A 63,741-nucleotide genomic window follows, 5' to 3' on the forward strand; every position below is an offset into this window, starting at 1 on the left:
CAATTTTGTTGCGCAAGTCAGTCTTCAAGAGCTTCATCTTCGAAAAACATAGTTCTACACTTGCGGTCACTACGGGTAATATCAAAGCCAAATTTAAAAGCTTATAAACCAAAGGATAAGACCAATGTTTCCCCATACTAACCATCAAACGAGAAAGGTCATAAATCCTTTCAAACTAGTGAAACGCTCATCTTTGATGCAAGAGTGATAAAATATCTCAAGGTGTCCTTCAAGGTCTATCGAAAAAACTAAAAAAGCTAATAAAGTTTCAAAGTATCAGTAATACTTACTTGGTTCATTCTTAGGCTAGGGCTTGGAGATTACTTGGAGAGTTTGAGTCGAATTGAGCAATATGAGTCGAAATGTTGAATTGAGCAATGAGATTCGATGAGAAGGAATCAACGATGGCCGATGGAAGCAGTAAGCATGCAACAACGAAGTCGACAACAAGCAGAAGCAGCGATGAGCGAACACATGAGGCCCCCATTTTTTTCTTCTTCTGCCGAATGACGAAATGAGTGTCCCAAACTCCCAATCGTAATGCCATTGGGCTATTTTTCCATTTTTTGGCTAAAAATAATATGATTAAAATTGAATGCATTCGGCTACTAATTAAAAGTTGTAATTATTTTTTGGGTTTGGTTGCTCCAATAGAGTGACACCTTTTTTTACTTAGTTGCCAGTTTTTTTACTTAGTGGCACAATAGGTAAAAAAATTCTGAAAATTTTTTCACTGCGTACGGAAAAGGTAGGTGTTGTCGGTGCCACACTAGGCACCTCACTAAAACTGCCCCTAAAGCATTAGGCTTGTTGAGAGAACATTTGGAAAAGCCTCTTATGTTGGAGTTCGTTTGGCATGCTAGGAACACATTAGCCAAATGATCTGAAGGGTGGAGCGCATTTTGCATGCCAGAAGCACATTAGCGAAATGCTCCATCCCTAATCCAAATGCTCTAGTGTGTTATGAAATGCTCCATCGTGTATTTCGGGTCTTCAATTCTCAAGTAACATTTAACATATGTGCTTTTACGGTTTGTGTGTGTTTGTGTTTACTATGATTTCTTCATCAAAATTAACAACTTGAATCCATAGAAAAATAAAAGAAATCACATAATTGTGGATTTACAAATGAGTATGTGGTCCAACGGCATTAGAAGTTGTTGGAAAGGTATCACTAGGCCAATAGGTTGAGGGTTTAAGTTTCGTTTGGGACAAAGGTGTAAAATAGGATTAGGTTTAAAGTGTGTTTTAACCATTTAAAAACAAAATTATATATTTATATGAAATATACCAACTTTAAAGATTTGTTATATCAACAACCAATAACAAAAAAAAATTAACAATACTTTAATGCTCAATAAAAAAATGAACAAAAAAAACATGTCTAATGAAAAACTATCGCCACGACACGCATTACTCCACCTTGGCTTGCGTCACACCTTACATCACACCATGAAGGTTTTAGGGATGTCGGTTTTTCGTCATGGCACGCTTTTTAGAACCTTGCATACAACACAAATAAATACAATACGAAGAATGTGAAGACTACTCGACTTCCTTAATACTAAGCCTCTGTACACTTATATATAAGGCTATGTCCTCTTAGAGGGGAACTCCATGTCTATCCTCCCAGTTCCTTCTTGTTCAACCTCTCCTCTTCGTACCCTCAAAGCAACGTAGACTCAACCATTCTAATTGTCTTTGTTGGTAACCTCCTAAAAATATGGCTAAACCATAACAATCTTTCTTCTTTAATTTATTGATGTTGAAGCTAACCCTAAAGATAATCAGAAAACCAAATTTAATTCAAGCAAATTATTACTAAAAGACCATGATATCATCCTCATTTCTGCAACTTTCATCTTCTTCTCGTTCTCCTTATTATACCGATATTTAAATCCACACGACATAGCTAGTGTAACCGACATCCTATAGAATTTTCCATTTAGGATCTTGTCGCACAAGACACCTCAGGTCTCCCTCCACATTAGCCATCCCACCTTAATGTGGTAAGAAATGTCTACCTCCATGTTCCCTCGCATGTGAAGTATGGACCACAACTACTTGAAACTCTATTTTGGTTATAGCACTTGCTCGCTAATGCTAAAATCAACTCCTTATTTGTGTGCCTCATTAAAATTGCACCATACATACTATGGTTTATCAATTTTGATGCATAACCCATTATCTTCCAACATTTACCTCCAAAATTCTAACTTAGCATTCAACTTAGACCTAATCTCAGCCACCTACACAATATTATCGTCAAAAAACAAAGGCACTCTCCATGAATCTCACAAGACATCTTATATAAGTCTAAGGAAAATATATTGGTTGAGAGTAGAGCCCAAATGTAGTCCAACATCTACCAATGATAATTGTATGTCCCAAATTAGGCCTTAACAGAGGTCATGGATTGGTTACATATTTCAAATGCCAATGACATATCTATGTGGGGCCCTTTAGCTTCCAAGGTTATCATATCATATGGTAGACTATCATATGCCTTCTCGATGTCGATGAACATCATATATGTATATATTCATTTCTCTATAAAAGTGTTTGAAAATGTGTATTGCCTCATTTGTTGACCTCCCATGTATGCAACCAAATTGATCTTCAAAATATGGCAATAATGTGACACAACCTAGCCTCAAGAACTCCATCTCACAGTTTCATGGTATGGCAAAGTAATTTAATACCTTGATTGTAAGTTTGTTAGCCACAATACTCTTTTTCGGAAGGCATGACCATAAACTAATAAGAATTTGATCAGGTCTAATTGCTTTATTCCTCCTCTTCCACCTAAGGTCATCTTCACTCCCTCGGTACAAATCCTCAAAACGAGAGTTGTAAAAGAAAGTTATGTATTTTGACACACTCCTCAAAGTTAATATACCTCATTGCCTCATAACTCTAATTGATTAATGAAAGAAAATAGATATCATATTTCTTTCTTAATATCTTCATCGCTCACTAAGATATAACCACTGTCATCCTTAATATATAAAACGATTCACGTCCCTTTGGCTTCTCCCCTTCGATTTTGCAAGCTTGTACAATGCATAGGGTATGTTTGGGATTGCTTTTTAAAAGTTTTCATTGATTTATTTACTTTTTAAAAAAATCAATAAGTTGTTTTCTATAAGTAAATAGTATGTGACTTATATAAAGGGAGTAAAAAGTTGTTCTCAAAATAATTACTTATAGAAACCAATTTATTGATTTTTTGAAAAAATAACAATTCAATAAACATTTTCAAAAAACAATCTGAAACACCCTATATCACCTTTTTTTGTGTCCAATCACCTATATATCTCTTAATAGGCCATGGTCTCTTAGCTATATCCACAACTTTCCTTGACTCTAGATTTGTTGCATTGTATCTTTCTTTCACCCTAACTAATTTCATCCTCCTTGCAGTCTATCAACTCCTAAAAATAAGCTTGTTTTACCCTAACCCTAAACTGAACCTCTTGGATCCACCACCACAGTCATGTAGGTTCCCTAACATGCCTATATCACATCACAAGTCCCAAGAGTATATTTACTACCTTTTTGATAAGTTGAGCCATGGTAATCCATAAATGATTTGCATCTGTAGTATGGAGAACACTTACTTCGACCTCTATGGCCACCCTATCCCTAAAAGACTCAACCATATCCTCCAAGTTTTTCCACAAAATCTTTGGCCCAAGTCCACCGGTTTTTTTCCATCTTAATCAAACTTTGGATTGTTTTATGTTGGATTGCAATCAAATAAATAAATCTCCATTGAGAAACATTTCTTAATAGATATGATTTATCCATACAAGGCTTAATGAAATAAAAAGGAACAAACCCTAAAAGTATAGCCCAATCAGACTCCATAAACAACCAAGCTTCAAGGCCCAATAGGCCCAACTACGCACTAATCTTGTGCTTATGCTTAGGCCTATTTGTACATCTCATTTCATATGGGTTATGACACTCGCTAGTGACTTGACCGAAGTTTGTATAAAGTTGTAAGCTTTTATTACCTCCCTGTGCAATAGATCCATTCAATGTACAACAACCAATTAACTATAAGAAAACAAAGTATAGTTGATTTTACATTTTGGTCCCTAGGTATAGCTATTTTTGCAATTTTGGTCCCAAAAATAGTCATTTACGTGGAACAGTGTGACCAAGACTGTTACAAGAACGTAAATACCAAAATTGCAAGAGAAAACTTGTTGTGACCAAATTTGAAAATACCAGCTACACTCAAGGACCAAAAAATAACAAAAACAAAAACAACCATATTAAGTTACTTACAAGAGTAACAAAATTAAGAAGGCTTTTTCCACATCTGCTCTTCATACTTAGCTTCCACATTATTTGGCCTTTCACCATTACACTTTCGATAGACAACATTCCCCGCATAATTAAAGAAATCACACCTATCCAACATTCAATCAAACTATAAATTATTAAATTACACAGGGGCAAAATGCGTATTTTGAAATTTTTAATTGAGAGAAATCATCACAAGACTTACGAAGAACACTCCCACTCTCCTGAATTTAGTTGCCTTTTGGGACGTTGCTCTCTGCAATGTAAACACTTTGTGTTGCTTGCAAAATTCATATATTGACACCTAAAAGAAGTATATTTTCATCATATGAAGTATTTTACTTTTTTATTAAAAAATGCATAATAATGTTAATAGGCATACTATGGGCAGTTCGAGTCTCCTTTCTTCATTTCAACATCATCAATTCCAACCCTTTTAGGCCCCTCAGTTTTGCATTTTAGACACCGAATGTTTCTTGAAAAATTCATAAAATTACACATGCGTTTATTTATGTCATTATAGATATAATTGTTTAGCTGACTAGAAATAATAAACCAAGATTCAAGTAATCAAAAACCTAAATTACATTTTTGGTCCCTGGGTATAGCTGGCTTTTACAAATTTGGTCCCAAAAGTTCCACTCATGCAACTTTGGTCCTTACTTTGGAGTATCGTAACGATTTTGGTTCGCGTCCATAGTGCCCTTTATCTGACTAGTTTGGTCCTCAACCCAATTAAAATGACTATATTGCCCTTCCATTTGAAAATGGAATAAACTCTAAGGGATGCAGTGCGATCAAGGTAGGCCCTTCTATTTGAAAACGGAAGTACCTAAAACCATAAACAAAAATTGTAAGCATAAAGCTTAGCATGTTCCTAAAGTACCACATACCAAAACATACAAGTGATATGAGCTACCCCCTTGGTCTTTCCTTGCAATGTCGGGGGCTAAATACCGGTCTTACATACGAGTGCCATGGGTTACCCCCATGCTCTTTCCTTGCAATGTTGAGGGAAAAAAATTGGTCTTAAATACAAGTTTCATGGGCTACCCCCATGGTCTTTCCTTGCAATGCTGAGGGACAAATCACGGTCTTACATATAAGTGTTATGGGCTACCCCCATGATCTTTCATACAATTGCCATGGGCTACCTCATGGTCTTCCATACAAGTATCACAAAGATAACCATCATCCTACAAAGATAATTAGTAGGTCAGCATTGGTGTCTTCGACCCACGAGTACAGTGAAGAGACTTACCTGAACTACTCAACAGAAGCCCAACAACTACCTCATCCTAAAACCAAAATGAGACCAATCCTTAGTCAAATACTCTATTCTACCCAAGTTTAACTAAAATTCAAACTGGTCAAAAATTCAACGGTCAAAGTCCACAAGGTCAATAGTCAGCTTATTCAAAGTCAAGGTCACGTAGTGACCATTCCTTGGTCACGTCGTGAGAATGCAATGACAAACAGTTGCGATTGTGGACACCATCACGTCGTGACACATCCTATGCCACGTTGTGACTTCTGGTCAGAAGGCTAAAATCCTCATTAAGTGCTTAATCTCTTCAGACCAAGGCCCATATCCTCAGATCTAGATCCTAAATTGCTTCATAATAGATAAAGTTTCCAACTTTATCCATTAGGATGTTCCAAACAATCAAGATCTAGTCAATAAGTCTCAAATGGACCAAAAATGCATTTTTCTCAGCTAAATCCATTAAGTCCACGTCTCCAACCTTTAAATTTGAATCAAGATGATGTTTAGATGGATAAAGTTTCCAACTTTATCCATAATAATGTCTCAAGGTTTCAAGATCTAAACTTTAATACACTAAAATGGCATAAATGACCAAAATAACTTGCATGGTTGAAAGGGAAGGCAAAAGATCAAAACTTTCCTAGTCCATGAGGTCCGAGAAAGCATTCTAAAATGAACAAAAAGGTGTTGGAGTCTAGATCTGAAACATATAGTGTTCTTGGGACCTTGGAGAGTAATATAGTTGCAAACTTTCTTCCTAAATCTCACTCAAAACTCATTAAAATGAACCAAAACACCAAATACTCTTAGATCCAAAGATGAAATGCAATAAAGCTTGGAACTTTATAACTTACGAAGGTCTAGAAGGTAGATGAAAGTTAAGATCTTCAATTGCCAACCTTCAAGGATTAATCTTGTATGAAAAAATTGCTCCAAAACCACCAAAACTCCAAAAAAAATGGATGAAATATGAGAGGGGAGGCTCAAATCTTGAAAATGGAAGCTAGGGTTTCTCCCAGGAGGTTCGAGATATGATGGAGGCTAAGAAAATACCCTAAAACATGAATCATTACATTTAAATACCTTGAAATCCCTAAAAATTTTGTGGGCTTTTAGGTTGTACAATTCTCATGTCGTGAGAATACATTCTCACCTCGTGAGCACTTCTCATGACGTGATAATTACTTCTCACCTCATGAGAACAAGTTTTCACCCAATTTCATTCCAACTTCAAATAGTCATAACTTCTTCATTTCAACTCTGTTTTCAGCGATCTTTATATCCATGGAAAGGTATTGACGAGCCCCATAGTTCTATTTAGTTAATTTTGGCTTAACACATGTCAAAATAAAAACCATATTTCATGAAAGAAGTCTAAAACATCACTTTTCCCATTTTACCCTTTGACTCTAAGACACAAACCAAGGCTTTAATCAATTATCCAACATTGTCATCATCTAATAAGGTCTAAACAACATTCCTTTGAAACCCAATACCTTTACTTAATCCATTCATTGTCCATAATCCAAAAAATAAGAAACTTCTCAAAACAGGATGTTACAAAAAAAAGCTCTAAAATCGATTAGGGTTTGCAAAGGGGGTCGAATATCGAAATGAGGCTGGAGGCTGATGAAAGGAAGAAGACTTTGGGCTTAAGGATGTTTAAATAGGGTCCAAACCCTAAAAATTAGGGTTTTGGATCCTTCCATTTACGCCGTGCGTACTCGATGTACGCCCAACGTATGTGTCTTTCGCCCAAAATTGCAAGAATGCCACTATGGGCCAATTTGCAACAATTATAACATATAAGGGTTGGAAATGTAATTTACCTCCAATATGGATGTTACAGTTCTCCCCAACTTGAATTAGACTTAGTCCTTGAAGTCCGTTGATGTGAACAACTCAAGGTAATGCTCCTGTATTCTCTGACTCGGGTTCCCACGTCCATTCAGAACCCTTCTGACGTTGCCACTGAACCTTGACCAAAGACTTGAATTAGGGTTTTGTGCAACGCCTTTGTCTTCCGATCCAAGATCATCACTGGTCTCTCAATTTAATTCAGGCGATCATCAACCTAAACATCATCCAAAGGAGCAACCGTTGAATCATCAGCCACATACTTTCTAAGTTACACAACATGGAAGGTGTTATGGATCTAACTGAGCTCCTCACACAAATACAACATGCAGGCTACTTTCCCAACTTTGGAAATCACTCGAAATGGACCAATATATTAGGGCCCCAACTTACCTCTCTTCCAAAAGTGTATTACACCCTTCCAGAGTGATACCTTCAGCAAAACCATGTCACCAACCTGGAACTCCAACTCAGATCGAAGCTTGTCGGCATAACTCTTCTACCGACTTTGAGCTGTCTAAAGTCTCTGCCTAATCTGCTGAATAAGCTCTATTATTTGAAGAACTACATCATCCGATTTTAAATAACAAGTTATGTATCATATTGTAAGAATTAAATCATTTTAATCAGATCAAGGACTTGTAAATTGTAACTTGGATCATAAAATATGAATTATATCCTTGGAAATAATATAATATAATATAATATATAATAAATGATCATAAATTGTTTGAATCATAATATTTTTAAATCACAACCAATTAAGAATAAATATTTATGAATAATAGTATTTTAAATTGTACCATTATTAGATCATATCATTTTGGATAATAACATTTTGGATCATACCTGATGGGATGTCAAGTCCACCAAGCAAATTACACCCTTTGTTTGCAAATAAAACGTAATATAACAATAAAAAGGGGTATCGATCCTCGGGGAAATGGTTGTTTTCAATCACCAATGCAATATAATAGAACTAGTGTAAATAAACTAACTAACTACAATTAAACTAAAATGGGGGGGGGGGGGGTAGGGGGTTTGTTGTGATTGCTTGAAAACTAAAAGACTTGAATAACTAAAAAGCTTGCAATTAAGAAAGATGATGAGATGCTTAAATATGGGAGAGAATTGGTAAACCAAGGCAATTCAACACAATAACGTTTGTGTGTTTATCATTAGGATTTAATATGAAGCTTATCATTCATCCCAAATTGGTTATAGAAATCATGAAGCATGATATGCCAAGATTCCTCATAAGTTGTATGGAGGTTGGGGAAGCCCACAACACACCTTTTTAATCAAAATCAAAGATCCAATTGAATCAATTGAACCTAAGAAGTTGATTAGCCTTAAGAATGAAGTAATCCCCAATTCCTAGAGGATGTCAATGCTTACACATCCATAAAAGAGTTATGATTCATAAGCTAGAGATAATGTCTACCATCACAAAGCCCTTGTTCTAAGTAAATTTAATGATTCAATGCTAAACCAAAGAAATAAACCAACAATTGCTTATTAAAGTACCAAGCTCATGATCAAAGCATTAAACAAGCATAGGAAATATGAACTAGAATCATAGACATAAGATAAATGATAAATAAGCATAAATCCTTCAAAAACCCACAAACATTCAAATGTTTTAGCCAAGGTTTACCAAAATAGAGGATTTAGCCACTCATGACAATAGAATAACAATCACAAAAGTCCAATTGCATTAAGAAACTAACAATTACTTTGGAAGATAAGAAGAATGTGTAACCAAGCTCCCAAAATCACCTCCTCTAGTCTCTAATGGTGGAAAATCAAAGTGATAGCTGAAAGATCCAACCCCCAAGGTAAATGGTAAGCCAAATGACCAAAATGCCAAAAACTGGGCAGTTGCGCGGGTACCCGCGCACATGAGATTCCACCATCGCAAGTGTTGTTGGAATGCTATTAGCTCATTTTTCCTCCACTAACCATTCCACTACCAAAGATTCCATTGGTCCCCTCCATATCCCACATGATTCAAATTAATCAATCATCTTTTAGCTTCAAATATGGATGCTCCAAGCCCAAAATAATAATCCATAACCCATCTTCACAAGCCTACTTCATCCAAGTCCTTAGCTTTTTAAGCCCAAATCTCCTTTAATGGATCTGCAAAGCCCAATAATGCCTCAGAAGCCCACAAATCTCATTCCAAGTTAATCCATAACTGCAACAAGCTCCAAAACCCTACAAAATACCTCATGCAAAATAAAAAGTCTCCGATACGATCCATGATAAAGAAAATAAATAAAATACAATGTTTTATTGATAAAAAGATCTAAAAATCTAAAATAAACTAATAAAAATAAGGAAATAAAATAAGCTATCAATACCTAATAATATTTTGAATCATATAATTTTGAATCATAATATTATGGATAATCATTTGTTATCAAATTATGTTTGATCATAATATATTCAACTAAATCAAGTTTTTCTTCAAAATATTTTAGATCATAACAAATTAATGATCATAAACATATTGATTCGTAACGTTTTTAGATCACAAATATTTTGAATCGTCTAATTTTGGATCATATCATTTTCAACATTTTTATTTTTAAACTTGTAATATTTTATAATAAAATCTGATAGCTAAATAGCCTTACTTTTGGGAAAAAAAATCAAAAAAATTAAAATATATGATATATAGCAACGCTTTAAAAAGATTTTTGATTTTGAGATGGAAAATTTTTCACAACTTAGTTTTTTATATATGTTGGTTTATATTATTTTCAATCAAATTAAGTTTTTCATATAGTTCATAAACAAAATTTTATTTTATAACATACTTTTATATAACATATTTTGTATCGCATCATATGTTTTGCAGTTTTGTCTTTATAATCGGTCATGATCCAAAATTCGACTTTTTTTTTTAATATTTTCAAATTTGAACTCGTTTTTGTAGGGAAAAAAAAATAAGAACTTTCGCGTTTTTAGTTTTTTCTTTTTAATAAAAAAAATAGTGATAAAAAAATTTTTGGGGAAGAAATAAAAACAAATGTCTGGTAGTGAGACACGTATGCCGTGTGCCTAGTGCATGGATGATTATTGGCGTTTGGAGTAATATTATACTGAGTTATGACGTTGATTATTTTTGTTCCTACTGGACATGGAAATGGAAATTTACTTCAATTATTATTTTTTTTTTTTTTTGTAACAAATATACCGTCTGTGCCGTTCAAAAAAAAAAAAAAAACCAAAAAACAAAGATACTGTTTGTACGCTATGCATAAGTTTGATGTACCCTTCTTCTTTCCTTTTTCTTTGGGAAAATGATTTAAAAGCCCAACGAAGTTTTCAAACCATTCAAAAAACCCCAATCATGTTTTGTCTGTTCAAAAAAACCCAACGAACTTAACATTTTGTCTAAAAAGTCCAACAAAGTTTCAAACCGTTCAGAAAATTTCAATTTTGTTTTGTTTAAGTTCGCTGGGTTTTTTTTGAACAGTCAAAACATGATTGGAGTTTTTTAAACATTTTGAAAACTTCGTTGGTCTAACAAGTCATTTTTCCGATACGGTAATAAGCCACGTCATCTGTTTCTTTTATTTGACTTTCGAGAAAGTGTAACTTAATTGGGCTTTTTAGATAAAATGTTAAGTTTGTTGGGTGTTTTTGAACAGACAAAATATGATTGGGGTTTTTTAAACGGTTTGGAAACTTTGTTGGGTTTTTAAGTCATTTTCCCAATTATTAATGTGATGATATTTGTGTTTTATTTCAGGATTCATGATTATTCAGCAATCTTGTATCTAATGTACACTGCAACTCTTGTAACCATCTACTTACCAATCATATCACTTATTCAAGTGAAGTTTCAAAACCAAAAAAAATCTCCTTTTGAAACAAGTGGTTTCTTTATGAACTTATCAGTTGTTGCTTTATGCATAGCTACAGCCACTTCAGGAGTCCTGTTTTACATAAACCATCGGTTGCAAAACTCAACAATGGAGGACCTCTCTCTTGTTCATTACATGATCCTAAAAGGAGTGTTTTCCTTCTTTGGCATCCTCATCCATGTTTCCCTCATCCTCGTCTTAATCATCCCTAAAAACCTTGATTGGATTAGATACGTAATTATATGTGTACTCCTTGGGGTCGTAGCCATATCTAACTACCGTGTCTACAAGAGGTTAAATGACATGGAAGACGAGCTCAACATGGAAGCTCATCAAATGGTCTAAAAGTGCCACGTTTGAAATTATATGTTAGTGGTTGTTTGAATGTTCAAGTAGAGACTGCGTAGAGTGTGCATCTGGTGGTTTAAATTTAAATTAATTGTTAGATAATATTTACAATTTGTTATTTTTGTTGTTTGTTTAGTTGTTGTATAACTTGAAAACTTGTATATGCTTATCGTATAATTGTTTATATAAACTGAAAAATAGTTAAATTACAGTATGTGCAAAATAATCGTTTGTATATATATTTGTCGTATAAGTATAACATTTGCATATGTTGAAAATTTGCCGTATATATTTTGTTAGAAATTGTTTGTATTTGTCGTATAAGTTGAAAATTTGTATATCTTTGTCGTATAACTTGCAAAATTGTTAATTAGAAAGATAAAAATTGTTTATATATTTGTCGTTTAAGTTGAAAATTTGTTTAATAAAATGTTTATATAATTAAGTATGATATTGTTTTTTATCGTAAATATATTTGTTGTAGAACTTGGAAAATTGTTTATATATGTGTATGTTATTGTTTTTTATCGTAAATATATAAATTATTAATTAAGAATTTGTATTTGCATTACTAATTGTTTATGTACTTATTGCAGGTCATAATCATATATTTTAAAAACAAAATATTTTTTAGTTCTCTAATTTGTTTTTGTGTTTTTTTTGCAGCATGATTTTAGTTTTATCAATATGAAAGCAATTGTAAACTTAAAAGGGTCGGGCGGTAATATATGGGAAGTATTTGAAGTTTTAGATGATGTCAAGCGTGCCATTTTCAGAGATACTGTATTTGGTTATTTTATGGATGTCCCTCGTTTACAAGGGGACGCATTGTTGTTCCATAAAATGTTCCTTCATCAGATCCGGTCGGACCCTGTTTTATCTCCAGATGGAATAAAACGATTAAATTTTAGAGTAGGCAATACGAAAATGGTTTGAGCCGGAAGAGTTTTGTTTGATAACCGGCTATAATTTTGGGGAGTATCCAAAAAACATTGGGAAAAAAGCGTCGGAAAAATTATTAACTAGTAAAAAAAATGTTTATTGCGTGAGCGGCTATTTTCGGACCATACCAATAGTTCGGTGAAAATCAGCGACCTGAAACGTTTAATTTTAAATCGAACATTCTTAGAAGTTGACGACATTGATGCAGTTAGAGTATGTTTGACATACATTTTGTGTGAAGGTTTTTTGGGAAAAGAAATTAATGATCGGGTGCCAGAAGATTGGTTTTTTTTGGCAGAGAATTTGGATCTATGGAACATGTATCTTTTGTTTACGTTAAAAGTTTTATTTTATTAAAGTTATAATTTATATAAAAACTAATTTTGTTTTTTTGTTTTGTTAGTTTCGCTTGGGGTAGCTATCTTTGGGATTTTACTTATGTTGACCTTGAGGATACATGGAACAAAATAAATAATTATTTATCACTTCCTGAGCGTCGTCAAACTTTAAAGTACACCGTCTCAGGATTTACGGCTCCGATAAGGATATAAAAGTTTTCTTATATTTAAATTGTTTTATTGTTATGTTTTTTATTTTAATTTTAACTTTTATTACTGTAATTGTAAAAAATTGTAGATATGGATATATGAGATGATTCCGGCTGTTCGTGCATGTGGATTTGTGTTGAGAAAAAATAAGAACATGCCTCGGATGAAACGCTGGAGTGGAACAAATAAATTGAAATGGGTTGATGTGAACAAGATTTTTTCAAAGATACAAATTTATAAATGTTTCGTTTATTATTAATAAACTTGATTATTATACTTTTATATGCATTTTTAATATGTTTGATTATTTAGAAGGGGCAACCACCAAGACAAAACATGTTACCGATTGATGGTGAGATGATATCTTGTTATTATATGTCATTTCAAGAGTATGTATATGGTGAAGGGAAACCAATTCCATCCCCAGTACGAGACCATTTTAGGAGACAAGACGAATCTTCGTCTAGTATGTCGTACAGTGGTCGCTCTCATCGTAGAGGTAGGGCAGTGGGAACACAACCTAGACGAGGTGTTGAAACGACTACATGCACTGGAGTAGCATGTGTTTATGAACCGACAACCTACAGAGGTTTTTGTTGAAGAAGTTAATACTGAACAATATTGGAATGACATTACTTTTGATGATCCTATAGTGTCACAAAGAAAATATGATGAACATGTTAGTTACACGGTACATTATTTTTTAAATTTTATTAACATATATGAATCCTGTGTTCATATTTTATATTTGAAAATATAGGTTGTACAAGATGAAGTGATGAATAAAACAATACAACTGAAAATATTTTTGGTGATATTGAAGACGACAAGGTTGTTATAGATATTACCTTTACGATTTTAATAATTACTTTTTAATGTGTCTTTCGTTATTAAGTATAAAGTTTTATTTTTAATGTAGGTGTTGGAGGAGATGAATGACTATGCGGGGAACAAATTTGATGACGATATGTTTGATGTAAATGATTATAGTAAAGTTAAAGAGGTTCTTATACTTACATTAATTTATATTTTGTTTTTAGTAGATTGAAACATTTTTTTAATTACAGATTTTTGCTTATTAAATTATGTGTCTTTCGTTATTAAGTATAAAACTTTATTTTTAATGTAGGAGTTGGAGGAGAGGAATGACAATGCGGGGAACAAATATAATGATGATGTGTTTGATGTAAATGATTATAATGAAGCTAAAGAGGTTCTTATACTTACATTAATTTATATTTTGTTTTTAGTAGATTGAAACCTTTTTTTAATTAAAGAATATTAAATTAGGTGCCGGACGAAGATGAAATGATAATTACGGGAATTGTAGATTATTTTGATGAGTATGGTGTTGATGGCAACGAAGTTACACCCGATAAACCGAGGACTCGAAAACCATCACAATATTTGTGTCATCCTTACACCGAGGTATTCGTTTTATTTATAAACTCAAAATTTAATGTTTATGTGAATTATCTGAAAGATAGAGATTTAAACATTTGAATATTGTTTTTAGTTGCACACGAAACCGAAGCAAAAAAGAAGGTTGATATGAAATCAACAAGTCTCGTTCCTCCTCCAGCTTTTGGTGTTGTTCACGACTTCTCCATGTTGCGCCTGCAACCTTACGTAGCAGGCGGTGAGGTTGTCATCCAAAATTATTTATTTCATTCATATGATGTCCAACATCATTTGTTTAATTTCGTGTTAGATAGAGATTTTTGGAGCTCATTGTTTGGGCATACACACGACGGATGGTTGGAGTCATCAGTAAATTAATTGTTAATTTATTATTTTAAAATTAAATTGTTTTTTAGTCAATAACAAAAGTATCATGATTTTGTGCAGCATATAACCATTTGGTACCGACTATTGATGGAGAGACAGTTTGAGGGCGACCGACATACAATAATGCCTCCAAATTTTTTTGTTTCTCATGCTTTGGAAGAAGGGCAGGATTGGAGGGCGTTTATGGCTGGTATTGCTACGTACCCCAATTTCATGGTTGCTTGGTGGGATGTTGATACGATAAACTTAATTGTTTATATTGAAAATATTATCGTTATTTTTGTTATGTTTTTGTATTGTGATGTAAAGAAACATAATTTTATTTTCTTATCCTTATACAGGTCTTATTGCTGATTCATTTATCCCCTAATCATTGGCTATTTGGGAAACTACGATTAGCATCAATGGAAGTGCATATTTATGACAGTCTTGGTAGAGGGGCTTATGAAAAATTCCAATCTGAAGGAATCTTTTCCAAATTTGAACGTCGGGTGACAAATTATTTGGACAAGATTAAGTATTGGGCACGGAGGAACATCCCAAGGATTCCATTGAATATGCAATTCATTTATGAAGAAAATGTTCCCCAACAAAGTAGTCATTTGGGAGATTGCGGTGTTTTTGTTTGTATGTTTATGGAGCAATTCGTTTCAGGTCAACCAATACATGTTCTTATTGACCCAAAGAACGTAGCATTAGAGTTCCGTCAACGGATGGCAAAAATTTATTGGGGGTCTAGTCTGGGTCCTATGTAGTTGGATTATATAATTATATATCTAAATTAATGTTGGATTTGATTATTAGTTTATTTTTACAGTTTCGTCAACGGATGGCAAAAAGTTTAACGTTACGATAATTACAACAAATTAATGACCTACTAATAACTTATCAATACTTAAAACATAAGAACGTATACAACATTTTTTTTAACGTTACAAGTACACTGTTCTAAACATAAGTACAAATACAACAATTTATTGACCTAACAACTTCAAAACCCTAAAAACAATATTAAAAAGCTTACAACTTGTAAACAAGAACTGCCAAGAACAACACCCAACTACAAACCAATGCTATCTTTAACTTCTTATTTTTTGATTAAAAGAGCTTATTAGAGTTAGCTACTTTAGCTATTACCATAGATGATTGGTCCTTCTCTTCATTAACCCAACTGATAAACCCGCATTTTGGTCCCTGTTAAATTTAACATTGACAGTAAAAAAATAAATTTTTGTCATGTAAACACGAGGGTTTAAATTTTGAATGACGTTAACAACATGATACCAAATATGGGCAAGCGTAAAACAATCTTCCTGGGTTTTTAGCTGTACCCGAAATCCTAACGATACGTTCTCCTCCGCAATTGCAGTATGCCATTAGCCTTATTTTTCTTTTAAATCGGAGTTACTTTCTCAGTTAAATTTTTCATAATGAGTGACACCCATTTATAGAAGAAATCATATTACAGACAATTCTTTTTGACTATGAAATGAACTGGTTTGACTATGAATTCAAAAGGTTGAACTACAAAATCCAGACAAGTACATTGTGATGTCTTGTCTTTTCTTGTCGATATATGATGTTTGACTATGAAATGAATTGGTTTGACTATGAATTTAAAAACTTGAACTATGAACTGCAGTCCAGTACATTTTGTAGTATTGTCATGTGTCACACCCCAAAACCACAAACAGCGGAAACGTTCAGGGGTGGAGGACGTCATGTACAGTATCACAATAGTGTAATATAATAAACAAGCAACAACATCATCCATTGCATTATAAGTAAAGTTTTAATACATTTGTGTTCTTTCATTGTAATAAGACACCAAAAATATACAATCAAAATAAAAGACGAGACTTGTCTGCTCCGTCTTCTCAAAACCTGGCCTCCGTACCTGTCTACTGATGACCTGAGAATACAAGTTATTTTGAAAGTGTAGTATCAGCTTTAAAGCTGGTGAATTCATAAGTAGATAAGTGTCATTGCCTTGTTTGTGAAAAGCTGTTATGAAGGCCATGAAAACCTTTAAATGAAAATGTTGAGGTAAGTATGAAATCCCTAGAAAAACCCTTATTTTCTATAAGTATGAAATGTAGTTGTGACATCCCCAAAATCTCGGCCAGAAAAGACCGATTTCATTTATGCTTTTTAAAATAATTTTCAGAGTAAATCCTTTTAATTTTAAAAGAGATGCGGAATTTGTTCCCAAAAACAAAATATGATAAAATAGATATTTATCAAAACATTTCATAAAAAATATGATTTCATTTCATAATCAAAAGTCGGGATGTCATGTTCCGATATAGGTCATAAAGCATAAACGATAACATTACAAGTCGTTCAACAAATATATACATATACAGACTTGTAAACAAAAACAACTTGATGTTCGCCCATCTTAAGCTCTTGCGCCACTTCCTGTAAAGTAAATCAACTGAGTGGGTCAGGCTTGGGAGCCTGGTGAGCATATAGGGTTTTCAACCCACAATAATTATATTTAATTTCAACAATCAACAATAAACCCGATTACCCATTCCCGTTATCCTCACCTTACGTTCCTAAAAATAACGTCTATTATAAGGAACCTATTTCAGGATTTTTCATCGGGACGGGCATTACTGCAGAGGGGCTTCCTCAACATTAAGTGTCCTAAAGGCAACCATGTGGGGGATAGAGTACACCGGTGAACACGTCGTTCACAACACCTACAAGTAATGAGCCTGCTAGTGTTCCACAGGACAGTCTAGAATAGTCCGTGGTCGTCATCCATACTCTGTTGAATGACTAGAATAACACCAATAACACCGAGGCCTCTCATCTGTTTATTACACACCAATTATCTACCCATGTTCTACCCAACATATTAGTAGATAAAAATATACGTTTTTATACATAGTTTAAAAACCTGTATAACATGCTTTAAGCAATACATATTCCACATAACAGATGAGGCATACACACATAACACGTATTTCATAGAGAATACATCATATCTATAAGATAGAAGAGAGTGAATATACACTCACACGTATAACAACCAAATATATACACCTAACACGTATTTTATATGAAATACTTCATAATATTGCGTTGGAATGAAAATAACTACACACTCACTTGATCAAAAGATGATCGGTCAGCACTACGGCTTGCAGAAGAGGTGTTTCTCCATAGATCTGGAAGATCTTCACAAAACTGGGCTCCTCGCGGGCAGCGTTTCGGCTCGGGAATAACGCTCTTCGGGATCCTCGGGGCTTCGGATCTTACTTCGGGGCTCGGGAATATTACCGGGGCTTTGGGGTATAAACAGCACGCAAAACGAGGCAAAACTTAGAGAGAGGGAAGAGTTTGAACAAGAGAAAATGGCTGAATTCGAGTTCTATTTATAGGCTGCTGGGTCTAGGATTACGCGGGGCGTACTCAAATTACGCGGGGCGTACTTTGACGTCACTGCGTGCGTCGACTGGTGGCACTCGAGTATTGGTCAGACAAGTTGCATCCGACTGAGTACGTGGGGCGTACTCAAATTACGCGGGGCGTAATTGACTTGTCAAACTTCTAAATTGCGTAACTTTCGCATACGAGCTCCGTTTTCGATGTTCTTTATATCCACGCGAAGGTCAGACCATACTCTACAACTTTCATTTAGACTCCATCGGCTAATTTTGACTTTTATTTTTATTATTTATTTTTAGAAGGCCGGGACAGAAAAACTTCGTTATAAATTCATAACTTCTTCGTCTGACGTCCGTTCTCACCTAACTTTTCATCGTTTCGCTACTAACAACAAGATCTTCGATTCTCATTTAGATTGTTTCGGCTAAAAAACCGCTCGATCTCAAATTGAGTATTCGGGTTGTATACTGCTAAGTCGAAACTTCATAAAATCATAACTTCCTCATACGAAGTCAGATTTGGGCGTTCCTTTTATGCACGCTCTCGGTTTAACGAAATCTACGACTTTCGTTTAGATTGCTAAGGCTAAATATCGCTCTATCTTAAATTCATATTTTACGTCACTCGGCGTCGTGTCGGTTCTGTCGCGAAACTTCGACAGGTCATAACTTCTTCGTTATAACTCGGATTTTGGCATTCCTTATATCTCCGGAATCCTTGTTTCGACCACTACAACTTTATGCAAAGATGTCGGGCTTATCTCACACTTAAATTTTGACGCTTATTTTATTCTTAATTTATTAAATTATAAAAATTAAGAAAATACACACATAAATCACATAATTCAAATAATTCACAAATAATACATTCTTATTATTTCAAGTTGAGTTACAAGGTTAACCTAGACTATTACATTGGTAAAAATGGCAAGCCTAGAAACACGGGCGTTACAATTCTCTCCACCTTAGAATGATTCCGTCCCCGGAATCACACACCAGCAAACAAATGTGGATAGCGACTCATCATGTCACTCTCCGTCTCCCAGGTGAGATTTGGCCCATTCGTGTGTTTCCATCGAACAAGCACTAACTCCACCATCTTACGTCGCAATTTCTTAGTCTTTCGGTCAACAATTGCCTCCGGTTCCTCAATCAACCTTTTGTTCTCATCGATCCTCAACTCTGAAAGTGGAATTATGTCGGGAACTTCTCCCGTGAACTTCCTCAAATAACATACATGGAAAGTGTTATGAATTCCATTCAGTTCTTCTGGTAGTTCGAGCTTGTAAGCTTGGTTCCCAATCCTCTGAAGAACTTTAAACGGTCCAATAAACCTTGGACTTAACTTTCCCCTTTTTCCAAATCTTATAAGTCCCTTCCACGGCGAGACTTTAAGCAAAACCGAATCTCCAACTTCAAAAGTCATCGGTCTTCGCTTTTTGTCAGCATAACTCTTTTGACGATCCTGAGCTGCTAACATTCTCTCCCTAATTATTTTCAACTTTTCAGCAGTTTGATGGACTATCTCCGGCCCCATAAACTGCTTTTCCCCAACCTCAAGCCAACAAGACGGCGTACGACACTTCTGTCCATACAAGGCTTGATAAGGTGCCATCTTTATGCTCGAGTGAAAACTATTATTATAGGAAAATTCTACCAAAGGTAAATGTTCATCCCAATTACCTAGGAATTTCAAGGTACACGCTCTCAACATATCTTCAAGTGTTTGTATCGTCCGTTCGCTCTGACCATCAGTCTGCGGATGGTAAGCTGTACTTAAACACAACTTGGTACCCAATTCCTCTTGTAGACTTTTCCAAAATCTTGAGGTGAAACGACTATCACGATCCGACACAATTGTTAGCGGAACACCGTGAAGTCTCACAATTTCCTTCACATAAGAATTCGCAAGCTTTTCCATAGACCATTTCTCATTGGCTGCTATGAAATGCGCACTCTTAGTGAATCGATCGATGACCACCCAAATCATGTCGTGACCATTCTTTGTTCTGGGCAGTTTAGTGACAAAATCCATAGTAATGTCTTCCCACTTACCCATAGGCACAGGCAATGGTTCTAAACTCCCGTACGGTTTCTGATGTTGTGCCTTGACTCTTGCACAAGTCACACACTCGGCCACATACTTCGCAATGTCGAGCTTCATCGTCGGCCACCAATAATAGGGTTTCAGGTCCCTATACATTTTAGTGCTACCGGGATAAATTGAGTACATGGTCTTGTGAGCTTCTTCCATCAGAAGATCTCTGACTCCTCCTGTCTTAGGTATCCAAATCCGATCTTGGAACACCTTCAGTCCGTGACTGTTTACACCGAACACCAACGTTTTGCCCAAACGTTCCTCCTTCCGGTCATTCTTCTCCGAAGCTTCCTCTTGAGCTTTCTTTATACTTTCTAAAATGGTTGAGACAACTTCAATTCTCAACGCTCTTGGCCTTCTCTTTTCAAGATTGACTTTCCGACTGAGAGCATCAGCAACAACATTGGCCTTACCGGGGTGGTAAAGTATCTCACAGTCGTAGTCTTTAAGTAGTTCCAGCCAGCGTCGTTGCCTCATATTCAATTCTTTCTGACTAAAGAGATATTGGAGACTCTTATGATCAGTGAAAAGTTTGCACTTCGTGCCATAGAGGAAATGCCTCCATATTTTCAGAGCGAAAACTACCGCTGCCAACTCCAAATCATGAGTCGGGTAGTTCTTTTCATGCTCTTTCAGCTGTCGAGATGCATACGCGATCACATTATCTCTTTGGGTCAAAACACAACCCAATCCAACACCAGATGCATCGCTATAAACAGCGAAGTCTTCAACTCCATCGGGTAGAGAAAGTATCGGTGCCTCGCATAGTTTCTTCTTTAGCTTCTCGAATGCTTCTTTATGCTTATCACTCCAAGCATAAGTAGCTCCTTTGTGGGTCAAAGCTGTTAATGGACTAGCAATCGAAGAAAAGCCTTGGATAAACCTTCGGTAATATCCGGCTAATCCTAAAAAGCTTCGAATCTCCGTGGGACTTTTCGGTTGTTCCCACTTCATTACAGCTTCAATCTTTGCTGGATCAACCATTATACCTTCTTGGTTGACCACGTGACCCAAGAATTGGACTTCTCGAATCCAAAAATCACATTTGGAGAACTTCGCATACAGCTTCTCCTTCTTCAAGACTTCCAAAACTTCTTGCAAGTGTCTGCCATGCTCCTCTTGGCTTTTTGAATAAATCAGAATGTCATCTATGAACACTATCACAGATTTATCAAGGAACGGGTTACAAACTCTGTTCATTAAATCCATGAATGTTGCGGGAGCATTGGTTAGTCCAAACGACATAACCAAAAACTCATAGTGTCCATATCGGGTTCTGAATGCAGTCTTCTCTATATCCTGCTCTCTTACTTTTAGCTGATGATATCCTGACCTCAAGTCGATCTTTGAGAAATAACTTGAACCTTGTAGCTGATCGAATAGGTCATCAATCCTCGGCAACGGATATCTATTCTTTATTGTTGCCTTATTCAGCTCTCGGTAATCAATGCACATCCTCATGCTTCCATCTTTCTTCTTTACGAGTAACACCGGAGCTCCCCAGGGTGATGAACTAGGTTTAATGAAACCTTTGTCCAATAACTCCTGAAGTTGCATCATCAGCTCCTTCATCTCCGTCGGTGCTAATCGATAAGGTGTTTTTGCAATTGGCGTTGTTCCGGGCAACAAGTCAATACGAAATTCTACTTGTCGATCGGGCGGTAATCCAGGAAGATCATCGGGAAATACTTTCGGATAATCACACACAACGGGAATATTTTGCATCACCTTCTTTTCCTTCTTAGCATCGATCACGAATGCTAAATATGATGTACATCCCTTGGTCAAACACTTTCTGGCTTTCATTAGAGAAATGGTTCCAGAATTTACTCTGCGTTTATCTCCATACACCATAAACGATTCCTTTCCAGGCGGATTTACTTTCACTATTTTCTTCTTGCATAAAATTTCGGCATCATTGGCACTAAGCCAATCCATTCCCAAAACGATGTCGAAACCATTAAGTTCTATAGGTAATAATTCCTTGTGGAACTTATTCCCATTCAAATCAATTAAAATGTTTTTCATACGATGGCTAACAGGTACAATCTTGCCACTAGAAACTTCGACTAATAAAGCATTATCTAGTCTCACAATAGGCAAAGCTAGTTTTCTACCAAATTCATGCGATATAAAGGAGTAGTTGGCTCCAGAATCAAATAAAATTTGGGCAGGCAATTTGTTAACGAGAAAGGTACCTGAAGCGACATCAGCTTCATCTTTAGCAGCTTCCAGTGTCATCTGGAATGCTCTCGCCTTTGGCTTTGGCGGAATGTTGGGGCTTGCTGCCTCCTTCTTCTTCGGACAATCCCTTGAGATGTGCCCCTCCTCACCGCAACCATAACAAACATTCTTGGTGAAGGTGCATTCGTTGGCATAATGCCCTGGCTTTCCACATTTGTAGCATGTGGTTTCCCCGCCACACTTCCCATGATGCTTCTTCTTGCACTTGTCGCACCATTTCGCCTCTACCTTTCCTCCACTTCCTCTCGAACTAGACTTCGAGAATTTACTTTTCTTGCTGGACCCTGAAAATCCATCGATTTTCCTTTTCTCACCAACCTCTGACCTTTCTAGACCTTTTTCCCTGATCTGGGTCTCAACATTTCTAGCAGCCCAGATGGCGGCTTTCAATGTGGTTGCTTGCTTAACCATTGGACCATAGTCCGCTGGTAGTCCAAGGGCAAACTTGTTGACCTTAGAGAGTTCTGTAGGCACCAAATATGGGATAAACTTCATCTTTTCCGTGAAACTTGTAGCGTATTCAGTAACGCTCAATTTCCCTTTCTTCAAATTCTGAAACTCATTACTGATTTCCAGAAGGTCCTGCTCGGAGCAGTATTGCAGTTTTAGTTGTTCCAGAAAGTCTTCCCAAGACATTTTGCTTGCTTCTCCCTTGGGCATAGAGTCAGCTAACAGCTTCCACCAACTCAACACGCCAGATTTTAGCAGAGGGATCGCAAGAGCGGTCTTCTGCCTGTTGCTGCATTCGCAACTTTCAAACATAGTCTCCATTTCAGAGATCCAATCCATAACTTGCACCGGCGTCGGGCTTCCGGATAGACATGGTGGTTTGGATGCCATGAAATCCTTATACTTGCACCCACGACCATCATTTCCTCCATACTGGTTATTGCGTCTAACCACTGGTTGTTCGTCTTGACCAATGATCCCACTAAAGTTTTCTCCTTCAGATTGCCCTCCATTCTCCTCGGGCTCTTCCGCTTGAATTGACGGTTCTTCACGATTCTGCCTAAGCAGGCGTCTTGTTTCTTCCATCTGACGATCCAACATCATTTGAATCATCATTTGTACACCAGCCATTGTTATCGGCTCAGGTGCAGCAGCTACGACAGGTACTTGCTCGATTACATGCGGTTGATTCCTGTTTTCATTAGCATTTCCAACTCCGCTTCTTGTTCTCACCATTTTGATCTATACACCGAATAATTTCACCTTATTACTCCAAACGATTACATGCTAGTTCTAATATCGTACATATACGCTTAGAATCCTAAACACATAAACCTTCAGATCCGGTTGGCAACAAACCATAGATCCGAACAAATAATATCATATATGGCAACATATAACATTTAGCACATAAAAGCATTTTAGGCAACTTTCCTAAAATAAACTAGTGCTTGTGTCTAAGATCCAACAGACACACACCTCGCAATCTCCACTTAGAATGCTAAGTTTAAGTTTAGAAATCCTACAAATTCCTAGTTCGCTTAAACTAATGCTCTGATACCAACTGTGACATCCCCAAAATCTCGGCCAGAAAAGACCGATTTCATTTATGCTTTTTAAAATAATTTTCAGAGTAAATCCTTTTAATTTTAAAAGAGATGCGGAATTTGTTCCCAAAAACAAAACATGATAAAATAGATATTTATCAAAACATTTCATAAAGAAATATGATTTCATTTCATAATCAAAAGTCGGGATGTCATGTTCTGATACAGGTCATAAAGCATAAACGATAACATTACAAGTCGTTCAACAAATATATACATATACAGACTTGTAAACAAAAACAACTTGATGTTCGCCCATCTTAAGCTCTTGCGCCACTTCCTGTAAAGTAAATCAACTGAGTGGGTCAGGCTTGGGAGCCTGGTGAGCATATAGGGTTTTCAACCCACAATAATTATATTTAATTTCAACAATCAACAATAAACCCGATTACCCATTCCCGTTATCCTCACCTTACGTTCCTAAAAATAACGTCTATTATAAGGAACCTATTTCAGGATTTTTCATCGGGACGGACATTACTGCAGAGGGGCTTCCTCAACATTAAGTGTCCTAAAGGCAACCATGTGGGGGATAGAGTACACCGGTGAACACGTCGTTCACAACACATACAGGTAATGAGCCTGCTAGTGTTCCACAGGACAGTCTAGAATAGTCCGTGGTCGTCATCCATACTCTGCTGAATGACTAGAATAACACCAATAACACCGAGGCCTCTCATCTGTTTATTACACACCAATTATCTACCCATGTTCTACCCAACATATTAGTAGATAAAAATATACGTTTTTATACATAGTTTAAAAACCTGTATAACATGCTTTAAGCAATACATATTCCACATAACAGATGAGGCATACACACATAACACGTATTTCATAGAGAATACATCATATCTATAAGATAGAAGAGAGTGAATATACACTCACACGTATAACAACCAAATATATACACCTAACACGTATTTTATATGAAATACTTCATAATATTGCGTTGGAATGAAAATAACTACACACTCACTTGATCAAAAGATGATCGGGCAGCACTACGGCTTGCAGAAGAGGTGTTTCTCCATAGATCTGGAAGATCTTCGCAAAACTGGGCTCCTCGCGGGCAGCGTTTCGGCTCGGGAATAACGCTCTTCGGGATCCTCGAGGCTTCGGATCTTACTTCGGGGCTCGGGAATATTACCGGGGCTTTGGGGTATAAATGACACGCAAAACGAGGCAAAACTTAGAGAGATGGAAGAGTTTGAACAAGAGAAAATGGCTGAATTCGAGTTCTATTTATAGGCTGTTGGGTCTGGGATTACGCGGGGCGTACTCGGGTTACGCGGGGCGTACTTTGACGTCACTGCGTGCGTCGACTGGTGGCACTCGAGTATTGGTCAGACAAGTTGCATCCGACTGAGTACGCGGGGCGTACTCAAATTACGCGGGGCGTAATTGACTTGTCAAACTTCTAAATTGCGTAACTTTTGCATACGAGCTCCGTTTTCGACGTTCTTTATATCCACGCGAAGGTCAGACCATACTCTACAGCTTTCATTTAGACTCCGTCGGCTAATTTTGACTTTTATTTTTATTATTTATTTTTAGAAGGCCGGGACAGAAAAACTTCGTTATAAATTCATAACTTCTTCGTCTGACGTTCGTTCTCACCTAACTTTTCATCGTTTCGCTACTAACAACAAGATCTTCGATTCTCATTTAGATTGTTTCGGCTAAAAAACCGCTCGATCTCAAATCGAGTATTCGGGCTGTATACTGCTAAGTCGAAACTTCATAAAATCATAACTTCCTCATACGAAGTCAGATTTGGGCGTTCCTTTTATGCACGCTCTCGGTTTAACGAAATCTACGACTTTCGTTTAGATTGCTAAGGCTAAATATCTCTCTATCTTAAATTCATATTTTACGTCACTCGGCGTCGTGTCGGTTCTGTCGCGAAACTTCGACAGGTCATAACTTCTTCGTTATAACTCGGATTTTGGCATTCCTTATATCTCCGGAATCCTTGTTTCGACCACTAAAACTTTATGCAAAGATGTCGGGCTTATCTCACACTTAAATTTTGACGCTTATTTTATTCTTAATTTATTAAATTATAAAAATTAAGAAAATACACACATAAATCACATAATTCAAATAATTCACAAATAATACATTCTTATTATTTCAAGTTGAGTTACAAGGTTAACCTAGACTATTACATTGCTAAAAATGGCAAGCCTAGAAACATGGGCGTTACAAAAAGTGGGTTAGATCTGATCCCACATCGGCTGGAAAGGAGAACTAAACATTCCTTATAAGGGGTGTGGATACCTTCCCTATCACAACGCGTTTTAAAGCCGTGAGGGCAGCAGATCCCATAAGAACTCTGCAGTTAAGCGTGCTCGGGCGGGAGTAGTACCGGGATGGGTGACCCCCCTGGGAAGTCCTCGTGCCGAGTGGCCCAAAGCGGACAATATTGTGATACGTACCAGAGGGGGGTGTTACAAATGGTATCAGAGCTTGGGCACGGGTCGATGTGTTCGACGGGGACGTCGAACTTTATAATGGGGGGTGAAAGTGGGTTAGATCTGATCCCACATCGGCTGGAAAGGAGAACTAAACATTCCTTATAAGGGGTGTGGATACCTTCCCTATCACAACGCGTTTTAAAGCCGTGAGGGCAGCAGATCCCATAAGAACTCTGCAGTTAAGCGTGCTCGGGCGGGAGTAGTACCGGGATGGGTGACCACCTGGGAAGTCCTCGTGCCGAGTGGCCCAAAGCGGACAATATTGTGATACATGCCAGAGGGGGGTGTTACAGTAGTCTTCTACCAAGACCCGAATGTTCTGTACGTATGAAATGTAGTCTTCTACCAAGACCCTAATGTTCTGTTATGACTAAGTAGTCTTCTACCAAGACTCGAATGTTTTGTAAGTAATATGATAACTTTTCCTTTCTATTGACTAATACTAGAGTACTTAGTCTAACTCATCGTTTATATGAAAGTATCACAAAATAAAGTAAACAGGAAAATGTACTATTGTAAGTGTTGTCACTGGGTACTAGGACCAACACAACATCGCATTAAGCGAAATGTATAACCTAATGAACATCCAAAGATTGTCCAATTATCCTCTGTAGCAGCAGCAGGTGGGTGGAAGGGTTAGTCCCAAATCGATCTTCCTAATATAAGTAGTAACCTTAGAACTCCGAAGATGGTCATCGACCACTGGTGCTAATCAGTGGGGTTCGGAATGGTAAGTCCCGCCTAGATATCCCATTGAACCGGGATAGGAAAGATAATTTACATAGAAAGTACTAATAAATTATCCTCTTAGTTCTAAGTACAAGTATCTAGGTAAGTGAATACAGGATAATGCACCTATGTAAAAGTGTTCCTATATGGCATTCATGTATGTGTGTCCATGTAACAGGTATGCATATGTAAACATATTCATGTATCAGGTAAACATCTGTAACTACTCATGTATCAGGTAATGTACTAATATAGACTCATGAATGAACTGACTCTTGTGTGATTCCTTGTAATAGAAGTAATGTTTGATATCTTCAAATTATCCCTATGATAATCTACTGTAATATAACTGGATGATCATGTAGGTTTATACACTCTTACTACTCAAGGGTGTGGGAAACTAAATGAAAGATGTAAACTATAACATCAATACATATATAAGAATATAAGTGTATATGCATAGTTTAGTTCAAGAATGTAAAAATAGTTTTGTAAGACCTCTTATGGGTTTTGAACAACAATTAACAATGACTTGATGTCATTTTAATTAACATTTCAAAGGTAAAACATTTGGTAATAATGTGTTTTTAAGATGTAAAACCATTTCATGCATCACATTTTGTAGCATGTGAAATCCGTTAAATACCAAACATAGTTATAAAATACATATATAAGAATATAACATGTTTGTTTCTACTTGTATTCCCCCTCCCCCCCCCCCCCCATTAAAGCATTTAAAATCATTTAAAATATTGATTAGGGGTATGAACTCACTTGATTGAAGTGGTTGATTTGAAGTAGTCGAGAGAAGAATCGAGCAGAACTTCGACAAGAAGAGTTGAAAACGCGGGAAATCTCGGGATTCTCGGGAATCTCGGGAATCTCGGGAACACAAAACCTTCCTTCGGGACTTGAAGGTGAAAACCGGGGCTTTGGGAGGGTCTCGGGGGCTTAAACACAGAGTTTCGGCGCGAGAAAGAAAGGAACTGAGCAATGGAACTCGGAGCCCTTGAAATCTATTTATAGGGGCATTTCTGGTGTGCCACATCGTGGATAAGGTTGGCCATGTCGTGGGGAGCAAGCCTTATCCCCTTCCGTTGATTGGACGCCCTCAGTCACTTGCCGGGTCGCGGCCAAACTGTGCCACGTCGTGGGGGCCTGACAACCTCAGATTTTGAACCCCGAACTTGTAAAATCCATAACTTTCGCGTACGAGCTCCATTTTCGACGTTCTTTATATGCACGCGTAGCTAAAAATATGCTCTACAACTCTCGTTTAGACTTCATCAGATAATTTTGATTTTATTTTTAATTATTTATTTTTAACGGGCCGGGACGTGATAATTCCGTTAAAAATCCATAACTTCTTCATCCGATGTCCGTTTTCGTCAGACTTTTCATCATTGCGCTACTAATGTTGAGACCTTAGATTCTCATTTAGGTTGTTTTGGTCAAAAGTATCTCGAGCTCTATTTCGAGTTTTTAGCTGTCTACTGCTATACCCGAATCTTGGAAAAATCATAACTTCCTCATACGAAGTCAGATTTGGACGTTCTTTTTATGTACGCTCACGGTTTGAGGTTATCTATAACTTTCATTTAGATACTTAAGGCTAAAAACTATTGTATTGAAACTTCGCATTTTTCGTTTAATCGGTGTTGCCGGTTTTGCCGAGAATCTTCGGTTGGTCATAACTTCTTCGTTATAACTCGGATTTTAGGGTTCTTTATATGTACGAAAACCTTGATACGATTCCTACTACTTTATTTAACCCAAATAAGATTTTAGGAAAGTTATATTTTAACCTAAATTTGATTGGTTTTACATTACATTGTCTCGAAATATCGGGTTGTCACATCATGTCCGTCAGTGACTTTTGACTACGAAATGAATTGGTTTGACTATGAATTTAAAAAGTTGAACTATGAACTGCAGACAAGTACATTCTGTAGTATTGTCATGTCGGTCAGTGAAATTTGACTATGAAATGAACTGGTTTGACTATGAATTTAAAAAGTTAAACTATGAATTTTGAACAGTAGAGATACAATATTTTCTATTTATAATTGCATTTGTGTGATATTGCATTTGTGTGTTGATTGTAAAACACCTTTCATTGGTTTTGAAAATGAGTACTTACACCGAAAGAAGCTTTTCTCAGCTACCAATATTCTTGCATAACCTTCAAAGAGTAAATCCTAATACCTTCACAGCCATTAAGAAAACCGATACCAATCGCTTTCAATTCTATTTTGTGGATTTAGGTTGCGTGGTATAACATACTTCTTTTATTGAGTTATATAATATTTCATGGTAATGTATCTCGATTACGTTTTACTTATCACTAATATGTGTTCGTTTTTATGTAGATTCGTAACTTCCTTAGGTGCATCATATCGTTGATATATGTAGGTTATTTACCCCTTCTTGGGAGCTATCTGACAACAATGTATTTCGCAGTGGCTTCAGATGGAAATCATGAATCACTACTCTTAGCAGTTGGTTTGGGAACCTTAGAGTGTGAAGAATCATGGAGATGGTTCATGATGAGGTTAAAAGATTGTTTAGGTGAGGACATAGAGGTTGGTTTCATAAGCAACCTATGTGATACAATAGACTTTGGTGTTCAGAGTGCCTACCCGGATTCCTATCATGGATATTGTCCTAAAGATATAGCTCGAAAAATACGTGAGTTTGTCGGACATAACAATACGGAATTCGAATCGTTGTTTTGGAAGTCATGCAATGCATATAGCGTTGATGATTTTTACTTGTGTTTGTAAAGGTTGCAAAGTACATGTAGGAAACCACCTTTCTACACCTTGCTTAGGAGTCCAATTTACTGGCTTGACGATATACCGATTTCAAAATGGACACAAGCATTTTTCCCAAAAGTACGTTACAATGTTAAATCGATTGACGTCCCTGAAATTTTGCAAATTATATCCACATGTGAGTTTCGTATAACAACGATAATTGAGTTAATCACTATGTCGATACAATCAAAGTATGGTGAACGGGCTGAAGTGGCGGGTAAGGGAGATTGTTATATTTAGTTTTTTTATTGTGCTATTATTTTTATTAAAATATCAAATTTTACAGGGAGGTTGTCTGGTGGGTTGACCCCTTACGTTGAGAGTAAGGTTCAAAAAAGTCTCAACAAGTCTTATAATTGGAAGGCAAGACGTTTGTATGGGGATACATTTGAAGTCGATGACAATTTTGCCACCACCAACGTACAACTTGAACGAAGGGTATGTACTTGTGGTAAATGGCAAAAAAAGCGGTATACCATGTGGCCACGCTATAGCATGTCTAAGAACCCGTATATCTGAATCCATTCACAGAATGGTTGATTACAAGTTCACTAATTTTGTGTATCGACTTGCATATGGATCTAAGTTGGTGAATAATATACCATCACATGTGCATTGTGAAATACCAAATGAAACGATGGTCCTGTTACATCCCTCAATGCAGTAGTTATTCATGTAGCACCTTTATATTTTATGTAGTATTATGTATTAGTTTTTTATGTACCCCGTTTTTATTTTAGTGTCGTGTTACGTATTAGTTATTCTTGTACCCTGTTTATATTTTATGTCGTATTATGTATTAGTTATTTATGTACCCCATTTATATTTTATGTCGTATTATGTATTAGCGATTGAGAAAACAACACACATTAAAAGAAATGGACATTTATTAAATAGTAACAAAACACACATACAACAACAAGCAACTTAAATAACGAAAAACAATTAACTTAAGCAACATTCATATTAAAAATAAGGGACATTCTTTAAAAGATTCCATGCATCTAAGTGGGTAAACTCGCTACCATCATATTCAAAACGGTATAGTTCCAAAGCCACCTGTCGTAGAATGTCTTCATCCGTATTTGCATGTTCATTATCCAACTCGTTATAAATACGTTGAAATTGTTTCACCTTTATTTTCAAATCCTGAAACTTCGCTTTGACATCTCTTCTTCTTCGATATTGAGTACGCCCCATTAAATGGTGAAACAAATGACAGACACGAGACCAAAATGATCCAGCACGAACTTGTGGCGGATCCGGTGGAAAATCCTCCTCTACAGTTATAATCCAAGCTTGAACCAAAGCGACCTCCTCTTCATTCCTCCATATTTGTGGTGAGTCCATAATTGCAAGGGGGGGGGGGGAAGTAATACGATACAATTACAACGAATATTAAAATCTATTTATAATGACTCCTTATTTTCCCGGTGCAATGGCTTGTCAATTCAAGTAGCAATGTATTGTGTTGTCATTCGACGGGGGATGACTTGTCAACTCGAACAGTGACCTGTTGTGTTATACGTATAGTATACTGCATTCGTCAGTTAATTTTGACTATGAATTGCAGACATATTAGAAGATTGGACTGGGATTTTGTGTAGAAACTACTATAAATTGATATTAAGTTAAATAAATAGTTTACTAAACAACCAATTCAGTTGTTCAAATATTGTTTTTTAGATACTACTCTCTTTGTTTCAATCAAAATGAGTTCTATATCATGGAGCAATGAAGAGTTCTTGGTTCTTACATGTGCTTATATTCATGTGTACGAGACAAGCAAGTTGAACGATCCAATGTTTTGGAGCCGTTTAACCAATATTTTCAATACTGAAAACCGAATGGCTACAAGAAACGATCGTGACGAACTAGACATCATAGCAAGATGGTATGAAATAAAAACCGAAGTTCTATTATTCAACGATCTTTATACCAAAATTGACGACACTCATTTAAATGCTACTGAGGAGGTCATCTTGGAAGCTGCTAAGGAGGAATACAAGTCATTAAGTAATGGGTTGGAATTCCAGTTTGAAGCCCCTTGGAATATTTTAAAATATATCCCGTTTGTTTAAAATCTATTTTAGTTTATTATGTGAGTACTAGGTTATTTTCATGTATTAGGTTATTTTCATGTATTTCGTATGTATTTCGTTTGTTTAAAATATATTTTAGTTTATTATGTGAGCAACTCGTATGATTAATTTGAATTAATAAATGCCCATTGCATTAGTTTTCACAATACATTAGAATACATTACTAACAAGAATTCCATGAACCATTACAAACATTACAACAATTACATGAAAAACAATGATATAATACAAACAAAGCATTAAAGTAAAACACAAGTCCATGGGTTATTCTGAACAGAAATTAGAGCGGTCTACATGAAATATTGTTTATTTTTAACAACCTTCCAAACTTCCTCATATTCGAAGTCTCTGCCGTCATGCTCACAGATGTAAAAATCTGTAACAACTTCCAAGAACTCTTCTTCGTCCTGATAACGAAATTGTTCCTTTTCGCATAATTACATGCTCGATTGAACCATGTCACTTCTTCCTTTACATCCATCCACTTAGTAACAACATCTGATTTTTCTCTTTGTTGTCCTTCTCCCATCTCATGGTTAAACAAAGATGTTATGCGAGTCCATTCATCACCAATTAGGCAATGCGGGGGAGCCATCCTTAACACTTAGCCAGCATTGTGTAAGAACTAACACCTCGTTTGTCATCCATGGCCTTTCAGAATTGGAACCAGGTACTTCATTCGAAGAACTTGCTGCATTCGATGACATTTCTAATAATGGGAGTTCGTTTCGTTTAGGTGATTTGGGTGTTTGGTTTTTAGATATTAAACATCTATTTATATAAATAAATACAGCACTATGAATTAAAACTTTGACTATGAAATGGTTACATTTGGACTACGATTTTCAGCTTTATGCAGTGATTTATCATGTCAAACTGTCATTTATGTCTTGTCACTTAAGGGTTCCATTACGATTTGCAGGTTACTGCAGTGACTTGTCATTAATGTCTAGTCATTTCAAAGTTGGACTTGTCATTACTGTCTAGTATGTATAAATACCACTTATAGCACAAGTTTATTACAATGTCGACTTTATTATGAGTTCCTCACACAAATTCGAAGTTTGCTCATGCAACGAAGTAGATTGTTACTACTGTGATTCGATAGACCCTTTTTTTACACCCTCTTCAGCCGGGCCATATATGTCACATGAAAATTTTGAAGAATTAAAGAAGGATGAAGAACAACAAGAAGAGGACAAAGAGTCATCCCGACTTCTCACTCAACTTGCTAATGAAATTGCATCAGAATGCAAAAAAACTCAAGAATGGATAGACCTAAATAAAACCAAAATCAAAGAGCATAAAGATTGGATAAAAAAGAGTAAGAAGGCAATCAAAACGACTGAAAAATGGCTTGCTGAGAAGGAAGAGTTGTTGATACACATTATGGTAAAAAAGGATCGTTTGGAAGATAAAATGAGAATTAGGGATGACTATATAACAATGGAGAAAGAGAAGTACCCATTGCAGTTCCCTGAGTTTCAAAATTAGTTACAAAATTGTTGTAATATTATCATGATACAGATTAGGTTGCAAAAGGATCGTTTGTTGTTTTTTTTAAATAGCAAGTTGTAATTGTTAAAAAAATCTGCAAACTATATTTTATAATATAAAGGCTTCATTAATTGTTATAATCAACAAACTAAACTAAAATATGAAAGCATAGCAACATCTTGTAAGATTTAATAAAAATATTAAAATACATAATAAGTTAACAACTCGTCATTACTCTTCATTTCAAGTTTGTTTTATATCAAAATCAACATTATAGGTTTGTGAGCAACTCGCTGAACCACAGATATTAAATGTCATTTATGCAGTAGAAATTATGTGACGTGCTCCACTACCGGACGCCCTTCCAGTACAATTATTTCTCGTGTGTCCTATTTGACCACATGTATAATACTCTTTTATAATTGGACCCTCGCCATGGGATGGAATCCGATCTGTGTTTCTTAGCCTGCCTAGCTGACGTTTATCCATTATTGGTGGCTTAACAATCATCAAATCATCGGGGATCTCCCATTCGGATGGCTTTGGCAGAGGGTTTATTGATTCCTCATATGTTTTCCTTAGTGTTTCGGTAAAGTAAGCATTTAATGCATACCTCGAGCAGTCTTGGTAATTGTTCACTGTTAAACATCTTATGACATGACCACAAGGTATCCCATCAAGTTGCCAATGCCTACATGTACATGTCATATGTTGGAAATCAACAATCACATTTTGTGCCCCCTTTTTGACCTCGCATTTCGTATTTGAGATCATTCGAACATCCCATTTACTAAAAGTTTTCTTGTTTTCTTTTACAATTTCATCTGCCCAAGGGGTAAGTATTGTTGTTGCTTCCGCTAAAAAAAACAGCCAAAATGAAGAAGTTAAGATCAATAACATCAAAATTAATAAAGCATTAATATTAAAAATTTACTTAATACCAGCAAAGTTACGTCTTTGAAATCATCATTGTTTCATTGTAGCACGAAAAAAATCGATCAACATAAGTTTTGGCACCTTACGTGCATGTCTAGATAATGCATTTATAGACTTTGTACTGTTGGACGACATAAGATTGTATCGGTTCCCTTTAAAATGTGCCCTTGACCAAGTTTCTGGATTTATACTTTTTAAGTACTCTCATACTGGTTCTTTTGTCTTTTTCATAACATCCATGGCAGCATCAAAAGCATCAACTGTGTACGCCCTACACGCCTCCCAAAAAAATCCTTTAACCGTCTTACTCTTGTCGAATCTAGATACTATGTTGAAATACAAATGGACGCCACATATTCCATGATGAGCGTGAGGAAAAAATGTTGGCAACAGATGTTGCTATAGATGGAGATCTATCAGATATAATTGCAAGCTCCTGCATATTTCCTATGCAATCACGTAGTTTTCGAAAAAACCATGTCCAAGAATCGGTACACTCATTTTTGCATATACCATATGCAACCGGTAATATTTGGTTTTGTCCGTACTTGGTAACTGCAAGTAACATGGTACCTTTGAACTCGCCCTTTAGGTGAGCTCCATCTACTACTAGGGTCGGTTTACAAAAATTGACAAAAACACGTACCTACAATACATTGTATATCTATTCAAATACACCAAGATAAATATTAAAAAATTAATATAATATTATAATACTAACCGAGCAACCCAGTGCGACGTACAAAAACTCAAAGCAATCATCAGCATTTGTTTTAATATGTGTGACAGTACCCGGATTATGTTTGACCAAGTTGTGACAATACGTCGGAAGTTTGGTAAAAGAATCCTCTTTCGTACCCCTTAACGAAAACAATGCATATTGCTTCGCACGCCAAGCCTGATGGTATGAGATATTGATATTCAATTGAGCATTCATATCATTAACAATATCTTTTCCCCGATAAACTCTACTATAGTCTTTAGCGAAAACATCAGCAACTTATTCACCCAAAACATATTTGTTTGCTTGACGGTGATTAGGTTGCAAAAATGTTGAAGAACTTGTGTGTACATCAACAAATTTATTCACTTGGAAAAGTCCATCAGAATTTTTAATTGCTTTTGCTTTTAGTAACCAAGAACAATTTTTCGAAACACACACAGCTTCATACCTTGATTTGGTGGATCTACTTGTCCTCGTCTGGAAACCTTCTCGAAGATATTTTTTTACCAATACACCCCTTTAAAAGTTCTTTGTTCTTAAATATACTCTCACATTGAATCTTTTGAAGATTCATGTCTACCATCTGTGTTAAGATATCTTCATTAAGATCAAGTGGGCATTCTGGTACAGGGGGCATACCGTGAAAAAGGTTATCGGGAAACTTAGCTTTAACTTCATCACCCAACTCATCTCTATCGGAATTGCTTTGTAGCTCGGTTATATCTAAACGTACATCACCAACATCAACATAATGCTCGTAAACATGATTTTTTTCATTTTTTTGACTTGAATTTTTTTTTTCTTTTTAGTTTTATCTACCACACGCCTATTCATAACTTTAACTTCTTGTTCGGCAACATCATCACAACGACCACCCACATCATTAAGATAAGTACCAACATCATCATCACCAACATGCTTGTAATTCTCAGGATCCACATAGTGAATAGGTGAATAACTAACATTAATATTTCCAGCAACACTGTGAAACTGAGGTACACTAGGAGTATTGAAAGTACCTATCGGATCGTTGCTCCCTTTATAACTGCATAAATTACCAACAAGCTGGTTTCCAATTTCACCACCCCCATTAACCTCCTCAACTTCATCAACCACCACAAACATTTTCACAGCCCTTCCTCCACTACATTTGATTACGTTTATCAACGTTCTAACATCCATGTCTTCAACTATAGCTATATAATAATTTAATTCAGGATGGTGGAAACGAAGACCAATTCTATATTTGTCTAACAAACCAATTTTGCTTCTTACCAAAGATACAAAATCAATATAACTAATATACTCAGAAAATATCAAAGCAAATTCAGAAATACCTCCCTGTGGACATACGTATTCCAGATTAATTCCATTAACTTGTCATCTCCCACCGGTTACAAGACAAACCAAATATTCAATCGTTTTTTAGAGCAAATTTTAGAGAAAGTTCCTAAACAAATAACAACCAAAATGATAATTTTCTACAAAACTTTTTATATAACAACATGATTTCGTAGTCAAACCAATTGATTTCATAGTCAAACTAAAAAAAAAATCACAATTTCGCAGATGGGATGAGAGTAAATCGCAGATGGGGCATTTCCATCTGCGATTTTACCCTACATTTTCAATATATATAGAGAAAAATAAAATAAAATAAAATAAAATAAAATAAATAAAACCATCTGCGAATGTACAAGCAGCTAAAGCACAGTTGTGCTTTAGCTGCTTGTACATTCGCAGATGGGACATTTCCATCTGCGAAATTGAGGGCTATTTTTGCAATTTCGATTTTTTTTTTTGGCTATTTTTGTAATGTAATTAGTGTAAATGGTTATTTTGTCATTTTCTCTTAAATCAAACTCTAGTGAGGATGTGTACCTTAAGTTTTCCCTCTTAAGTTCAAAAATTATATGCAAGGATCAAAAATGGATAAACACACAACATAAAAAAGAGAGAACACAAAGAAATTAATGTTGGTTCACACGATTAGAGTGATCAACTAATCCATAGGAGCAACCAAAGTGCAAACACATTTCAGGAGCCACTAGCACATTTAGGAATTGTTGGAGCGCATTCAAGAGCCATCTGGGCGCATTTAGGAGCCACTAACGCAATGCATTCTGATGCCTACATTGCATTTGGCCAAAGGATCCATCTTGATTCCAAATGTTTTACACGTCTTCAATGCTCAAGTCGCATTTAACAATATCCACATTGACTTGCATATACTCCAAGCTTCATAAACAAGAAACTTGGTACTTCCTTTGAGATGTAGGGACTTAACTTTTTGCCAGCATATACTACATTAGGGATGAGAATTTAGCCTGAAAATCCGAACCGAACCGAAACCAAACTGAACTGAATTAGGTCCGAATAAGCAATTCGATTCGGGTTTTGGGCATCTATATTATGCTTATTCGATTCTTGAGTTATTCGGTTCGACTTACCCAAATAAGAGCTTATACGATTCTAAATCCCCAACCTGAATAAGCATTCCTCCTCTCCTTTCTCAGATCGATAGAAATCAAAATCGATATACACACTTTTGTCCTCGTCGTTCATAAAATAAATAAATAAATAAATAATAAAAAAAAACTACGCTCGTTCTCATCGTTTCAAAATCGACCAATCTTCTTATCTATTTCCAAACATGAAATCACTTATTTCGATCTTTCCTCCTGTTTCGAACTTTCAAATTTCTATTGTCTCTAAGGATTCATGAATTCCTACTTTGTCTACTTATAGAAAATTAGACTCCAACTCAAGAAACTCAAGTAAGAAATTAATTCTCAGTATGTTAATCTACTATGTAAACGTTATTCTTTTAGTGTGTTATGCTATATTAATCTTTGAATGTTTTATGTTGCTGTATAAAAACACATTGTTATTGTGTTATTTGGGTTATTCAAGTTAGAGAATCATAATACGGTTTATTCAGTCTTTTCAATTATATTAGGTCCTTAATACCCGAACCAAACCGATTAATAACCAAACCAAATCGAACCCGTATTGATTAATCGGTTCATGCAATTACCCTTATTCGGTTTCCGGGTTATTCAGGTTTGGATCAATTTGGTCCGGTTCCAACCCAAATAACATCTTTATACTGCATCATACAAAGTTTTAACTTATGCTAACATGTTTGAGTTTTAACTTATGCTAACATGTTTGTTGAATTCTTATAAACCTTCAGGATAGATGATTTGCTTCCTTAGTATAGACAACACTTGCTTCGACCTCTATGGCCACCCTATTCCTAAAAGACTCACCATATCCTCCAAGTTTTTCCACAAAATCTTTGGCCCAAGTCCACCGGTTTTTTGCCATCTTAATCAAACTTTGGATTGTTTTATGTTGGATTGCAATCAAATAAATAAATCTCCATTGAGAAACATTTCTTAATAGATATGATTTATCCATACAAGGCTTAATGAAATAAAAAGAAACAAACCCTAAAAGTATTATCCCAATCAGGCTCCATAAACAACCAAGCTTCAAGGCCCAATAGGCCCAACTACGCACTAATCTTGTGCTTATGCTTAGGCCTATTTGTAAATCTCATTTCATATGGGTTATGGCACTCGCTTGTCACTTGATCGAAGTTTGTGCAAACTTGTAAAAGCTTTATTCCCTCCCTATGCAATAGATCCATTCAATGTACAACAACCAATTAACTATAAGAAAACAAAGTATAGTTGATTTTACATTTTGGTAACTAGATATAGCTATTTTTGCAATTTTGGTCCCAAAAATAATCATTTACTTGGATCAGTGTGACCAAGACCGTTAAATACCAAAATTGCAAGAGAAAACTTGTTGTGACCAAATTTGAAAATACCAGCTACACTCAAGGACCAAATATAACAAAAACAAAAACAACCATATTAAGTTACTTACAAGAGTAACAAAATTAAGAAGGTTTTTTCCACATCTGCTCTTCATACTTAGCTTCCACATTATTTGGCCTTTCACCACTACACTTTCGACAAACAACATTCCCCGCATAATTAAAGAAATCACACCTATCCAACATTCAATCAAACAATAAATTATTAAATTACACAGGGGCAAAATGGGTATTTTGAAATTTTTAATTGAGAGAAATCATCACAAGACTTACGAAGGACACTCCCACTCTCCTGAATTTAGTTGCCTTTTGGGACGTTGCTCTCTGCAACGTAAACACTTTGTGTTGCTTGCAAAATTCATAAATTGACACCTAAAAAAAAGTATATTTTCATCATATGAAGTATTTTACTTTGTTATTAAAAAATGCATAATAAATTAATAATGTTAATAGGCATACTGTGGGCAGTTCCAGTCTCCTTTCTTCATTTCAACATCATCAATTCCAACCCTTTTAGGCCCCTCAGTTTTGCACTTTAGACACCGAATGTTTCTTGAAAAATTCATAAAATTACACCTGCGTTTATTTATGTCATTATAGATACAATTGTTTAGTTGACTAGAAATAATAAACCAATATTCAAGTAATCGAAAACCTAAATTACATTTTTGGTCCCCGGGTATAGCTGGCTTTTACAAATTTGATCCCAAAAGTTCTACTCATGCAACTTTGGTCCTTACTTTGGACTATCATAACGATTTTGGTCCGCATCCATAGTGCCCTTTATCTGACTAGTTTGGTCCTCAACCCAAGTAAAATGACTATCTTGCCCTTTATCTGACTTGGGAATTGAATCAAACCGTTAGGATATACTTCAAATAAGGACCAAAATTGCAAGAGAAAACTTTTTGGGACCAAAATTGCAAAATCAGCTATACCCAAGGACCAAACATGTAACTTACTTATACATTTATAATCTAGATTTAGTGAGAGTTAATTGCTTAAAATAATATATAAGCAATTAGAAACTTACTGAGGACAGTTCCAATCTCCTTTTTTCATTTCAACTTCATCAAGACCAGGTTTTAAAGGACCATCTTCATTACATTCGCGACACTTTTTATTCCTTGAAAAATTCAAGAAATTGCACCTACAAAAATTTTTTAAATGAAATACACATCAATTTAACTGCAAAATTGCCCAAAATATAGTATGATAATTTCTTTTTAAATATAAGTACTTACTTGGGACACATCCAATCTCCTCTTTTCATTTCAACATTTCTTGAAGAATCGCGTTCTTTAAAATCAAAATTTTGCGCCTTTCGAGCAACTATTGCAGGTGGCTTTTGAGCTTCATGGTCAATGGCTGTGTCACTAAGTTCAGTCAACTCCAAAAGCAATTTTCTTGCAGATGCTTCAATGACTTCTGCTCCTAAAGGCTTCATATTTGAATCAATAATTGGATCAAGTGCATAGTTTAACAAAATGCGCACAATATCTACAGTTCGAGCACCGGATTCAATGTCTTTTAGAATCAAATAGGCCCTATCACATGATCCTCTCAAGATGCAAACACCACAAACCTATTAAACAAAGAAAAAATAATCATGAAAAAGGGAATGTTAAAATGAAGAATGTTTATGGGAAATTGACATACATCTCCTTCATCGAGTTGTAGATGAGCTCTCAATCGTTTTCCTGAATTAACAGTCTTTCTGTTGATATTAGGACAACCCTTTTCTACAAGAGTTTGAATGTCTTGCATAGATAGTGACCTACAATTGAATCAAATATATAATTAAGCTTCATTTTTTTGTAATTTATTTCTTGTTAATTTGAGTAACATTCATTAGCAACGACAGATGATAATCAACCCAATAAAAGAATGATTACTTACTTAAATAAGTCGAAGCGATCACGACCAAAACTGAGGCAAGCTTCCTTCAAAACGCTCATATCTTTATAGACAGCAACATCATTTCCACTTTCTTTCTTAAAATAACCTTTGGCCTTCAAACGGTCAACGAAAGTCACCCACTCCGGCCACGGATGTTGGTGGAAGTCTCCAACTGTTTCGCCAATGGCCGCGGTGGTGGTAGTATCATTGTCTATCACAGAAGCGGGGGAAGACGAGTAGCGGCGGAAGCGTAGGGTTGGGGAAGAGAAGAGTTTAGTGGGAAATCGAATTGCACGGAACGGGTAGAGGTTTGCGGCGGCTGCGGTCGCGGTGGCGTTGCTTTCAAACAGAGAGAAGAATCTAGTTGCAGCTGCTGCCATTTTCGTTGAGGAGAAGAGGGCAAAACAGCCCGGGAACAGAAATCAGGGTTTTTCACCCTTTTTGAGAGTACGAGATACTATGGAGGTCGAGTCGAAGGGTTTTAGGTGGGCTGGATATAACAGAGGATAGAAATGGGCAAAAATACATTTTTTAAGAGAGTAAATTACAGTTTTGGTCCCTACAGTTTATCCATATCTATATTTATAGTAAAACATTTTATCTTTTGACATATCTGATATCTGTGGTTTTTGAAGACGTTTGCACACATGATTTCTAAGACGTTTAATGAGCCTCCGTTAAACAGATGTAAAATGAAGAAAATGTCCCTATTATACTACTAATTAAATCCCAACATTCTTATGAACAGTACAAGAGTTGGATACTATTCATACTCTGTTACTATTCATCGAACTCGGAATTCACCACTTCACCGACTAATCACTTTATCTCAAGAAGGTTACTTCCAATCGCCCATTTTCCAATTACACATACAATACCGATCCACCGCATCACCATTCATCGCCTCATCTACTCCATTTCTCAATTCCTCGATGGAATTCCCAAAACCGGATGTAGCGACATGCCACCCTCCGTTTTAGTGTACTCGTTATCTATTTAATTACAGCTTCGATTTCCAATAAATCCTTCTATATTCGATTAGGGCTTCGATTTCCAACAAACTACCGCTCAAAAGCTAGAAGATGCGTCTGATTATTTGCAACATCCATTCATCAACTTTATCTATTTATTTATTTAATAAACGGGGTTTTACAGAAACACTTTCAACAAGTTCGTTACCTAAATGAGTACAAAAAAAGTAGATACCTAAATATAAACAAAACGAAAAGTAACAGTAAATTACACGAATGGTCCACGTGGTTAGGGGGAATTTGTGTTTTTTGTTCCTAACTTATTTTTTTTAACTCGGATGGTCCCTACAGTTTATTTTTGTTGCACGTTTGGTCACTGTCTTACCTAAAAAAACTATTGTCCCCTTAATAATTTATTTTCTAATTAATTTTCTTATTTATGTATTTTTTTTTTTTATATATTCAAAAAAACTAATAGACCCCACATATATGTATCTCCTCACCGTAAACCTGAAACCACATTTGAGAAATTTAATTTGGGTCTCACCTGTCACCATCCTATCTCTTATCTTCCTCAACTTCTATTTCTTTTCCATCTTTATTGACATCGACGTCTTCACCATGCTTCTTTTTTGGTCCTTCAACTCTGGCGAACCAACACCATAACCCATTGTCTCTTCATCTTTAGTGGGTTCACTGAGTTGTGGTGCTAATTCGACGGAGTTGAAGGACCGAAAAAAGAAGGGATGGTGAAGACGTCGATAACACTAAAGATGGAAAATAAATAGAAGTTGAGGAGGATGAGAGATGTGATGGTGAGGAGATACAGATATATAGGGCCTATTTATTTTTTTTAAATATATAAAGAATAAATACATAAATAAGAAAATTAATTAAAAAAATAATTAATAAGGGTACAATAGTCATTTTAGGTAAGACAGAGACCACACGCATAACAAAAATAAATAGTAGGGATTATCCGAGTTAAAAAAATAAATTAATTAAAAAATAAACAATAGGGATCATCCGAGGAGATACATATATGTGGGGTCTATTAATTTTTTTTAATATATAAAAAATAAATACATAAATAAGAAAATTAATTAAAATATAAATTATAAGGGCACAATAGTCTTTTTAGGTAAGACGGTGATCAAACGCGCAACATAAATAAATAGTAGGGAGCATCCATGTTTAAAAAAATAAGTTAGAGACCAAAAACACAAATTCATCCAAACCACATGGACCATTCGTATAATTTACTCTTAATTTTCGTTTTGTTCATATTTGGATATTTTTTTTGTATACATCTAGGGTAACGAACTTGTCAAACGTGTTCACATTTAGGATGTAACCTACTACAGCGGGTCATAATGGTCATATGTGAACATTTCCAACAAATTTGTTACATAGATGTGTAAAAAAAAAAAAAAGATAGTTACCTAGATGTCAACATACCAAAAGGTTAATTACTTTAATAAGTTATTTTTCTGTTTGATAAAAACAAATGGAAAGAGGATCACTTGACTTCAAAATGTGACTTCATCTATACAAAAGGAATAAATTAGGGCTTGTTTTTGTGATCGAAACCTTGCTAATTTAATATATTAGGTGTGAGACCCATTTATTACATGTGTTTAATTAGAAGAAAAAAAATTAACAATTTGAAAATTTTGAAAAAAATGAGAAAATTTTTGTATTATTAAAATTATTGAAACTTTAATGTATTGAATACATTACATATATAAACCTTTCTAATAAATACTTTGCATATATATTAACTTACACATTAAATGTGAAATTTTAATTTAATAAAATAAAAAATACAATAAATTGACAAGTGGAAAAATAGAAAATTTAAAAATTTTAGAAAATGTCAAGTGTCTAAATGAAGGAGAAGATGACATGTGGCAAAAAAAACTTTCGTTTATTATAGTAGATTATGTATTAAGTCCGTTAACATTTAAATGAAAGATGGTGGATTAGAATCGTAACTAAAGAGTAAGGTTTCTACCATTAAGTCGATGTTTGTTTTTGTAACCATCATTTATAATTATGATAAATTTTGTGGTATTGATACATGCAATATTCTTAAAAGTATACAAATATATCTATACGTAGTTGCTAAAATAGTCATTTTGTGACATAGGAAATAATGTGTACTAGTGTAGGGACCCATGCTTTACATGGGTTGAAAAAAAAAACTTTCACATTTTTTATTGCTATAACTAGATGGACATATACTTTGAAATACAATACTCTGATAAGAAAAGTTGAAAGTATGGTTCTATAATAGACTAACATTATAAACAATTTCAAAGGAAGTTTTGGGTAATTAATTGATATTTAAGATGTGTATAAATCTTAGTTTTAAAAGGCGTGAAGCGCTCCGAGGCGATTAGCCATTTGAGAGCCTCATTTTTCAAGGGGCTTCTAATCGAGGGATTCATGACGTGAGACGTTTATATTTGCAAAACAATTTTAAACAATTTTAGAACCATACCTCTTACACAAAAATACTTAATAAGTAACTTAAGAAGCAAAAAAAACATCAATTTCATCTCAAAAGGACAAAAATAACACAAAAATCATCAATAATCAAAACGGAATCGCAAGGAGGGAAGAAAAAAAGATTCCAAAATAATAGGAGCATAAGAAAATCGAGGAGAGAAGAAACATGCATGGATTTATCGTGAAGGTGGAAATCTCTTGGAATACTCGAAAGAAATATAGAGTCGACATTGATGCTACTGAAGTGTAATATGACATATGATTATGATTACGTCAGAAAAACAATAAAATCATTAATAGGGTAGTATTAAGCCCAAAACTCAAAGCCCAAAGGTCATTGGTACATGAATCCCCAAAGGTGGGGCCTTGGTGTCGTAAAAAAATCATCGCCTCCTGTACACGACATCGCCTTGGAGGCTGGAGGCGTTTCTCCTGTCGCCCTAAGCCACCTAGTGCCTCTAAGCGCCTAAGGCATGCTTTTTAAAACACAAATGGAAATTCCAAAGATGAAATCTAATTTATTTTGGCTAATAATGCAAATGTGAACTTCATAATTGATATACCATAGTTCATTAGTGAAAGATGAACAAACACGACCTCGGCCACAACTACTATTCACATCGTATATATAACAAAAAATCTCATAATAGTAAGCTACATAACTGAACGTTCCCCACTTCCTAGTAAATAGCTTGAGGCGTGCATACGTTCTCGTATATTTTCAAAAGCTCAACTTGGAATGGAATTCAACAATGAAATGGAATCAATGATTGCATTCTATGATGGTTATGCTTTTGTATGTACTATATCTATATACAATGTGTGTTTTTATTTATTAGTTATTTTAAAAATATAAGATGAATATTTTTCAAAGGAATTGTCTGTAATATTTGTAATATTTTTCTATCATAGAAGAAACTACCTTATAGCAGTGACATAATTTTTATTTACAAAAAATAAAATTAAAGACAATGAATAAAATAATGATTTTTTTTGTAGAAGGAGTTGTAATGTGAAGATGGAATAAATAAAAGTGGTTTATATCCTATTGTTTCATTCCATTCCATTCCATTCCATGAAGGAATGAAAAAGAAAAAGCATTGGCTAAGGAAATGAAAGTAACAAAATAGAAGGAATCGGAATAGCCCATTGCATTCCTTCAAACATTCCAATAGAATGAACCATTTCATTCCTTCCTTGATTCCAATATACCAAACACTGTCATATTATATTTAGCAAATTGAAAAACAAAAGGAAAAAGAAGGAAAAAGAAGGAAAAAGAAGAAATAGTCATTAGTACTTACCATAGCCTTGGTCTTGGAATAGAATGACCCAATGAAATTGGGTTTATCTTCTCCCATAAAACCAATCGCAGAACCTTCCGGATGTCCAGAATCATGCTCAAACCAGTCAACATTCGATCTCCCAGTAACACCAGCATCATTAGAAAATGAAATTATCTTTTTTAGACCCATGTTTGCAAATTCTCATGTTATTAGTTGCAATTATACTTTAGTTTAAAACACGTTCCATTAGTGTTTTATACCTACTATTAAGTCCAAGACATCATTTACACTTTTACCAATTTGAATGTTTTTCTTCGCTTTGATCTCCCTTTACCCTTTTCACACATGCCTGTAAATTTAGTGGATTTAAATTAATAATCATATACTAATAACTACATACATAAACATCAAAGATTATAATATTATATATAAAATATATATTTTTTAGTTATTTGTAGAAATATAATTGTAATTTAAATTAAAATCGTGCTACTAATAAAAACAACATTTAAAGTAATAAAAATATCACCATTGTAAAGAAAAACTTAAGAAAATATGAAAAATAAAGCATGTGATACTCGATGAGAGGTCTAATACACCTGGGATTGCAAGTCTTAAAGATATTTCTTTTGGTCAACTGGTTCCACATCACCCCTTATAAAAGAACAAAATGAACCATTAGTGAACATATGATTTCATCAGATGAGGGATCAAAGATATTGTGAACTATACAAGTATAGATCCTTAATCCTTTGTAACTTGTTGATGCAAGATCCAAGAACTTAAATTTTTAGATAATGTCTCACACAAAACAATAACAGGAATGCAAAAGAATGTGACCTTAAACATGTTTTATTGAATTTTTTAATATTTTTGCGCATCTTGTCATGTGGACATAAAATCTGGAGGTTCTATATTCATTGTACAACTTATTTAAAATCAATTAAATCAAGAACAAAAGGATGACATGAAATATGTATGAAGAACTATCATTCATTTCGTCTCCTGAAGAAGATAGAATATGATTTTTCTTTTTCTTTAAACACGTTCTATGATCTGATGCATAAAGTCAAAGATTATGGAGCTCCTTTACTATTAAGTCTAAGGAATGGCATATTCAGTAATATGTTCAGGTGCATGAGTTTTTGTGGACATACATTTGTGTTGACCTTTAACAACTGTCACGGTCCTATAGAAAAAAATATATAAATGAAAATAATAGAACATAATGACCTCTTACAAACAACAAATCAGATTAAACTTATTTATTTTTATGATAATCGATTGACAATGAAACAACAATTTTATGCACACACACACTTGCAACACATACATACATATATGTAATAAAAACTACAAAAAAAATCGATGATTTACCTTTGGTTTTTGGCGATATCTAGATAGAGAGGTAGACCTTTCCTCGTCTCCGTTCTCCTGGAAAACAATCACAAAAAGAATATTAGGGGATACCTACTCATTTTTTTAACGGCAAAACCCTCAACCAACATATATTGCTGGTCGTGAAGCCTTTGGTGGATACCTACCCATTCTCCTTTGTCTTTGATGGGTACGCATACATGAAGTTGTTAACTTCAATAATGGGTTTAATGTCCCTTTCCTTCTAAAAACGAAATAAATTGAGGTGAAACTGATTGAGAACCCGAAAAAACCAAAACCAAAAGATGATGGAGTGAAGCTGGTGAGATTTACCCGGTCAATCTCTCGTGCAATTTTCCAAGGGCTTCCAAAGACCTTTCCTAGGTGGGCATATCTATACATAAAGTAGACACAAAGCATCCCTGTAATGATGATTATTGATAGAGGGGATATCCGTGAGAGTGAGAACCAGCCGGAACTGAATTGGAAGCCCTAATCGCCGACCAGAAATCGACTTCATGTTGCAAATAATCAGACGCATCTTCTAGCTTTTGAGCGGTAGTTTGTTGGAAATCGAAGCCCTAATCGAATATAGAAGGATTTATTGGAAATTGAAGCCGTAATTAAATAGATAATGAGTAGACTAAAATGGAGGGTGGCATGTCGCTACATCCGGTTTTGGGAATTCCATCGAGGAATCGAGAAATGGAGTAGATGAGGCGATGAATGGTGATGCGGTGGATCGGTATCGTATGCGTAATTGGAAAATGGGCGATTAGATGAGATAAAGTGATTAGTCGGTGAAGTGGTTGATTCCGAGTTCGATGAATAGTAACAGAGTATGAATAGTATCCAACTATAGTATTGTTCATAAGAATGTTGGGATTTAATTAGTAGTATAATAAGAGTTGGTCTCGAGGAGTTAACTGTTACAATATTCGAAGTCGGGGGGCTAAATGTGTAAGTTTTGGATTGGTTCTGTAAATAATTATGAGGTCAAGGACTACTTGGTAATCTATCGGGACTTAATTTGAAGAGATTTTAGAGGCTTAGGGACTAAATGGTATCATATATAGCTGAATTGTAAAGATTTTAGATGACATGGGTTAAAAAAAGTAAAATATTGATCTATTTCGAATTAAATTAGAGCTAGAGGGACCATTTTGGTCATTATGGAAAACTTCTATAATGGAGTCGGGTATTTAAGGTACCATAACCCTAACCCTAAAGGGGATCTATAGCCACAACTTCTCTCTATCCTTATACTTCCCACCGGCATCACCACCACCCCATTTTCCGATCAACGAATGGCCGCCATGCGAGCACTGAGTCTTCACCGCTCTTCTCTTTCTTCTCCTTCAGTCGTTGCCACAAGACGTTGAATCCATCACCCGATACTTCGTAAGCTGGAGTCACCAAACCGCTAATGGAAGCTGTAACCACCGCCATGGCGTGTGCTGCTGCTGCTACCCTTCGACGATGACAAGGTCGCCACCTGCTGCCTTGATGATGAGCGCCTTCGCGGCGTGGTTGTCGGAGGCGTAACCGAATCATGAAGGTGCCACCGCCACCTCCCTCGTTCTTGTTGCGTTGTCACGAGTCCACTGCCGCCGTTAGTAGCTTCTGTGATGCCTTCGGTCTCCATCCATCGTTGTCATCGATGATTGTAAGTGTTGTCGTTGCTGTCGGCCGCCATACGCCACCAAGAGTGTGGCTGGGTTCTTTTTACAACCAGTAGGGCTGGTCCATAGGATTTTACTACCCGGGGCAAAAAAACTTAATAATGCCCCAATACTTGTATCTTCAAACTTAACTGTTAGTATGTCCCACAACTAACGTCTTTTTTTAAACAAATTCATCTTCATACAATTAAAAGTTGCAAACATCAATAAAACATTGTCTTCTAGCATTCTTTGAATCAAAAATAATAATTACAATATGATAGTTAACATTAGTACTTTCAACAAGCTCATTAGATTTATATTACTTTACTCCTCCTATAATTGATTTGCAAAAAAAAAAAAAAAGTAAAAACTGCAATGCCAAAAAATCCCTATGTAAAATGTAAACATAGAAAATTAGAAAATAAAAAAGTCATTCTCTTCATTATTTGTACTATAATCATGAAATTGAAACAAATACTCATGGAATCCACCATCGAAATTGGGAAGGAATTTAAGGAATTTCGACAGCAACGCCAAAACATTTTAGAATTGCAACATAACCTAATTAAGGCAATCAACCTAACATGGGCTTCAACTCCAAGGGCATAATCGTCCAACACAGTTATCCCTTAATAAGCTTTGAAACCAAACTTCGTATAACTTGAAATCAACAATATAAACTACATACACATCTATAAGAAAGGGATAGAAGAGCAACAAGGGCATAATCGTCCAATTTGGCAAAATTCAATATGTACAGGGGCGGCATCTTTAAAAGCCAAATCGACCAAAACAAGGAAAACATTATCCTGCACCTGGGTGAAACTCCAAGCCAGAAAAGTAACATCGTATGAGAAAGCATGGCATCTAGAAAAGCTAACAAACAAATTGAGAACATGGCAATTCAGTAACAATAAGGGCACAATCGTCCCAAGCGATCGAGAGAGAGAGGGCGAGAGAAGGCTGAAGCGGACGAGAGAGCGATGAGAGATCGATAGAGGAGATGATTTTAAATTCTAATAGAGTAATTGATCCACGATCCATCTCTATTCTCCAGAAAAAACGCCTTGTGTTCTTCATCTTCAATTATTAGGCGTGTGTTTTAGATTGAAGAGTCATGCGAAATTGATAAGTTGGCGCTAATTAGGTCTCCATCGGCTTCCCCTGACGTTTTGTCGTGGATTTTAATGGACTAACTGAATAGATGTGGCCCAATATACAATAATACATATAACAGGCTTTAAAAAATTGATGCCCTGGGTCGTGGCCCAGCTCGCCCTGGGCTTGGGCCGGCCCTGATAACCAGAGCATGTTTATGTAGTTGTATTTCCATTGTTGGTGTGTTATGTGTGTAACTTGCTTGGCTGTAAAACCTAGAACAACCACCACCACCACCGTGAATTGATGAGTGCCGCCACTAGCCACCGCCAACCGCCACAAGGTGGTTGTGTGTGTATGTGTGTGTTTAGCTTAGTTATGTGAGTTATTTTGGATATTACCATTGTAAAATGTAATTAGAAAAGTGTAATAATGGAAAGAAATTGAAAACCACCACCTTAGGGTGGTGGTTGCCGCTACCGGTAGCCGTGTCAGGTGGCGGTGTGCTTGCTTCGTTGAGCTTGATTCATTTGGGGTGCTCGAAACCTTAATGGGCCTTATAAGCCCTAATGGACCCAATGAAGCTTAATGGACCTAAAAGCCCAAGCATGTGACTACTGGGCTTAATGATATTCTAGTGGGCCTAATAGGCCCAATAAAGCCCTAATTGACCTAAAGGCCCAACAAATTGATAAATGGGCTAGTATTTGGGTTAGAAACCCTAATTAGGGTTTGGAAAACCCTAATGCCAATAAAACCCTAACTGTGAGAATTTATCGGGACACATACGTAAATTATTTAATAACTTGAAATATCAAATAATAATCATTGGCACAAATTAATCTAAGCAATATTGAACTTAATGGATTAAGTCCTTAGTGGATTAAGTCCTTAGTGGGTTAAGTCATTAATGGGTTAAGTGAGAAACACTTAACCTTAATCGTCATTTTATGTGAAACCCTAATTCACTTGGGCCTTGAGTTGGGCCTTTCTATTGGGCGTTGGTAATTGTATTATTAATGGGCCATCCAAGAATAATCTTATGGACTAGAATATGTTGATGGGCTTAGGATAAGACCCATTTGAGGGTGTGGGCCCAATTTGGAAAATTGGGTCGTAAATGGGCCATAGTTTGGGCCTTTGTGATTATGAGATATTAGGCCAATAAAATACCAAATGATGGACTGGACTTTTGGTTGGGCCTTAAAATAGGACCATGCAAAGGTTTGGGCCCAATTCGAAAAATTGGGCAATATGTTGGGATTCAATTCATAGTTGACTTTAGGCCTATGGATTAGGCCTTGGGCTTGAATAAAGCCAAACTTAGGGTAATGTAGTAATTATCCAAGTATGTATTGATGATTATGTGTTGGGACCCAATTATTAATTAGGTGTTATTTTGGAGTTAACAGTTCAGGAATCTGTTATCCAGCAGTTGGGGTTGAGTCTGCGTGACTTCAGCAATGTGGGGGTTGAGTATGTGGGACTTCAACAATGTGAAGTGAGTTACCTTCCAGTAGGGGTGGGTCTAAGGCACCAATGTCGGCCCACCAGTAGGTGATTATGTTTGAGATGATTGTCTTTGTGATAATTATCTGGTTGCCATTATTTGATATGCTTATTGTGTTGGGATGCTATGAGATATGTGTTAGTAGTATTAGGGGTGCAATAGTCACCAGTTACCGGTTAAAAGATACCGAAGACGGTTACCGGTTAAAAGATACCGAAGACGGATACCGGTTGAAAGATACCGAAGGGGTGGACAGAAGCCATGCATGCCTAGCAGTATGTTTATTATATGTTACTATGTGACCTGTATGGTTATGATATGCCATTATGTGAGTAGTATATTTATGATATGATATTATACGACCAATATGGTTATGATATGCCATTATGTAATTCAATATGTTTATGTTATGTTATCATGGAACCAATATGTTTATGACCTGTTATTATGTAATAGTGATAGGGGTGAAATAGTCCCCGGATACCGGTTGAAAGATACCGAAAAGGAGGTTAGCTCCCGGTTACCGGTTGAAAGATACCGAAGGGGAGGTTAGCTCCCAGTTATGCCAGGAAAATACTGGTTGAAAGATATCGAGGGGTAGGCATTATGTGGTATGATGGGGGAACTCACTAAGCTTTGTGGTTACGGTTTTCGGTTTTGGTTTCAGGTACTTCATTTCAAAGGAAGGGAGCCGGCTCGATCGCAGCGCATCACACCATGTTTTCCGCACACGAGATCCTTAAGATTACACTCTGATATGGTTTTATGATATTAAGTTATGATTATTGACACTTTGGTTTTGACATCAGATACTATTATTAATGTTTTTATACTAATGGTTTTATGTAATAACTTAATTGAAACGAAATTTTTAGCCTGTATTTTTGGGATGTTACAGTTCACATCTAGGATGTAACCTGCTATAGCAGGTCATAATGATCATATGTGAACACTTCAACAAGTTTGTTACCTATATGTGTACAAAAAAAAGATAGCTACCCAAATGTAAACATACTGAAACGTTAATTACCTTGATAATTCATTTTCCCTTATCAAAACTGTTAAGATCGGGATCTTGATTGTAATATCGTAAGATCCTAAAATTCAACTTATGAAAACCTTGTTAGATCGCAATATGATCGTTTCATTTGTAAGATGACAAATTGGATCGTAGGATTGGAATCGTGATCATAAGATCAGAATCCTATCCGATCCAACCACTTAATGAAAATTGTCAAATTTTAATCAGCTTTTTATTATATTTACCCATTTACGGGTTGACATGTCTCCTTACTCAACGATCAATCGAGAATAGTCATATTCTTGTATGGTTTTGTGAACCATAAATGATTTACAACCTTAGATTTTTTTATTTTTATTTTTATTTATTTATTTTTTTTTTTTCTGTTTTTACTTTTTACGTTTTACCTTCGTTGATGGTATGATTTGAGATTTAGGTGTTGTTTGTTTTATGTAACAGTTCTTCCGAACTCATATTATCTCGTGACGCAACACATTCGTAACGCTTTTCATTTCGCAGTTGTTTGTTTTTTAGATGTCTTCAGAATAAAAAACCTATGCGCGTGTTCTGTTTGGGACAACACTTCTATTGCCTATTCCAATCTTTTTCAAACTTCTTCTACTTTTTTTCTTACTGAATATTGATTATATGTTGCTGAAATCTTGCTAAATTCTTGTTTTGCATTTCTTTTTTTCGATTTTTTTGTTTATTCTTGACGAATTATTTTGTTCGTTTTTTATATTGAATAATGATAATTTCTTACTGAAATATCATTATATTTTGCTGAAATATCATTATTTTTTCGCTGAAATGTCATACATTATTAAATTTTCGAAATTAAAAAACTATTTTCGGTATATAAAATCAGTTTATTTTTTTTAATATCTGCAACAGTATGCAGATGTTAAAAAACAAGCGCGTTTCTTATTATAGTCTGTAGTCGTTTGGTCCACATCTTCTGGTGCAGAGGATTGCAGAGGTGGTCCGCATAAATTTTTGCTTCGGAAAAACAAACAACACTTTAGCTTTGAATTGTTATTGATTTATTCCTTCAACAGTCCGAACTCAAAAATAAAAGGTGAGCATTATTTCAATTTTTTCTTGGAGAGCTTGAGAAATGCTATTTTTAATTGAGCTTCAGAAAAATAAACAACACCTTAACTTTTGAATTGCTATTGATTTATTCCTTCAACAATTCGAGCTCAAAAAAATAAAAGGTGAGCATTTTATTTATTTTTTTTTCTTTTACTGCTCAAACATTTTTCCTTGAGAGCTTGAGAAATGCTATTTTTAATTTAGCTTCAAAAGTTTAAATTGTTATTGATATCTTTATTATAGTTAAAACAAATAACATCTTAAATAGTTAAAGCACATAACATAAAGGTTGTGAGTAGACCTGACAAACGTATCGTGTCGTAGGGATGAGCGTTGGACGAAACTGGTACCGACCTGTCCCGTTCCCGATTTTCTGAATACCGAATTTGATCGAAAGTTAACCACGAGTATCGAACCGAATTAACATCACCGGTACCGGTACCATAAATTGGTACCGGTACTCGGTACTAGTACCGGTACCGGCGGTACCGATTCCCGAATTTCATGTATTTGGAGTACCAAGTATCTTCCCGTGTTTTTAAATTCGATACGGTTCGGTACCGGTTCCGGTACGGGATCGGGATTTGGGACAAACTGTTCATCCTTATCATGTCTTGTCAGGTTCGTGTCGTGTAAATACATTAAAAGGGTTGAAAGGGCTTGACCCTAACCCGACCCGTTTAATTATCGTGTCGTGTCGTGTCAACCCATTTATTTTCGTGTCGGTTTCGTGTTAAGTTTCGGGTTAAGGTTTAGATCTTGTAAATATGTTGTGTCATGTCGGGTTGAAATATTTTAAAGGTTGGAAAATAGGATTTATAGAGGCAAAAAGGAAAAAGTGAAACACTGGTGTTATGAGATGAAATGAAAAATTTTATAGTAAGTTTAGAAGGACAAATGAAAAGAGTTAAAGTTAAGGAGCAAAATGGATAGGTGGTGATGATGATTAAAATTAAATAACTTTGAAAATTTGAATATTACTTCTAATTATTGAGTTTGGCCCACCAAAATATATTAAAAATATGAAATATATAATTAATAATATATAAACTAACGGTCATATTCGAGTCATCTTTGAGCTGAAAGTCTTGACCCTAATCCTACCCGTTTAATTATCGTGTAGTGTCGTGTCAACCTACTTATATAAACGTGTCGAAATCTCTGACCCTAACCCGTTAATTTCGTATCAGGTTTTCGTACCGTGTCATGTTTTGTCAGGTCTAGTTGTGAGTTGCTAGTGTTGTAAGATAAATATTTATTGTTATTACTCTTTAAAGCTATTTAACCGTGGCAGTAACTATCATATGAGTAGTTATCTTTTTGAGCAATTTGAGCTATGAAAAAAAGTTTTATATGTGAAGGATTACCTTTGTACGTCTTTACAACATTGTTTTTTATTTTAGGCGATGTGTGCAACCGGAAAACCCCATCAGCATTCCCATGTCTTGTCAAGTCAACCGACAGCTAAGTAAAAACCGACTTTAACGGCAAAAAATCTGTTTTAAAGCAAAATCTTAAAAAAAAAATCCATCAAGATTTTTCTGCTATTTTCGATTTAGTTATAAGTCAAAACTTATTTTATATCATTTGAGTCAGCCACCATCAATCCATATAAGATGTCATCTCTCTGCTCATATCATGTTATCTAATACTACCAAACTTTGCCTTTAAGGCTTTCGAACCACACATTATATATCTATAACCCAGACTCCTCCCCCCTCTTTTATCTTCTTCCTCCAACAAAACAAAAATGGCAAATATATCCTCTTCCGCTGTCGCCATCCCTTCATTCACCGGCCTTAAATCCGCCGGATCAGCCACCACTTCAAAAGTCACCGTCAACCTAGTCTCCGCCACCCCCAAGTTTTCCATCAAAGCCTCACTGAAAGAAGCCGCCGGCATAGCAAGTGTGGCCTTTGCCGCCAGCGCCTTACTAGCAAGCAACGCCCTTGCTGCTGAAATCTTGCTTGGGGACGAAGACGGTGGCCTGAGTTTTGTTCCGTCGAGTATCACCGTGGCCTCCGGTGAGAAGATCGTTTTCAAGAACAACAAAGGTTTCCCACATAACGTGGTGTTTGATGAAGACGAGATTCCGGCGGGTGTTGATGCTTCCAAGATATCGATGAGTGAAGAGGACTTGTTAAATGGACCAGGTGACACGTACACAGTAACGTTGACTGAGAAAGGAACCTACAGTTACTACTGTGCACCCCATCAAGGTGCTGGTATGGTTGGCAAGATCACAGTCAACTAATTAATCCCTATTTATTTATTTAAGTATAGTTGATCAATTTGTTTTAATAGAAGAGTTTTCAGAGACTTAATTTGCTCTATACATTCCAAACATAAATAGACCACAAATATCAATATATAATCATGTCCAAAATCGTTTTTTTTTTTTTTTTTTTTTTTTTCCAACAAAGACAGCAAAAAACATTACAAAACTATATAAACTTTTATTTCTCACAATTTTGATTTTCTAAAACATGTAAAAGAAAAAACGGGGTACAACACGCAATCTACAAGAGCATATTTACCTCAATTCCTACGTGTACAAAAATACGAATGATTGTAAATGTTATGTAGTTAAAGCATTTGGGAGAGTGGATGGATAGCCGAGAACCTTACCACCAACATCAGGAAATTGTTCATGTCCCGGTAAAGAAGTTACTTTTCCATCACTATCAACTTTAATCGGATACTTAAGAAGATGGCCTTGTAAGGGGCTGAACTCATCCGCTGTAAACTTTTCCCAATTATTTTCCGCAAGCATGTTTATGTTTTTCACACAAGATAAGCTTTCTGCCTCTTTATAGTAATTTTCTAGTTTTCCCGTGTGTTCTGCCCATAGTGACATTCGATATCCATATACCTACAATATTAAAAAAAAAATTAACGGTCATCATAACTAGTTTTTATTTCATTACGCTGTGTACTGTGTATTGTATACTAACCTGACCACGTGGATGTGTTTTCTTGTGGGCCCACGTGTGATGCGGCTGATACGCGCCCATAGCTATCTCGGTATCTCTTGTACCCGCCATAGAGCGTTGATTAATATTTGCGGACCCCAATACCACATACTCATCATCTACTATCATTCCTTTAGCATGTACATAGATCATGAACCTTCCTTTCTTTTGAGAAGCCGAAACCTAGAAAAACATATATATAAACAAATTAAAACTTCTTAACAATAAAGTAAAGATATTAGAAGGTAGTATAAGAAATATGAAATTACCGAAACGCCATTAGAAGATCGGCTGCTTGAATTTGAGACATATTCTTCACATTGTTCACGGTTTCCGAGACAGTAAAAATTTAAGTAGTCTTGCGGATGTGAATTTTCAAGGTTTGAATTCTTTAGCTCTTGAGCTATTACATCGTACATCATTTGCATAGTTTGTGCCTATCATTTGGCATTTTCAAAAGCTTTAAAGAAGGGTTATGTGTATTATTTTATTTTATTTTTTCTACAAAAATGACATTCAACAATAAAATTTGGGATTTAAATAAAGTGGAAAGACACCTACTTGCCAATATAGAATTCCTTGACAAGATGCAGAAGAAGGAACACCCTCAGGCCACATTGGAATGACAATATAAACTGAAAATCTCTCATTTGCCCTTATTTTACTTGCAATTTTTAATGCAAGTTCCACAGGGATTAAATGATCAGCACCTGTTTACAAAAAAATGTTGAAAGTTTTTTATGGAAATAAATAGGAAGAAGGAAAGTTCAAATAAGGCAATAATGTGATGATATTATTTATTAAATTCTTTGTATTGATTTTTTTGTGAATGTAAAGTGTTAAAACCTGCATCTTTATGGGAATGCCATGCATATGATGATCCAAGAAAATACTGATTCTCAATATAAATGAAGTTCTTGGCAGATCTTATGGCTTGGATATATGCTTTCTGAATGCTCCTATCAATCACAAGATTCTTTGCACATACTAGATTCTGCCATAAAATAAAATAAAGTGTGGATTTAAAAAAGATTCAATAACTTTATCTTATAAAAATAACTTCTTTAATACACACACCTGAGATTCAGCTACTTGGGCATTTTTTGGAAATCCTTTCAAAGAACCAGAATCAATAGACCTAAAAACCTGTAAAGGTTTAAAAGATTTCAACCATATTACCAAACAAATAAATGGGTTGCAGAAAAGAATTAAAAAGAAGTTTATTAGAAATAAACCTGAACATGCCAGTTTTCGGGGTCTTCTTCTTTAGAAACCCACAAAGAAGGATCATCATTTGGAAGAGATGATGAAGGACTGAGTATCCATGAAATACGTTCTATTTTAATCAATGCATCATCATGCCAATGATTTATTTTTTTGAATTTTTGTCCAAATTCAGACCATTTTGTGGCTTTTCTCCATCTTTGTTCAAAGTTTTTGAGCACATCATATGCAGCAGGACCATCGATTTTGCAATGTAAATCATGCCAGGGTTCTCTTGGACCTTTTATACCTGGCTATTGTGGAAAATCTGTCCATTAAATAAGGTAACATGTATGAATTTAGATAAAATAATCTAGAAACTTACAGGAAGTGTTGGATTATGGTAGTCATTTTCAAACACAGTGTCAAGATCACGAAATAAACGGTGTTCTGGTGTATCATAGCGTCCATCACAGAGGTCCAAACCACCAATAAAAGCAGAGATCTTTCTGTAATTTCCATGGGCTTGTGTGTCTACTATAACACATTTTTGATGATGGGTGTAAAGCGTCCCTACCACCTGTGTATATCATTTTGGAACTTTCAGAAATCTTTAGAGTTTGGGAATGCTAGCATTTAGAAGTCTAGATAAAGGAGAAATAGGATGAACATTGAGGTATGAAGCATGCCTGTTGTTTGACAATGCTAAGCTTATTGCTTGCATATCGAGGTGATAACACACAGTGGACAGAGGAGTGTTTGAAAAACTTGCGTGTTTCTTCATCGTGAGTTTGCATAACTCCCTCCTAAATAATCAATGAAGATGAAGTAAAAACCGATGTTAGACGAAGGATTTGAGATGAAATTCATACCGTTTTGATGAAGAGATTGTTGTGTGAAGTCTTGTCATCCCAAATCAGCAACAAAACCCTAACACCTTCTTGTGATTTGTATTTCAGCAATTCTCCAAGAGTTAAATCCCAACCACTTGGCAATGGTTTGCTAGGTTCTCTAACCAGTCTCACCTTGTCGTAAATTGACCACCCAACGATGTACACCATATGATGAGCTTCCAGGATAGCATGACATATGTCTTCCCAACACCCTCTCTGCTTGAAAATTTTGTTATCTCCGTCCAATTCGATCTCCGGTAACTGCCCCTCATGGAGGTGCGCGTCCTGATACAGCGTCACATTCCCTCCGTGTCTTACCGGAAAATAACTATCCTTCAGGCCGAATAACTCGTCGGTGGCAATTGATTTTTCGTTGTTCCGATCATCACAAGAGGTGAATTTGATCTGTAATCGTATTGCGGTGTTAGGTTTTGCCGGTTTACCACTAGGACCGATTATCGGGAACCAATCGTCGATCAACTCTCCCGACATTACGCTCTCGGCGGAGATGACGACGATTCCGATCAAATCCGCTCCGAAAAGATCATTGTCTTTCACCTGAAACTCAAGTTGCGACACCGGATGCGCTAGCGGCGTGATAGAATGCTCGTTCCAGACAGGGTTTTGGGAGTTTGATATCACGCGCGTTCGTGCGATGGTAGCTCCCCCAATACTTACGGTCACGTAAGGATCACTGGTAATGATCTTACGACGGTGTTGAGATTTGCTTCTCTTCTTCCATGAAGGCGATTTACACAAATCGAAGATCGTGAAGCAGCGGTGCATACGGTCCGATAACAAATCCATATTTGGCAAACATCGAGCTTCGGCGATCGTTAAATCGAGGTCGCCATGAAGATAAACAACCGAATCTGAATCTGAAGTACCACAACTAGAAATCATGGGTGCACCACACTAGTGATATTGTTTCCAAAATAACAAAATCGACGGTTTGTATCAAATTGATTAAAATGACAGCACTAACATTTTGTTTGTTTTGATTTAGGGAAGCGACTGATCACCGGAGATACGGTGGTGGTGGTGGTGATGGTAGTGCCGTCTGAATCTCCGGCGAACGGCGGTGTGCTGTGAGTAAAAATCAAGATGGCCGCAATCGGTGGGAGGCAAGAGAACGAGAATGGTGACTGGTGAGGTGGTTGGGTTGGCAACCAAAATCGTAACCGTAAAACACGTGGAGGTTCCAGAAAGGAGTGAATAAAGGCATGTTCCATGGGCTCTCTTTCTGTACTATTTTGTACTTTTGTATATGAGAAACATGACACCAAGTGCTATGTGTTTTTTTGTAAAAACAAAGATATTTATTAAACTAGTCTTGTTAAAGAAAATAACTTCAAATTTTGACTCAATTTTAGTGTGATCCTTTTGTGATTTGTCGAATATTATAATTTTAATCCAAGTTTACAATTGGTATTAGTTTGGTCCTTGTGGCTTTCAATATCTCTGTTAGATTTTCCTATTAAATACTTATATCTACCTTTATTTTATCAGTTTCTTATTTTCTTTCTTTTAATAAAAAAAACAAAATAAATATGTTAGTCCCTAGACACTAAGTCAACCAATGTAAAACACAACGAACATTTAGAAATCACTTTAAATTAATAAATTGCTTTCAAAACAAAAAAAATATCATAAATTTACTTTAGACAAAACAGCAAAATGTTCAATGTTATATGTATTTTTTTTCTAAGTTTTAATTAAATCCTTGATTTTTTTGGCTTCGTTGTTCTTTTGAACTAATTTCGTTGCGTTTTTGGTCTCTCGAATAGATTATTATACCTTTAGTATATTTATTTTTCATTTTACTTTCTTTTTCTTAAATATTTTATAATTATTAAATATATAAAGGGTCCTCTCTCTCTCTCTTCTCTCTCTCTCTCTCTCTCTCTCTCTCTTCTCTCTCTTCTCTCTCTCTCTCTCTCTCTCTCTCTCTCTCTCTCTCTCTCTCTCTCTCCAAAGAAAGGTACATTGGTCTCCTCTATAATCAGCTTATCCAAGCAAATTAAAAGATTTTAATCTATTGATTACCTTAAAAATAGAGATTGAAGCAAAGTCACATGCTTCATCCTTTTATATATATATATATATATATATATATATATATATATATATATATATATATATATATTCAACACATATCCACATGAACTCCTTGAAATCAAATCTGAAATCGAATTGGTGTGTATGTGTGTTCATCCTCATATTTTGAAATATGAGATGGATTTTCGTTTTATGTTTGTGGAACTCATGAACTTAATACCAAATTCATTAAAAGCATCTTTCATTTTTCATTAAGAAGTAGGAGATCTAGGCGTAACAATCAAATAAGCACCACCCCTACCTCCATCGTGCTCCCTTCCACTTCACTAGTGACCCTCCTTATGTATCCCCAACCCGTTGCCATTTTTATCTCCTACTCCTAAGGTCTCTAATACAAAATTTTGCTTCCTAAAACTATATTCACAACAAAAACACAAATTGGATTTGGGAGATAAAGATTGAGGGTTCCAGATCTGCATCTTCTGCTAATGCTCTTGCTTTGCTTCTTCAAAATGTCATCAATGGTTGTGGGAAGAATGGCTTCTTAAAAACTCCATATTTGCATCTTCTGAAGTTATGTTCTAATAATAGTCATTTTCATTGAAACCATTGAAGACCTTTAAATCGAAAATTAGTACCTGGACATGATTCTGAATCGATGGTGGCTCCATTGGCACTGGAAGTGGTGGTGATTGGAGGTTTGTGTTCTTATTGTTTTCCTTAAACCCAAAAATTGAAACCTTAATTTCTTCAATAATTGACCCCTCAACCCCATTGTCGACATCTCTCATCATTTATTCATCCATCGAACCCCACTGATGCTTTCATAAACGCACCTCTGATGAATCCCATTCCCCTTCAACAACCCACAAGCTTCATCTCAGACAACATCATCGCTCATCATCAAACACATTTATGTATCCCCTGTTTCTTTTTTCTTTTCTGGATCGAACCAATAACCCACACTGCTTTCTTCTTCAACCTTTTTTTTCCTTCCACTTAACATGATCTTCCCTTGAAGATGAAATGATTATGATACAAAGACTAGAAGACAAATTAATTTTTCAAGATCCTTGTGTAGATTAATGTTTAGTGCGTGTATATGTATGAAGTATGTGTGTAAGGGGTTTCCTTATTTTTTTGTATGTGTGTGTGAGAAAGAAAGAGAGAGAGAGAGAGAGAGAGAGAGAGAGAGAGAGAGAGAGAAGAGAGAGAGAGAGAGAAAGAGAAAGAAAGAGAGAGAGAGAGAGAAGAGGTGGGGCCCTCTGTATTTTTAATTGTTTAAATAAATAAATAAGTATTTGATTTAAAAAACAAAAGAAAAATAGAAATCAAATAAACCAAGGGTATTAATGTAACGTCTAATTCTTGGTACGCATTTAATTATAATTTATTTATTTTTGTAAAGCTACTCGACGAGTTGGGAGCCCCGGATTCGTCGAGTAGAAACGAGATTGGACGCAGGGTTTTAAGCAATCTACTCGACAAGTAGGTCTTCTAGAGTGAAACCTTAATTTCAGGGTTTTGCACCCTATTTAAGCATCTTAATCCCCACCTTATGGCCTCATTTCCAGCCTCCAAGTCCCAAACCCTAATCCACGAAACCCTAGAGCATTGTGTGAGTTTGTGAACCATTTTTGAGTGATATTGTGTGATTTGAAGCTTGTACAAGAAGAATAAGCTAGAGGACTCCAAGAAAAGATTTTAGATCCAGAAGAAAATCTCGTTCCCTTCATTTTCTGGTAATCGAGCCTCTAACTTGTCTATTAGTTTATTAGATCTCTTTATTTCCACTTTATTGGGTTTTGGGTCCAAGAAGATTGACCCTTGGGATATGGACGTTCCTTCAGGAAGGATCCCTTAAGATCTGGAATCATTAAGGGTTGTTAAGGCATAAAGGTGCAAAATTTATTCCATTAAAGTCCCCATGTAAGCTCTAAGGTGTTAGTTTGGCCATTTTAAGCCCAAAAGGCCATGCATGGAAGGAAAGTCTGAGACTTTACGTGTTCACTTGGTGTCTAGGACCTAGATCTTGGTTTTCATGCTTTGGTTTGGAGTATTATGGCTTTTGGACAATTATCTATGTTCTAAAGAATTAAGGTTTGAGCTAAACCCATTAAGAAGGACTATTAATGGGTAAAGTTGGAAACTTTACCCTTAAGAGGGCACTTTTAGTATGTAGAAGTATGGACTTTGGATCTAGAAAGTAGAGGCTTAATCTATTAAGATGGCCAAACAGACTGAGGAACTCGTCGAGTCCATAGAGGAACTCGACGACTTGAATCGCGTTGTCCTGATTTAGTTTAAGGTAGAACCCGACAAGTCTATGAAGGGACTCGATGAGTTAATTAGCCAAATCACGACTATGAGTAGCCAGGGAACTCGACAAGTCAGTAGGTGACTTGATTAGTTAGATCGCGATTTCAAGGTTCTAGGACTCAGCGAGTTGATGAAGCAACTCGGCGAGTTGGTTCAACCCAAAATGTTGACTCTGACTAGGGGTAAAATGATCATTTTTGTAACATCCCAAAAATATAGTCCGAAAATTTCATTTTTAAAATCATTTAAGTAAACCATATTTCATGAGTCATCACAACGAAGGTCATAAATCATGTATCTCAAATCATTATAACAAAATACTGTATCAAAATCATATGTAAAAATATCAGAGTAAAAACATCCCAGGCTAAATCAATGGTGTGTGCACTGCAGTCATCCTGAGCTCTTCCCCTTGTTACTGGAAGTACCTGAAACCAAAACTGAAAACTATAAGTACAAAGCTTAGTGAGTCTCCCCAAAGTACCACATACC

At 35.7% G+C, this 63,741-nt stretch overlaps 2 protein-coding genes and 1 pseudogene across 3 annotated transcripts; 1 reads left to right on the top strand and 2 right to left on the bottom strand.

Annotated features, from left to right (window-relative positions):
- Window positions 1-38,884: 38,884 nt before the first annotated feature.
- Window positions 38,885-41,761, bottom strand: LOC145013120 (zinc finger (Ran-binding) family protein). Of its 2 annotated transcripts, none has more exons than XM_078971928.1 (8): window positions 41,272-41,761; window positions 41,032-41,149; window positions 40,617-40,957; window positions 40,406-40,522; window positions 39,832-39,948; window positions 39,646-39,744; window positions 39,423-39,547; window positions 38,885-39,160 (listed from the first exon to the last, which is right to left on the bottom strand). In XM_078971928.1, exons 1-7 carry the CDS (start codon window positions 41,649-41,651, stop codon window positions 39,436-39,438), a joined length of 1,284 nt encoding a protein of 427 aa, XP_078828054.1. In that variant the 5' UTR covers window positions 41,652-41,761; the 3' UTR covers window positions 38,885-39,160; window positions 39,423-39,435. The 2 variants fall into 2 exon arrangements, with proteins under 2 accessions (XP_078828054.1, XP_078828055.1); XM_078971929.1 differs by having other exon boundaries at window positions 38,885-39,199.
- Window positions 41,762-55,394: 13,633 nt separating this feature from the next.
- LOC145009004 (plastocyanin pseudogene) lies at window positions 55,395-56,128 on the top strand (annotated as a pseudogene).
- Window positions 56,129-56,213: 85 nt separating this feature from the next.
- On the bottom strand, window positions 56,214-60,094 carry LOC145009003 (phospholipase D delta-like). The gene is made up of 10 exons (XM_078967654.1): window positions 58,852-60,094; window positions 58,669-58,785; window positions 58,365-58,559; window positions 58,012-58,293; window positions 57,854-57,922; window positions 57,623-57,770; window positions 57,338-57,486; window positions 57,046-57,213; window positions 56,759-56,959; window positions 56,214-56,676 (listed from the first exon to the last, which is right to left on the bottom strand). Exons 1-10 carry the CDS (start codon window positions 59,773-59,775, stop codon window positions 56,383-56,385), a joined length of 2,547 nt encoding a protein of 848 aa, XP_078823780.1. The 5' UTR covers window positions 59,776-60,094; the 3' UTR covers window positions 56,214-56,382.
- Window positions 60,095-63,741: the final 3,647 nt, after the last annotated feature.

This window comes from Lactuca saligna, chromosome 8, assembly GCF_052625555.1.
Source record: "Lactuca saligna cultivar CGN05327 chromosome 8, ASM5262555v1, whole genome shotgun sequence".
NCBI lineage: Eukaryota > Viridiplantae > Streptophyta > Magnoliopsida > Asterales > Asteraceae > Lactuca > Lactuca saligna.

What these genes read in the sequence shown, in the direction of transcription:
- LOC145013120 (XM_078971928.1), bottom strand. Translation starts at nt 41,651, where the DNA reads ATGGCAGCAGCTGCAACTAGATTCTTCTCTCTGTTTGAAAGCAACGCC. An exon ending in TACAACTCGATGAAGGAGAT is followed by an intron (nt 40,958 to 41,031) that starts GTATGTCAATTT and finishes TTTGTTTAATAG; the next exon opens with GTTTGTGGTGTTTGCATCTT. An exon ending in GGAGATTGGAACTGTCCTCA is followed by an intron (nt 39,949 to 40,405) that starts GTAAGTTTCTAA and finishes AAATAAACGCAG; the next exon opens with GTGTAATTTTATGAATTTTT.
- LOC145009003 (XM_078967654.1), bottom strand. Translation starts at nt 59,775, where the DNA reads ATGATTTCTAGTTGTGGTACTTCAGATTCAGATTCGGTTGTTTATCTT. An exon ending in CCGAAAACTGGCATGTTCAG is followed by an intron (nt 57,923 to 58,011) that starts GTTTATTTCTAA and finishes AAACCTTTACAG; the next exon opens with GTTTTTAGGTCTATTGATTC. An exon ending in CCCAAGTAGCTGAATCTCAG is followed by an intron (nt 57,771 to 57,853) that starts GTGTGTGTATTA and finishes ATTTTATGGCAG; the next exon opens with AATCTAGTATGTGCAAAGAA.